Source organism: Hibiscus syriacus, unplaced genomic scaffold, assembly GCF_006381635.1.
Source record: "Hibiscus syriacus cultivar Baekdansim isolate YM2019G1 unplaced genomic scaffold, ASM638163v2 tig00116964_pilon, whole genome shotgun sequence".
Lineage (NCBI taxonomy): Eukaryota > Viridiplantae > Streptophyta > Magnoliopsida > Malvales > Malvaceae > Hibiscus > Hibiscus syriacus.
Genome location: NW_024063489.1, coordinates 2,760,665 through 2,821,058, shown reverse-complemented (window position 1 = coordinate 2,821,058; position 60,394 = coordinate 2,760,665). Strand labels below are relative to the sequence as shown.

The window sequence follows — 60,394 nt, the reverse complement described above, 5'->3', positions numbered from 1 at the left end:
CAATGCTCGAAACTCAGCCTCGACGCTAATACGAGCTACAACTGACTGCTTTTTACTCCTCCATGTCATAAGGTTACCCCATACATAGTTACAATAGCCACTTGTAGATTATTTGTCACTCACTGAACCAACCCAATTTGTGTCAGTATAAATTTCCAACATTTACTCTCTGTTTTCTTGAAGTGTAGGCCCTTGCCTAGAGTCCCTTTCAAATACCATAATACTTTGTAGGCAACCTTTAAGCGATTCTCCCTTGGTGCATGTATAAACTTATTGATAATGCTCATTACGAATGCAATAACGAGTCGTGCGTGAGATATATGTCGCAATCGTCTTTCAGTTGTGCCCCGGGATTGGGTTTCGACTTGAAAAATGTGGATTGGGAGTCGCCACTGATCATTTACTTTACGAATAAATGGGTTGATCGGATACCCTATTTCTTACCTGATCTGCGTCTTACCAAAGATGTGTCGGGTTCGGGAGTCGGTTACGGTCAAGGAAGGATTAGCACCCTTGAACCGTCCTTTCGGTACTACGTAATTTCCAGTTGTCTTTGATTAAGAAAATTGCAAGTTAAATTAAAAGGTAAAATTTGATCCGAATTACTTACCCTTAATGAGTTTACAAAAATACCCTTAAAAAATAAGATTTTAAAAGAAAATAATAATAATAAAAGAAAGTAACAAAACTAAAGAGTAAACCAAGGAAATAAATGAAACCAATAATAATAAACATAAAATAATTGGATGAAAAAAAAATGAAATTGAATAAAATAAAATAAATGAAGATAAAATATATATACAAAAAGAATAAAAAAAGGTAAAGTGTTTAAAAAAAAAAAAGAAAAATAATAATAAGAGCAAAGAAACTAAAAATATAATGAAAATAAATAAAAAATATAAATAAAATAATAAAAAATATATATATAAAAATATAAAAATGTATGTATAATATAATAAAATACTAAATAGTAATAATAGAAATATAAAATAAAATGAAGTAAGAATATATATATATATATAATGTTAGGAAAATATAGTAAAAAAATATAGTAAATAAGTAAACATAAATAAAAAATAATAATATATATATATATATATATATATATATAATAATAGGAAAATAATATAATATAACGCAAAGAAAAATGAAAAAAAATTACAATAAATAAATAAATAAAATATAATTAAATATATATATATATACATATAAATAATAAGGGCTAAATTAAAATAAAAAATGAATTAGGGGTCAAAATTAAAAGTCAATCGAAGAAAAAAACGACAAAACACGCGGATCCACATGACCCGTTTATAAAAATCCGAATAGTTTTTCAAAAATAAAAGCCTCAGGGACTAGATCTACAAAAATAGATCTCGAAAACGCCCCCGTTCATCGGCCAAAAACACTTCTCTCAGTTTTCTTTCAAATCAAAACATAACAAGGGTAAGGAAAAATAACATGCGAAGGTATGAACTTTACCTTTCAAAATATAAATGCTTCGAAAAATGGCTACGAGTTGCTTGTAATTTTTTGCTTGGTATTTTGTATATCCTCTTCCGAATGTGTTACAATAGTGAGTTACAATGACTATTTATAATGCTTGTGGATCCTATCTTTAGGAGTTTAAATAATAGTAGAACTCTATCCTATTTTTAGGAGTTTGAATCCTAGCAAAATTCTATCCTATTTTTAGGAGTTTGAATCCTAGTATGACGAAAATGTGTATTGACAGCTGCCCCTCTTTGCTCATAGTCGTGTAACGGGGATAGGGCAAAGATTAAAAGACACACTTTTCGTTCAGTGGAGTTGAAAATTGACTCTGATGTTTCAGTAACTCCCTATCGAATTGAGTTACGGATGACTCCTCCATCGTGAAGTCGAGTTCATCTTGAAATGATATAAAATTGAAGCCATAGTTCGGAATTTGAATCAGCACGTGGCTTCCCGTTGCCCTTCGGCCTTCTTCTCGGTTTAAAGACCTTGGATCGGAATCGAACTCAAAAATCTTCATTGACAGATAGTTTTTTCTTGACTTAAGCTATGCTGCTTGAAAATGGTTGCTTGTCACTCAGGCACGGCTAACCCAGGTCCTCTTCTCGACTTGAAAACCTCGACTGCAACCGGAAAGTAGTGCGATTGATGTGTCATCGAGCTGAATGGAATCGAACTCGACAATTTTGATGGCAGATAACCCTTCTAGCCTTGAGTTATGTTGTAAATTATGTGCCTTGGAGCTGAGCGTAATCGAACTCGAAGGTCTTTGTTGACAGATAATCCTTCTTTGAGTTGGATATCCCTCGTCGTGAAGTTGAAATCCAATCTAAAGATGGATGATGCTCGTGTGCATGATTCCCTTCGTCGTGAAGTTGAAACCGCGGGTGGCCCCTTCGTTGTGAAGTTGAGATTGGAATTGGATATCCTTCGTCGTGAAGTTGAAATCCAAGTAAGTACCATTGTTCCGAGTCCAATATCCTCCGTCGTGAAGTTGAAATTGGCTCTGGAATTGGGAATTGTTTGATGACAACCAGCCGTCCCTTCGTTGCGAAGTTGAACTTGTGTTGTCTCGAGTCCAATATCCTTTGTTGTGAAGTTGAAATTGGCTCCGAAATTGAGAAATTATTTGTTGACAACCAGCGGTCCCTTCATCGTGAAGTTGAACTTGCGTTGTCTCTAGTCCAATATCCTTCGCTGTGAAGTTGAAATTGGCTCTGAAATTGGGAAGTTGTTTGTTGACAACCAGCGGTCGTCGTGAAGTTGAACTTGCGTTGTCTGGAGTCCAATATCCTTTGTTGTGAAGTTGAAATTGGCTCTGAAATTGAGAAGTTGTTTGTTGATAACCAGCGGTCCCTTCGTCGTGAAGTTGAATTTGCGTTGTCTGGAGTCCAATATCCTTCGCTATGAAGTTGAAATTGGCTCCGAAATTGGGAAATTATTTGTTGACAACCAGCGGTCCCTTCGTCGTGAAGTTGAACTTGCGTTGTCTGGAGTCCAATATCTTTCGCTGTGAAGTTGAAATCGGCTCCGAAATTGGGAAATTGTTTGTTGACAACCAGCGGTCCCTTCGTCGTGAAGTTGAACTTGCGTTGTATCGAGTCTAATATCCTTCGCTGTGAAGTTGAAATTGGCTCTGAAATTGGGAAGTTGTTTGTTGACAACCAGCGGTCCCTTCGTCGTGAAGTTGAACTTACGTTGTCTGGAGTCCAATATCCTTCGTTGTGAAGTTGAAATTGGCTCTGAAATTGAGAAGTTGTTTGTTGACAACCAGCGGTCCCTTCGTCGTGAAGTTGAACTTGCGTTGTCTGGAGTGCAATATCCTTCGCTGTGAAGTTGAAATTGGCTCTGAAATTGGAAAGTTGTTTATTGACAACCAGCGGTCCCTTCGTCATGAAGTTGAACTTGCGTTGTCTTGAGTCCAATATCCTTCACTGTGAAGTTGAAATTGGCTCTAAAATTGGGAAATTGTTTATTGACAACCAGCGGTCCCTTCGTCGTGAAGTTGAACTTGCGTTGTCTGGAGTCCAATATCCTTCGTTGTGAAGTTGAAATTGGATCTGAAATTGAGAAGTTGTTTGTTGACAACCAGCGGTCCCTTCGTCGTGAAGTTGAACTTGTGTTGTCTGGAGTCCAATATCCTTCGCTGTGAAGTTGAAATTGGCTCTGAATTTGGGAAGTTGTTTGTTGACAACCAGCCGTCCCTTCGTTGTGAAGTTGAACTTGTGTTGTCTCGAGTGGCACGATATCCTCCGTCGTGGAGTTGAAATCGTGGATAGCCACTTCGTTGTAAAGTTGAGCCTTGACTTGAATATCCTTTGTCGTGAAGTTGAAATCCAAGTATTGTATGTTGCGGGTGGACACAATTCCCTTCGCCGTGAAGTTGAAACCGTGAAGACCCCTTTATTGTGAAGTTTGGCTTCGAGCTAGATATCCTTCGTCGTGAAGTTGAAATCTACTCTCGAGCAAATTGTGTTGTTTCGAGAGAAACTTTCAATCTGGCGAGTTGGTCGAAGTATAGCTTCTTGCTGCTGAGTTAAGCAACCAACATGAATCTTTAAAGGTGTTTTTGAATCGAGTATCCTTCGTCTTGAAGTTGAAACTTGAAAAGCTGCAAAAAATTACGTATGTGGAAAATGATAAATATGATGCTCTAAAATGTATACATAAGATGCATGTAACATGAATTGGTTATATTTTATCTCCTAAAAAAGGTCTGATAATTTGCATTAAGATGTTGAATCCACAAATGATGCCCCAATATCCAAAAATAACCCAATATTTGATGTTGAATCTCCAAAGATGCCCCAAATGTTCCTCATTTCTTGCTTCAGCATTGATTCTGAGCATGAGTTTTGTGTCTAAGAGTCACATGTCATTTACCAAGATCCACTCTAGAGAGACTGTCTTGTTTGAAAAACAATGTTTTTCTTTCTCTTTTATTTTCAAAGTTCTGAAAATATCAATAAAGATTTTTGAAAAATATTTAATCAAAAGTTTTGAAAATATTATCTCTTTCACGGTTTTACAATTGAGACGAATCATAAAACTAGAGTTCATTCGATATCAAATGTTTAATTACAATGTTAATCCTTCAATAAATTATAGCTATTTGACACGTGCCAAGATCAAAGCTATCTTTGGAAAATGTTTAAGTAAGGAAAGGATAAAAAGGTCTCAGGTTATTGTGTTTGGTCAAAGGTTTGGCATTTGATGCTCAAAGGTTTGATGGGGTAGCTTGAATGCTCCTCTACTGGAAGTGTTCTCCGACTCCCAGATTTCATAGTCACATTTGGATTGTGCGATGTCTTATCAAGGAATTTGTGTGATCGCCTCAGTTGCACAATTTTTATATTCGAGCCGCCTTTTCAGGTTTTCAACTCGAATCCTCCTTTGGTTTCAAGACGTTATTCAGGATTTACGTCTTGAACCCCCTTGTTATTTTTCTCTACCATGCATTAATTACATTGTTTTTTTTGCAAACAAAGATTAATCCTGATGGGCGGGATGAAATCTGAAGATATTCTCTTTTGTTTAGAAATCCATGTATGATTAGAAGGGACTTTTAAGGCACGTAATGTAGGCCAGAGTTCATGGTTATGAAAGAAAAGGATAAATAGGCCCAAATAAGTGTTTCAGGGTGTTGAACTAATGATCAATTCATTCTGATGCCTTCAATCTTGCACAAAATATTTCTCTCTTGATGCTCTATGATCTTCGAGTAAAGTGATTCAGTGATTCGGGAATGATTGTGCTTGATCAATCCCATAGTTTGAAGCTTGATGTACCATTTGTCTTTAGGGAATCTTTGCATGTGCTTTTTTGTCCCTTTTTCTTTTTGATTTTTGTTCTTTTTTTTGTTTTCTTCTTTTTTGCTTATTTTCTTTTTTGTTTTTGCCCTTTTTGTTCTGATTGAATCTTCGCACTTGGCATTTGGTTTACCTTTTGGTATCTCATCTGAATCAATGTCTTCGCTCATGTGAGCATATTTCTTCCACCTTGCCCTCAGTGTGGAGGGTGATCCTTGGTTAGGGTTGAATCAGAAGAAAAATACTACAGGCTCAAAAGGGGACACAAGAGATATTTTTTCTCCTATTGTGAAGGGATAAAGAAAGAAAGTCGTTCATCATTTCATACATGTAAATCTTCACAGAAGAGGTATCCCCAGGGGGATAGATTTTCAAGATTAATTCTATTCATATGAAAACAGTGTAATTAATGTATGATAGAATTATTTCGAATGAATTCTTCTTCTTTTTTCCCAGATGTCTCAATGTTCAGGCTCCCCGCCCAAGTTGGTTCTTTAGAAGAATGCTCATGTTAAAATGAACAACTCAATGCCTTGGGTTTTAACGGTAAGAAAGGTTATTTTTGAGTCTAAAAAAGATAGTGGTGTGATCTTATTGACTCAAAGAAAGGTATGAGTGTATCAAAAAGATAAAGCCAATGTTCAAGAATTTCAAAATGAGGTAATGTCAAAATTTCGTCTTTTGGTAATGACCACGAGTTATTTTGGGCAAAGAATCAAGGTATTTTATTCTGGGGTTTGAGACAGGGTAAGAAAAGTCTAATCATTCCATATGTCAAAAATCTATAATTCTTGAAGAATTAAAAGAATCATTAATTCATTTAATATTCGAAGAACTAAAGATTAAAATTTGTTCAATTGCTCCACCTTAGAAAGCAACATAAATTCAATCATTTAAAAGATTAAGCAAACATGAAAGATCATAGACGTGTTCAAACAAAACAATCCTCTAAGTGCAAATGGTATATGCCATGCCCCCTTCTTCGACAAGTGCCTTACAGTTTTCAGAGGAATGTTTGGGGCTTCTTGTGTGGTAACAGCTAACAGCTTCAACATCGTAGCCCTTAGGATATGGGGATTCTTTTCTTAGATCATCCTGGCAGGATTTGTCCTACAATCAGCTGATCAGGCTCCCACTGTATTATTTTCAGTTTTTTTCTTTTGATGTTACAATCTTGCTTCCATGTGGTGTCATGTGGTTAAAACCACTTCATCGAATCCTCCATGAAGAAATTTTATGTTTATGAAAATGCTTAAAAATGAAATGTAGATGCACAACGCAAAATAAAAAAAAATGCATGAAATGTTCGAGGCATTGATCCAAAAAAGTGCCCATTATTATAAATAATTCTTATTTCGACAAAAATGTTTTATCTTGTAAGAGACATAAAAACAATCAAAGGTATATTTGGACTAAATCCTCTAGACCCCGAACAGTTTCCAACAGGTTGACAAGTCTTCTATTTTCATCTGTCACTGGTTGTATGCCTTGTTGGACCACTCCAGCTTCCCTTGCCAGGCCGTGTAGATGGCGAGCTGCCTTCTGTACTTGATCCAGGAAATCTCGGATGACTGCGTCTCTGGCCTTCACCCTTTGTTGTGCTTTCTCCCAACGGAAACGCCACTGCAATCCCCCATCGAAAGGCACTATCTGAAGCTCACTCGCTTTCTTTTTGAAGCTCACTCGCTTTCTTTTTGAAGCTATTATTTTACCATCTTTCTCATGTTGTTTCTCCAAATCAGCCATTTGGATTCTCAAGCGTTGGATTCTCAGGAGTTATCATTGACTTTATCTTGGTACCCCTTTCGCAAGTCTTCAAGCTCAAAATAGACTCTTTTCTGCTCCCTTTCCAGTTTGTCTGCTCTATCTTTCTGAGAATCGGCATCTAGTTTCCATTGATAACGTTCAGCTTCAAGTTCCTTAACTCTCTGTTTCAGCTCATTATTCACAGCTTCAAACTATGCCTTGATTATCTCAAGTTCAGAAGGGACAGGCCTGAGATGTTCCTCCATGGTCCGGGTGTCTTCACAGTCTGGCATCGGGATGCTATCATTCTTTCTCAATCTTCGCCACTCCATATAATCCGGAGTAAGCATATCTCTGGAAGCCACGATATCCATCCGGGATACTTTCTTCTATGACTCGATTGCCTCTTTGATCCTCTTCTTATAACTATCACCGTGATACACAAACTCTGATGTAGATAATCCGTATGTTGCTGGGATAAACTGACGTGCCCCATACTGTCTAAGTGCCAACAACGGAGCATACCCAACTGCACCCCAAAGTCCAAGTAAAGTCATAGTGTCAGAATCCCCAAATCAAAAAAGAACGTCACTGAGGAACAACCAGGGGGCTCTCCAAGTAATATCTCGGTTCTGAAGATGAGTGAAGACCTTCATCCATTCTTCCTTCGAAGTGCCTTCATGCCATTTCATAGTGATGAACTCTCTCAATGGTGAATAGGTAGTGCTGAATCGGTGGTAGGCAACCCCATTAGTCTTCCAGAAGTGGCTATGAATCCAGACTTGAAGGAGCTGAACACATCCAATGAACCTTCCTCCACCAGTTCTTCTGCAATGATTAAGAGACCGAAAGGTCTCGGCTAATATGGTCGGCGCTGGGTTGACTCGCCTTGGAAGTTGTTCAAATAGTTCTACTACGGTTGTGTCGATGCACCCCAAGGTCTTCGGAAAGATAATCAAACCGTACAGACCCAGTGCAAAAAGATCTATAGTCTTCCATTCATCAGGGTGGTTCTTCATTAGTTGCTTTATATGGATCCACTCGATTCATTCCCCGCTACCTTTATGTCGGAGTCGATCAGTCACCCACTTTTCATCAACCCCTGCAATCTTGGCCAGTCCGTTCTTAAAAGGCTGACCCTTGATATGTTTGATATATGCCTTCTCTAGTCTGATGCTTTCGCAGTGCAGTAGTGTGGTATACTCTTCGATAGTGGGCACCATGTCCTTCCAGTTAAAGGTGAAGCAACTATATCCCGGGTTCCAGAATTGAATCAGTGCTCGGAGCAGGGGCTCATCAGTCTTGACATGAAGTAAGAGGGCAATATCACCATATCGTTGGTTAAACTTCTGTTTTCTGTCATTCTTCCAATAGTCCCAAATGTTTCGCAACTCTTGGACATCATTCTGTTTCAGGCTGACAGAGGTATAGCTAACCAGCTCTGACACGTAGTTCCCCTGAAGACTATCTCACTTCTCTTTCTGAGTCATCTCGGACCATAGTCGTGCCTCGGCATTCTTAATCTCTTGTATTACAACACCTTTTTCCATTAATTCAGATTATTTTGTGTATAACAAACGCTTTTTAAGGATCAAATAGCCTCTTGTTATGATGCAAATGCTAAAAAACAAACACAAAGGCAAAAATGTTAGTAAAATAAATAAATAAATAAATAAATGACGAAAGGAAAAAAAAAGACATGGTTAAGGTAAAAATATCCTAAGTTTCGAAAATATGGTTTCAGGGTAGGCTCTAATTCTCCATGGTCTCCCAGTTTAGGTTCTAAAAACGGTACCCGAGTTCTCTTTACCGGTGCCCCATTGGGCTTGCCAGACCCTTAGTCCTAAACCCATCACAGGCTTGTGTGGACTAAGTTAAACTCGAGGGGACACATTCCCTTATGCCCACACGGTGAATAAATTCACACGAAGACATAAGGTATATGAATCCCGAAGGCTACTTGCTAGGCCCGCACGGTGAATAAATTCACACGAATGCGTCGCTTTCACCCCCACTTAAAGCAGGGTTTGGAGCTCGGGTTTAGAGCCTTAGATGAAAAATCTTTAAGGGCTGAAATCATTAAAAAACGGTCAGTACAACTATTTACTCGAAAATATAATCAAAAGTAAGTAATAAGGATCGAAATGTTACCTTAAAATTTAAACTTACCCTTTTCATTAAAAAGAAAGATAACTGAAAATTACTTTAGCCTGACTCACTTACCTGTCTCCCCAGTAGAGTCGCCAAGCTGTCGCAACCGTCTTTCGGTTGTGCCCCGGGATTGGGCTTCGACTTGAAAAATGTGGATTGGGAGTCGCCACCGATCATTTACTTTACTAAAAGTGGGTTGATCGGATACCTTATTTCTTACCTGATCTACGTCTTACCAAAGATGTGTCGGGTTCGGGAGTCGGTTACGGTCAAGGAAGGATTAGCACCCTTGAACTGTCCTTTCGGTACTACGTAATTTCCAGTTGTCTTTGATTAAGAAAATTGCAAGTTAAATTAAAAGGTAAAATTTGATCCAAATTACTTACCCTTAATGAGTTTACGGAAATACCCTTAAAAAATAAGATTTTAAAAGAAAATAATAATAAAGAAAGTAACAAAACTAAAGAGTAAACCAAGGAAATAAATGAAACCAATAATAATAAACATAAAATAATTGGATGAAAAAAAATGAAATTGAATAAAATAAAATAAATGAAGATAAAATATATATACAAAAAGAATAAAAAAAGGTAAAGTGTTTTTTTAAAAAGAAAATATAATAAGCAAAGAAACTAAAAATATAATGAAAATAATAAATAGTATAAATAAAAAAAAAATATATATAAAAATATAAAAATGTATGTATAATATAATAAAATACTAAATAGTAATAATAGAAATATAAAATAAATGAAGTAAAATATATATATAATGTTAGGAAAATATAGTAAAAAAACATAGTAAATAAGTAAACATAAATAAAAAATATATATATATATATATATATATATAATAATAGGAAAATATATAATATAACGCAAAGAAAAAGAAAAAAATTATAATAAATAATAAATAAAAATTAATATATATATATATACATATAAATAATAAGGGCTAAATTAAAATAAAAAATGAATTAGGGGTCAAAATTAAAAGTCAAACGAAGAAAAAAATGACAAAACACGCGGATCCACACGACCCGTTTATAAAAATCCGAATAGTTTTTCAAAAACACAAGCCTCAGGGACTAGATCTACAAAAATAGATCTCGAAAACGCCCCCGTTCATCGGCCAAAAACACTTCTCTCAGTTTTCTTTCGAATCAAAACATAACAAGGGTAAGGAAAAATAACATGCGAAGGTATGAACTTTACCTTTCAAAATATAAATGCTTCGAAAAATGGTTACGAGTTGCTTGTAATTTTTTGCTTGGTATTTTGTATATCCTCTTCCGAATTTGTTACAATAGTGAGTTACAATGACTATTTATAATACTTGTGGATCCTATCTTTAGGAGTTTAAATAATAGTAGAACTCTATCCTATTTTTAGGAGTTTGAATCCTAGCAAAATTATATCCTATTTTTAGGAGTTTGAATCCTAGTAGGACGAAAAGGTGTGTTGACAATATAGATATATGAGCTTCCCTACTAGTCGTTGTTATCTCCCCCTATCCACTTATTCCCTATCCTCATCAGTGCTTAATTTCTGATTGAACTTCATTGGGGTCTTGGCAAGCTTGCAACCCAACATACCAATTCTGGTCAGTAAATCAAGGATATATTTTCGTTGGGAAATTGACATACTTGTTTGGGTCCTTACTATTTCCATTCTAAGGAAGTATTTGAGGTTCTCCAAGTCCTTAAGCTCGAATTCTATGCTAAGAAACTTATTTAGTTGGTTGATTTCACTTGGACCATTCCTTGTAAGTACGATATCATCAACATAAACGATAAGTATTGCACATTTATCAGTTTTTGAGTGCTTGTAAAACACAGTACGATATGCTTGCCCCTAAGTGTATCCACGCCTGGTTATGGCTTTGGAAAATCGATTAAACCATATCCTTAGGGATTGCTTCAACCTGTATAACGACTTACTCAGTTTGTATACTCAACCTTTTTCCTCTTCAAACCCAGGTGAAAAATCCATATAAACTCCTCATTCCACTTGCCATTAAGGAAGGCATTCTTCATGTCTAATTGGACTAATGGTCAATATAAGTTGATCGTAAGAGAGAGAAGTACTCGTATCGTATTAAGCTTTGCAACAGTGCCAATGTCTCGTCGTAATCGTACCATAGGTTTGTGTAAAACTTTTGGCTACAAGTCGTGCCTTGTGTAGATCTATGCTACCGTCGGGTTTGAACTTTGTGGTAAAGATCCACTTGAAGCCCACAGTTCGTTTCCTTTCGGACATATTAGAAACTTTACATGCTCTATTGTTTTTTAGTGTCTTGATTTCCTCTAGGACAACTTGATTCCATTTTGGTGACTAGAGTTTTTTTTCATGTTTCTTGGAGTATATACGTGATCAATGTTAGTCATAAATGTTTTATAAGACTTAGATAAGTTCCCATAAGAGACAAACCAAGAAATAGGGTATTGGGTACATGTTCGTGTGCCCTTACGAACTACAATCGACATATCATCACTTATCAGTGTAGGTGACACTTCTGGTACAAAATAGTCATCGGGAGTAGAGGAGGGGTAGTTTGGCATTGTCGTCGTGTCTACCTGAGAAAAGTGGCAATGTTGTGAATAAACGAGGAGCTTTGGAACCTGTGATTGAGGTGTTTCGGTGGGAAGGACAATAGTATCTAGAATGAGAATAATACCATGGTTATCAACCGGAGGATCCTATGAGACTGGGATGGTGAAATTAGAAGCAATAAGTTCTATGAAAAGAATGGTAAGGTTCTCATCTTCATTGAGACTCTCCCCCAAAAATAGGGTTTGGACTTAAAAAAATATGACATCGCGGGAAACAAACTTGCGAAGTAAGGTTGGAGAATAATACTTGTATCCTTTTTGTGTGGGTAAATAGTCTCAAAAAACACATATATGAGCCCAAGGGTCCAATTTAGACTGTTCAAGTTTGTGGCAATGGACAAAGGCCTTGCAATCGAAAAAATTTACTTGAAGTGTAGGGACACGAAACAATGGAAAGGCTTTTTGTAGGTCATTGAGAGGTGTTTGAAGATTGAGGACTTTGGAAAGCATCCGGTTTATTAGGTAACATGCAGTGAAAACTGCCTCCCCACAAATATTTCGGGACATTTATTGTAAACATTGAAGCTCGTGCCACGGCCAATAAGTGATGGCTCAAAAACATCATTTTATTGTGGTGTGTCGAGGCACGAACTGTGATGTATAATTCTACGATCGGAGAGATATGAACCTAAAACAGAGTTGAAGTACTCTCGGTCATTGTTAGTATGAAGTGTGTGTATAGTGGAGTTAAATATAATAATCATCATATTGAGAATCGTAGTAATTTCAGGACTAAGGATTTAGTGACATAACTGATGAAGATTAATATATAACATTGATCCATGTATTAATCTCAAAATGAGTCGATCCAATATTTATTATTGAGTAATATATAAATTTGATTTAATTCTTATTCACGTATTCATCTCACAAATATTTATCAAATTTCATACTAATTTTTTTATTATCGTTCTCACAATAATAATCGGATAGGAATATTTAGAATAATTATTATTCAAGAAAAAAAGCATGCAAATGATAATAATAAAATCTAATAATCAAAATAACATGTCTATACAATAGGCCTAGAGCACTAATGCTAACAATGAACCATCTAAATCCGGTGATATTTTTAACTAAGCTAGCGCAAGATCATTGTACATTAAGGAGAAAGGTTAGGATTGGGCATGGTTTCAAAGGATATGGAACACGAGTATATTTTGATAATTGACAAATCTTACACTTAAAGAAATTGGCATTTTTTTAACGAAATAACTAAGGAAACAAATATTTTTAAATACAAGAAATTTGGATGTCTGAACCTACGATGCTACAACATGACGGTATCCTTATTTGAAACGAAAAAAATTGATCCTAAGTGTGAGTTGTCTCATTTTATTCACCAGGTTACGGTTATCCCATATATAAGGTCTATAGACTACCTTAGCAGTGCCAATCATCCTCCTTGATTTCTGTTCCTGTATAACGCAAGCAAGGACAGAAAATTTAGCAAGAACTTTGTTATCTTTTGTGAGCTTACTAGTAGAAAGTAAGTTGCATGATAATTTAGGGACATGAATAACTTTATTAAGTGTAAAATTGGTGAGGTGAACAACTTCGATTTCAATAATTGGAGAATGAGAGTCATCTGCTATTCGGACCAGTGATTGGTTGTGTCAGAGGGGATGAGTTACCTGTCATATGGTCGAAGGCGCTAGTATCGAGAATCTAGGAGGAAGGATCATTAGGTTCAGAAGTAGTATTAGGGACCTTGAACAGCCAATGATTCATGTGTGGTTGGTGTAACAAGCATCCGATGGAGAGCTTCGAGTTTTGTTTTGGTTAGACGAACGTTCAATACAACATCTGTGGAGCAAAGAATCTGCCTCTGCAGGAAATGAATGTCGACAAAGCGGAACCTGGGAAAGGGAAGAAGTATGAATCATCACCGGCTGAACAGTCATCTCAAAACCAAAAGTTAGACCACTCAACAAATGACAGCAAGTCTACGAGTGCAGCAGAGACAGTTTCACACAAGCGCGATACTTCAAGTAATTCCAAGAAGTCACCTACGAAGGGCGAGGTATGTTTTATTATATTTTAACGCGACACCATTAATTATATGAAGTTGTAATGCAGTTTTCTGAAATTTTGAACCCATCACCATCAAAAGTTTCTGGTTCAACATCAATTATGCTTATTTCAATGCATGGTTGGTAATAAACAATATCATTTTTAGTTTTTATGTAAAAGCTAGTACAGTTGTTCAAAGTCAAATCCTTAACTTCAGCTCTTACAAAACTGACAAATGGATTCAACAACTTTATGAAGGAACTCCGAAGCCAGACTGCAAATGAAACGACTGTCATGGAGAAAGGCCGTGTTTCAAGTCAAGCAGCCCCAAACTTATCGGATAAAGGAAAAGGAAAAGAATTGACCAAAACTGTTAAAAATCCAGAAAGAAGCAAAGGAGCAGAACCAACCAAAACTGTTAAAAATCCAGACAAAGGCAGAGGAGCAGAAACTCCAACCAAAACTACTAAAAATCCAGACAAAGGCAAAGGAGCAGAACCTCCTAAGAAATCTGTTAAAAATCCAGAAAAAGGAAGAGGACCAGACATGAGCCAATAACTCTAGAGTCCAGGCAATAAAACCCATATTCGAGAACGGGGATGATCTGAAGGCCAATGGCGTCCTACAAATTGAAAGCAAGGGATTGGTCAATCTCTTGCTAGTCGAATTATTTAATGAACTGTATAGGACCTGCTGATCAGGCTGATGATGGTGCTTTAGAACATGAGGAAAGTATGCCAGAGAGGGGGCGATATTGTTGGTGGGAGGCTGATTGGTGATGCCCCATATTAAGAGCAAGAGGAGATGCTGCTAACACTTTAATCCAAGATGTACATATGCATATATCAACAAGCATGTCGTAGATGTAATAAGCTCAATAACTTGAAATCTTGGTGACCGATTTTTGTTGTCAGAAAAACCAAGCAATGATTGCAAATAGCAATTACGTTCTTTGCATGGGTGAATGCGACTTCTAGTTTTTTTTCTTGGTCTATATTGGTTGATATAAGCCTTATGGAGGTATTGAATCAGAATCAATGAAGCCAACCTTTAGTTATAGATATACTTGAATTTATTAGATCAGCATCTGTTGATATTATCCAAAAAACAACAGAACGTGGATTGGCCAATATTATTAGGGGGAAATCAGCTCATCTGTAAATTAAACCAAAATATTTCTTAACTATTGATAAAGCAAACATATCATGCGAACGTAATTGTTAAAACCTAAGCTCTTTAGAGAGTAACATTTTTTTATCGTTGAAACTACTCAATGGGATATTTAATTTGCAAACGAAGAATGTATATGTCATGACGAAAGCAGAGACTGATTGGACTTCAATTATAAAATCAAAAGAGTAGACTAAATTCTTACGATTAGAAGTAAAGGGATTAAATTTGAAATGTGTAAAGCATACGGGGGCTTGAAGAATAGTTAGACCAAATCTTAATGATATTATTACATAATCACCAAAACAACAGGGCTTTTTTGTCCTGTATATTGAACTTCAAAACTATTTTTTTCCGTTACAAAAAGCTAGAAACTTAGCCTAAACGACAAGAAGGCAAACAAAGAGAGACAGTAAATGAAACTAGTTACAAATTTCACAAGCAATTCCCAAGCGAGAATTGGCGACATCAAACAGAATCCTATGGTTTTGCTGCTGCAAATTAGCTATTACGTTCATGGCGGCGTTCACGTTATTTGGAACCGGTGCTATTGCCAAGCAAGCACGTGACCCTGCACTAGTATGTAATAACGTGTTCTCCATTGGCAGTTTCACGGACAAGCCTTCGAAATGTAATGTTATTAATGGGGCCTCAACTTCCGCTGATGCGTCAAAGCATGTCTCGAATACTCCTATTGTTGTAAGTGGGCCCTTCACTTGCTTCACAAACTCATTACGGATTGCTTCGTAAAGGGGTTGGACGAATCGGGTTACAACAGTACCCGAGTCGATTATCGTCCCCACCCCGGTATTCGGGTTGAATGCTAGGTATTCTGTTGCGACGGGGACCTGAATACACTAACCCCGGTTAGGTTAACATAGTAAAGTGAGGGTCGATGCGGGTTTTTCAATAGCGGGACGGTTTGAATATTATCGGGCTGACCCACAGGTCCAAGTTTGAGAGAACCCGAAAAGTAATGTGACTTGAAACTGGGTAAACAATACGAAAACACACCCCCAGTAGGTAGAGTGCCCCGGATTGCGAAAGTAGTGACAAGGGTCCCCGGCCCAAACCCAATAGCCCTTGGCGTGGGACAGATTTACCAGTGATAGTATTAATACATCCGAAAGCAAAATTCGGGACAACATCATTGCTTAATGTTAAGGAATCTTGAGCCAAGTTGGCAGAGAAAAAAGAATCTCAGCCGTAGGATTGGTTAAAAGAGCAAGCAGCATCCCCGGTAGCCGGGCACGAGAGCCCATGGACCTGAGTGCATTGGGGCAAGGAGCAACCTAACAAGCCATAACTCGAAGAAGCATTGGGTGAGAAAGTGGTGGCCAAGCAACCGGTGCAGCCGGAGCATGGGGCCCAAGCAACATCATTACTAGTGTCGAGCACCGTGAACATGGTCTGACCCGGGGTGCCAATCTTGACCTTAACCACATAGTTGCCGATGCTTAGGACTTGTTGACCCGAAGCAATTGGAACCGCAGTGGTCTTTTGGGCCACAAGGCTGGACAAGTACTTGAGCCTTGCCGAATCTTTTGAGGCCCGGTCGATGATCGTGTTGACCCATGACTCGGGTTTCGGTGGGTTGAACGGTGAGCATCTGCCATAGATTGGAATTACCGAGAGGTCCGAGTTGTCTGGCTGAGAACCACATAGGTCTAAAGCCTTGGTGGACGAAATGAGGAGCGCAAAGAACAAGAGTGTTGCAGTGAAGTCCATGCTTTTAGTGCTAGGAGCCTAGGACTTCAGCTTGGAGTTAAAAGGGAGAGAGTGCATTAGAAAAGAGTACCCGAAGAGGATTTTATACAAGCAATTTAATGAATTAGAATTACTGAAATAGCCTCGTTGTTATGATAGATGAAAATGCTTGGCCAGCATTTTTGGGATCTGATAAAATAGTAAAAAAAATACCCTAGTTGGGATGAAAGTGGACCAATAAGAACGCAGGAAATTGGCCGCACAATTTCTGTCCCTATGCGCAATAAAAGACCCCAAATTGCAGGGGAAAGAGAAGCAAAATGACAAGCTTTCAATGTACTTTAAGCAATGTCCCTGTCCGGTAAGACTCTACCCCTCAATCACATTGCCCTATCTTTTACACTAAAACTTCAGTCCTACCAAATTAAATTGAGCCAATAACAAGCAACCCATGACTTAGACTGGACAATGCAAGACGTGGGATATTCTTCATCACGCTCCACAGGATTTATGTCATGCCAGCCCCCTTTTGATGCATCTCTACTCAACAAGACCTCCAAATACAAGAGTAGTTTTCATAACTATGATACTATAATCTACTCTAGCCTAATGATTCAGATCTTAAGATAACAAAATCGTAAAAAATTACATGTAAGGGTTCTGGGAGAGAATAATAATGACTTTCATGATATAATATAAGTGGATGAGTTAGTTAAGCTCGTGAATCTCTGCTGGAAGGGGTTCTTTCTCTACGTAAGTTTGCACGAGGATGGGGTCAATCCCGAGTCACGGTTCACAGGACTACAAAGACTTTTTTTTTTTCGAACTGAACCGGGACCCACCGCTTGTAATATATATATTAAATAAAAAAATGAATGAAAATCTCGATCTGCATATTCCAGGGGAGCTGACTGGATCTAGATTTTGGCAGCATCTTATCCTATACTCCGTGTATTTTTATTTGGATTGGCTACAGATTTGATTCATTATTTTACTTCATTTCGTAGATTTACAAGAGTCCACAAAAAAAGGCTTTGATTTTTTTTTCACTTTTAGGACTCACTCCTCGATACCCCACACCAGGCACCAGCAAGCTCACGAGGTTTTACTGTTCAGAACATTACTAGCTGTCGACTAAAGAAGAAGACAGAAAATGGCACCTTTAATTATCAGATATTCAGAATGAAGTACGAGTGGTAAACTTTGCCAGTCGGACAATTCAAAAAGGAACCATTCCATGGACCAAACAAGGACGTGTCTGGCTTGGTTTTGGGCGCGAAAAATAGGCTCAATCTTTGTGTTGGACCAAACATCCGATGAGAACTGATTTCAACCCGTTTGGGCCCATTGGTATTTATATATGATCCCTATGCTATCATTAATCCAACACTTTCTCTTTTTTTTTCCTTCCTGAAATAAGCCCATCACAAGTAAATCCTAATTCCTAAATACCATCCTTTAATCTAAAATTTAATACCAAACCGGAAAAAACAACATTGATTAAAGTAATGGAAACTTTTGTAGTAGTTAGTATTAACAAGTACTAGCTTGCGCATATAACTACCCTATCTGTATTATATAGTGGTAGAGAGGTATCTCGAATATTATTTATACGTACACATACAAATATAGATAGTATAACTTTTGGTACTGTACTAGATTTTGTTACCAACTATATACCATCCTTTATGAATTCCATGACAAGAACTAAAGTCAAAATGAGATCCACACTTTACAACATTGGATGTATCATTCTTCTAAGTTTTTTTCTTTTAATAAGAGATTTGGTTAAACACTTTGAATTTTATTTTTCAGTGGAGGGAATAATGGATTAAAATTTTCACCCTTCACCTACTTCTCTGGATATTAAATCCACAAGTAAAAGCTTTCAAAAACACATGTGAATCAACATTAATCTCAAGGTGTCGGTTTCCGTTGCTTAAAAGAAAGAAAACTGTATGGGGAGTTGAGGAAGAAAGTGTGCGTGTTTTGTCGTATATTACAACTCCACTTTGGAAAAAGCTACCATATTTGCAACAAGTAAATTCATAATATCCAAACACTAAGACGTAATGAGTTTGACGATAATTAAAAAGTCAAATCATTTCGGTTTCATTTGTCAACTCATGGGAAAGAACAAAGAAAATCATACCCAAAGTTATCCAAACATGGCCTATATTGTCTATACGTTGTTAAATTCAAATTATGTCCCCCAAGGACTAAAATGAAAGAAAAAGCAGATTTATGTGTTCATAATATTACCGTTTGATTAAGAAACAACAAAAAAAACAAGGCGATAAATGTGGGGATTCGTGTAGCTGATTCTGGCCGATATTGAAAGCAATCAATTGTCTGCCATCGAGAAGGCCACTCACTGCCAATCGCATGCATGCATGCACTCCGTCTTCATGAGAACTCCATAGCAAGTTGGAGCTGATTCAAAGCCACAGGGGACCACTTTCAGCAGCCCCAGCTTGTTAGCAATTTCAGAGACGTATTCATTGCCTTGTTTTATTAGTTCCTGTCCGGTGTTCATGCAATATTCATAGCTAATTTTGCACCTTTGATTTGTTTTTACTTTCAGAGAAAAAGAAAACGTTGAATATTCTGGAGATTAACTTTTTCACGCACTATTCAAAGCAGCAAGAGACAACGAATCATGCATGGGGTGAATTTGTCTATAGATATACATCTTTCTCATCCACTCTTGTCTGTTAAATATATCTTCTTTTCGGTTGAAAGGCAATGATAATACAACCTGTCTTCTTATATTATTATTTATACATATGGATTTGTTCAGAACTTGGAAAAGCCACACTGCTGCCAGCACTCGGCGTATATAAAGTACTATTTGAGCCATTTTGCCTACTGAAAATAGACAACCCTAATTAATAAAAGATTAACTTACACAAAAAATAGTTTCCTTGACTAATTTTTATGTCGTAAATGGAACAAGAACACAATAAGACAATCCGAATTTTACAATTCTTATTACACAGCAAAAGACCCGCCCGGCGGCATGCAAATTAAGTCAAATCTGAACAACCAACTCAAATGATAGAAAGCTCATGCGTTGAGTAAAGATAAATTTATATGAAAAATGTTTTCAACAAAACGAAAAGTTATAGTATTCTGATTCACTAAGAAAACTTGCATTACAATCATATCGGATGACCTCTCAGTCGTATTTACCGAAGAAGAAAATGAAGATCAGTGGGGTGATTTTTTTTCAATTATCAGTATCTTATATATTGATCGATTATTTCGAATCAAATTTTACAAAAACCTATTATAAGAACAATTCTACTAATTTAATTTACTTCATTCATAAACATTAATACTTAAATTTTTAACCTTAGTTAGAAAATCTATTATCTTGCCATGCAATGTAATGGGGGTACTTTAATGATACGCAAGAGTATGGTCAGAGAAAGTGGCGCCCCCTGTTATGGAAGATTTAGATTTTCCAATCGCAGACAGGAATTAGGATTGGTTGGCTCTTGGAAACTAATAATAAATTCAAATAAAACTTTAGACCAACGCCATTGGGCATTGAGCACCCACTTGGTAAAGACATCTGAAATTTCCAAGACATCCAAAATTTTTTCATCACGACATTCCATTTCATGTTTTCTTCTTCTTCTTCTTCTTCTTTCTTTAATTTGATTTATAAAGTTAGTCCACAAAATCCTAGGCAAACCTGAAGGAGTTGTTAATATATATAGGATCTGTTTAATCGGTGTTCATGTATATTAGTTAAAAATTATTTATTTATTACTCTACAGTATTTAATATATAATTTATAATTGATTTAGAAAGATTATTAATTACATCGCATGTTATTTTCTTTTTAATATTCTTCTAGTGCCACTGTCTATTAATGGCAAAACTTTTGAGATAATGTTCTCGAATTTTTTATTTAACGATATAACGTACTCCCAAGATTAATTGCTCAAATAGGGTGAAATTCACAGTGTTGGCCGTAGGTCGCCATGCCTTCCGGGTGACCTTCCAGGCATCCAAGGCCATCCGACCGAGGCCATCCGAAAGCATCCGAGGCCATCCGAGAGCATCCGAGGCCATCCGACCGAGGCCATCCGAACGAGCTATGCGAGGGCATCCGAGGGCAACCGAGCGAGCTATGCGAGGGAATCCGAGGGTAACCGAGCGAGGGTAGGTCGCCCGGAGTGCATGGCGACCTACAAGGTCGCCCGGAGTGCATAGGTCGCCATGCACTCCGGGCGACCTAGCCTCGCTCGGTTGCCCTCGCATATCTCGTTCGGATGGCCTCGGTCGGATGGCCTCGGATGCTCTCGGATGGCCTCGGATGCTTTCGGATGGCCTCGGTCGGATGGCCTCGGATGCCTGGAAGGTTGCCCGGAAGGCATGGCGACCTACGGCCAACACTGTGGATTTCACCCTATTTAAGCAATTAATCTTGGGAGTACGTTATATCATTAAATAAAAAATTCGAGAACATTATCTCGAAAGTTTTGCCGTATAACTATATATACTATTAATTGAAGTGCAATCCATGATGGACTATGTCAGCAACAGCAAGATAAGACCAGTTAACCGAAACAATCCCATTATTCGGAACTTTCTCAATAATTCAATTAGTTTGGATCGATTCAATTTATTTTTATTTATTGTAATTTGTAATTTATAAATTAAAATCAGGCTTTTGAGGAATATTAACAGTCTAAAAATAAATATTTATGATATATAAATATTTTAATATTTGATAAAAAAAAAGATAAATTATCATTTATCCCAAAAGAAATACAAAAAGAGACGACAGGTGAGGCAATGAATGTTTTATCTCCATGGAATATGACCACTCAGAGGCAAACACACTTGTCATTTAACTCATTCGGGTGAAAAAAGCGGTAAGGGCAGACCCAATATCCAGCAGCAGCAGCTCAAGAATCAAACATCTTATTTAATACACAGCATTGAGCAGTGGTAGGCAACCAGTTCTATCCCCCAACCCCAACCCCTAATCTTTGCTTTCACATTTGTCTTTCTTTTTTCCCATCACACCCCTCAGAAAGAAGATAACATAATAGAATAAGACAAATCAAAGTACAATATAAATATAAAAAAACAATACAAAATTACTAAAGTGGTGTAAAAAGAGCTTCCAAGATCATATTGGACGAAGCACACTCCAAATGCTTTAAATTCTTTTCAAACTGGCAGGCATAACCCTAACCATGTTTTCTTCTGCCACACGCTCTTTTCTAGAGGAAGAAGCCAAGTAAAAAGCAATGAATCGGATCATCTTTTAGCCAGCGGAGCTGCTGCTGCTGCAGAGTTTCAAACTTCAAAGCAATGCTCTGCTCAGCTTCTACCATCTTTTATCCACCAAGTATTTAAGAGAATCTGTCGGGCATCTAAAACATGTAATAACCACGACATTACGTAAAAGGTAGTGACTTCGTTTTTGAAGCTTCGTCAGGCTCGGATTGAATTTTTAAGATGTTTTAGTATTTTGTTCTAAATAAGGAAATAAGTTGATCAGTTCATAAGCAATGCCATAAGATTTTAAACAACGGTAGTTAATGAACAGAAGTACAAAAAGGTTGAATAAACTCAAACTGAAGAAAAAAAAATCTAAACCTGCTTAATTCACTGCACTCAAATATAATTTTATATATATAAAATAAAGCTGAAAAAAGCTAAATCTTTGAACTCATTAGTAAGGCGGTGGAGGCGGTGGGGGTCTCGCAGTTGGAGCCCAAATGACATCTGATCCACCCAAATGGCTATTATACATCGAAACCCCACAAGAATCTGCCCCACCACCGTGACTACTATCACCACCGCCACCAGACAACGGCGGCGACTGCCCACCTGCAACACCAGACGAGACCGTATTCCTCCCTTCTTCTTCCCCGGGTATGCGATGATACAAAGGGTTGTTGAACGTAGCAGCTACTATAAACACGTTGCCAGCTGCTACAAGGGGACCAGCTACGAAACCTCCAACGACCTGCCCTTGAGGACCGGCCAAAGATATGGATACCGTGTTGGGGACGTGGCACGACGTCGTTTGGGACAGGAATGTAGCCGAGAGGGACAAGATGTCGAATATGCCATGGAAAGTTATGGTGGCTGCTGGAGTGGCCGAAGAAGGTTGACGGAGAGTCACGTTAGAAACGGTCCCAGATCCCGTGAGCAGACAGATTCCAATGTTCTTGCGGCGAGAAAAACGGGAGACAGCTTCTACGATGTCGTTGCCCCCTGGGATTTCCAGAATGTAAGGACTCATTGCCGGGTCGGGCTCGTGAGTGATAACAACGGGTGGCTTGGGCTTGTTCTTGGAACCCGGAGGACGACCCCTCGGTCTACGCACGATTTCGATGCTTGCTCCATCACCACCACGAGCAGAGCCGCCGCCGCTGCCACCACTGAGGAGAGAAGGACTATGGGCGGTGGTGGTGGAAAGATCCTTGGGAGCATGGTTAGGGGTGTGGGTGGTGTCATCGGAGTCGGGCTTTTGAGAATCGCGAGAGAGTTGAAAGTGATAAGAGAAAGGATGAGTTTGGTGTTGAGGTTGCTGTTGTTGATGGTGGTGGTGGTGAAGCTTTGAGAACATGTTGATGGTGTTTCGATTCTGGGGTTCTACATATTCACCTTTCATGTCTGAAAATTAAAACTTTTTAAATTGTTTATCATAAAACAAACAAATTTGTCGATACATAAAATTCTAGTAATAAAATAAGATGAAAAATCTTTGTAGAAGAAGAGAACAAGAAAGGGATGGTAGAGGAGAAAGATAAAGGCGGTGAGCGTTGTGGAAGTTTGGATTTGTAAGAAGGGAGAAGTTTAAATAAACGGGAATGGGGAATGGGGAAAAGAGAGGTGGGAGAACTTCGAAACCAAGTAAAGACTAATGGCGCCGCTGGTTGGAGGTCAAGTAGGGTCCACATATCCACCATGAGAGATGAAGAAACTTTACAAAAATGGAAAATTCTTAGAGCAAGGCGCTTGTTTTGGATTCGCACCGCCTTTGGGCTTTTTGTAATTTCGAAAGTGACAGTAGAGAAACATCACAATTGATAAGATAAGATAAGATATGTATGCCATATTAGACTTAGTTTCACATTGAACTAAACTGGTAAGTGGTAACAATACATTTTAACATTTGTAATATACACATATAAGATGTCTTTGCATTCTTAGCAGACGTCAAAGTTATTGATGTCTTCCAAATTAAATTATTAAAATAATATATTATAATCTTTTTTATTTAAATGATATTTAAACAATTATAATAACACTCATTTTTGTCGTATAAAATAAAAACATGTTTACATGACAATGTCTTTAAAATGATCTTCATTAAGAAAAATGATATATCACATAGGTTGTTTCTCTAATATTGACGTAATTTAAATAAACCCAAATAGTTTGTCATGTAAACAAAGGCACTTCTTTAAAGAACTTTTCGAAATGCATGACAGTTATCTTATTTGGTAAAAATAATTGTCATCCTATTTACATGTCATTTTAAGAATTAATTTTTTTAATGTTATTTTAATTAAAAATATTATAATTTTAATGATTTAACTTGTTTCTTCTTATTTTTCGACTTAAATCCATATAATATTTATATTCATTAATCTCGTTTTTATTTATTTTATTCTTAAATAATATTAATGTAATAAAAATATTCACAAAAATCTATCGTATTAATAAAAACGCATATTATAAAATGTATTTTTCTAAATATGTTCACATAACACATTTTATAAAAAAAAGTATTATTTAAGTTAATAATATCATTTGAATATTATTTTAATAAAAATATATTTAGTTTCATAATAATGCCTCTCAAATTTTAAATAAATATAATGATTTAAATATGATTAATAAACTAAAATTAATATGTTTATAAATATATAATAAGAAAATAAAGAAAATGGAAACAAAAAAGATGAAATTATTTGTTCAAATTACTCCGAAAATTAAATCATAGATATTAATTACTGTTAAATAAATATTTTTCCAAATTATAAATTAAACAATCCCTTATAATTGGCTAATGAGAATTTTTTTTAGTTTTGAATTCTAACTATAAATTAAATGGAAGTACGGAACTTAATTCGAATATAACAGAGATATATAAATTGATAAAAGAATCAACTGGAAGAGTAGGGCTTGGATCCTTCCGACCGAGATTTGATTGTCAACGACTCTTAATGTCTGTTGGGTGGGATGGCTGCCCTAAAAGCTTTTAGGAATCCAGTCCTTAAATTTTAGGAGCAGTTTGATTCAGGGCATACAATATTATCGGAGAATAAAATTCTCATTTTTTCGTTTATATGGCCGGTAATTTTATTTTTTTGGGTATATTATTGCGAATGTGATTATTCCTTCTCTTAGGTATTGTTGGATTACCGGCGTTTTGGACTAAAATACCCTTAAAAATTTTCTTCAAAATTATCCATCTTCTATCGTTGAATAATAAAAATCCTACGAAGGTTAAATTACAAATTTATCTTTAAACTATTTTAGATTTACAAAAAAAATCCATAATTATAATTTTATATGAAGTTTAGGGGTTAAAATAAAATTTTACCCTTTCATTAAACCTATTTATCTTTTGAATTTTGTAAAAAATATATATAAATTTTATGAATTTAAAATTTTTACAGAAAAATATATAAATTAATTATAGTAATAATATAGTAGAATTCAACTTGTTAAAAAAAACAAATATGTAATAAGAACAATTTGGTAAAATATACATTCTAATAATATTTTATTCCTTTAACCAAATACGGTAATCTTACATTCATACTAAATCAACCAAACACAAAATACAACATTCTCAGTAATCCTATTCCCTGGTAATTTTTTATTCCCACTGGTAATCTTACATTCCGTGAACGAAACGCACCCTTATAGTATATCTTCCCCTTGAGAAGTTCATCTTCGGTTTTATCATAAAACTAAATTTATAAAATTTTAGGAAAATATTTTTTTTAAATAAAAAATAAAAATATATAATTAATAAAAAATTATAAAATGATTTAGAATATATAAAAATTTAAAAATTTTAAATAAATGATTGTCCCTATCTGTTTCTTCAATTCATTTTTAGTTTTATTCAAACTATATTAAAAAAAATGATACGAGAGAGTAGGTTGAGTATACATACAGTATATTTTATTTATTGTATTAAATTTGTTCAATCTGAGGTTATTTCTTAACAGTTAACTTCACTTTAATGTGTATGCTAGAAACGGAAGCCAACTATAAGCCCAGTTTGAACTTGAAGTGGTAGATTTCAAAAAATAAACTTCTAAAATGAACCTTTATTCGTCGACACCAGAAAGCGTGAACCATCAAACTATAGACCAACCTCATTATTTTTGAGTATATCATGCAAAGATGTCTTGGCAAGTATACTTAGATCTTTAGTACACGTAACATTTGATCGCCTTGTGCGAACTATCTTTTGGAAATTCCTTATAAGTAAGAAAAGACGTATGATTTTATGTTAGGGAGTGTGATCTTTTAAAAAAGTTATTTTAAAAATTGATAGTATATGAAATTAAAAAAAAATAAGTCTCTAAGTTAGATTATCAATATAAAATATGAAAGATATTTAAATTATATGAGAATTTAAAATTTTTAAGAGATAAGATTATTCTTCAATATCTATCTATTCATCACTACATAAAATATAACATATTTTATAACCTAGGCATGCATAATTTAATACTTGGGAATGGTAAAATCTAAACAGTGCAATTAATTTACTTAATATTGTCAACAATCTTTAGAACAATCGGTTAAAATATCTCAATTAACACCATCTTTCCTAGATTTTGAGTTCATTATTCATTAGGATGAGCAAAATTCTCTTTCTCTAAGTAAAAATTGTTCCAGAAAAATACTTACTATTGAATATAAAATTTGAATTTGACGTCTGTAAACTTATATTCTATAGATTTCAAAATTGATGGCTCGTTGAAAAAAATGGTAATTTCCATTATAGAAAGAAAAAGGACGAAAATGCTTAGTATGAGCATAATAGATACAATGAATCAGACAAGGAACAGGAGAATGTAGGTGGCAATGGGACACATTGTTGAACGATAAGGATCGCATACCAAGTTCAAGCTGATTGTCAAATAATCTATTTGAAACTTAGCCCTTTTATCAGCAACGTAGTTAAAATTAAATATTGAAAAGAGCTGAAATATTATATTATTTAAGAAAATATAAAGATTTATTAGGTACTTAAACTCGAAATTCAGCATGAACAAGCGATCTTGTTTTTTTTACCAACTTAAGATGATTGTTGTTATCCTTTAGGTCCCGAGTTTAAGCGCTACGTATGTACGGGTATGCGCGTTCATTTTCAAATAGTTTAAAGTCTTTATACATATATTACCTTATATTCACCTTAAATTTATAATAAAAAAACTCAAAATTCACAAGACAACTTCTAATTTGTCTAATATTTTAATTTACAATAACCTAAATTGTAATCAAACTAAAAATTTGAGAACACATATTTATCATTCTTTAGTTCGACCACTACTTAATTAAATATTTAATATTTTTTTAATATTTTTTTAAATTTAAATATTTATTTTTACATAAATTAAAATACTAATAAACTAAAATTATATCAAATATAAAAATTTTAACAGAGGCCGAAACCCTTAGACACTAACTCACTAAGGGAGCTCCGTCCCTGCTTTTATGGATAAGGCAATGCATCAATAATGCAGCACTAGCACCCACGTATATTGCATGGCAATCCCATAATTTGACATGTTAGCCCGACAGTTATACCTAGGGAGGAATGTATAATTTTATATTAAGGGGTCAGCTTCAAAAATTTTAGAAGAATATTGTTTTCTTAGGGGTTCTGGATTCGAGCATCTGCACATGTAAAATGCGTGTGCGAGTTATCAACTAGTTAAAAAAATTATAACATATATTATCTTGTAATTGTCTCGATCTATTTAAAAAACTTTGAGGAGTTAAACTTATAAAATCTAGGGGACTTGAGGACAGACGTAAGATTTTATGTTAGGAGTGAACTTCTAAAATTTTAAAGGACAAAATCATATTATCAATACAAAATATAAAAAAAATATAAAATATTTAATAATTTAAAATTTTCATGGACGACTTCTTCCGTCCACTCCTCCCTCCATCCATCTATGGTTTTACCTACCATCCCCAACTCTTCTTAGTTTATTTAATTTAGAATTCTACTAACATTTATCTTCCAAATATTATTTTAAATTATTCAATATACTATTTATGATTATAATAATATTTTATATTAAATGTAATAGTTGACAGTTTCATTTATAATGATTGGTTGAACAATCAGATCATTAGTATTCTTGTATTCTTGTTCGAGTGTTGATAATTATTTAAGTTCCAACGCTTATTACATATTCAGAAGGTTTAATAAAAAAAGCCATTAACGTCATTAAATGAGAGAGAATAAAAAATATTTTTACGATTAAAATATAAAAAATATTAAATTAATAATTAATGATGTAATTTATCCATTAAAATGATAGATAAGTTTTAAAATTAGAGTAAAAAAATATTGAAAGATGATATAAATTATACTTTTTTGGAGTTCAAAAGAAAAATTACTTTTTTTATGGAAAGAAAATTCAGTTGAATTATTAATTTTTGAGCGATTAAATTATAAATTTTATTTGATGAAAAATATAAAAAAAAAATCAATGAAATTAATAGTTTTTGGGTGGTATAAACTTGTAACTTTTCCACTGAACCGGAGTGTCAAGGTCAATGAATATCATACAATAATTTTTATATACTTTATTTTATATAAGAGACAAATCTATAATATTGTATTGTAAAGATTGAAAACACATGTCAAGCACCTAAAGTCTAATGAAAAAAATCTAAGATTATACAAAAGATCAATTTTGTTTTAAAAGATTGAAATTTATTTGATTAACTGTAAATTGTATTGTTTAGACCTTAGCTGATCATTTTATTTTACAATAAACTTTAATAATTCTTTTCAGTTTTCAATTATACAAATGTATTTTTAAATTCATTTAATTATATTATCTCGTTCTTCAATCAATATTGTTTGTTACGGTGGTGGCATGATAGTCAAATATTGATGTGATAATTCACATATGAATGATGCTACATTAGAGATATTTAATTTATTTTTAATCAAATTCGATAACATATTTGATTTTAATTAAATTTTGTAACTTATTTGAGGTTCAAATTATCACATGCAAATAAAATAATACCAAGGGTCATTGCCCTCCATCTTTTTATTTATTAAAAGATATATATAAGAAAAATACCTATTTAGACATGCTAGTTTTAATTTAGTTTGATTTTATCCATTTCAATTTCTATTGTTAATTATATTTTGTCTCGTTGAATTGATATGTTGATTCCATCCCTGCTCGTCTTTGATTATTATTGTCTCATAATAATTCTTTATCCACATTAAAAGATATGAACAGTTCACATTTAACCTAAGGACCCATCATACTTATTGGACATCATCACGTACATTTCGGTAATAACCATTGATAAAATTTTGGCTAGTTAAAGAAGACATATAAAAAAGCGTAGGGACCATCAAATTTCATGTCAAGGGAATTTTTACAAAAGTAATGAAATAGTTAGCCAAAGCGCTTCGGGACATGACATAAAAATATATAGCAAAGCTTTAGACCAAAGCATGGGATAACTTTAGAAGGACAAAGGAATAAAAGGATGCTAAAAAGAACAAATTGCTATTTTGAGTAACTGAAATGGAATAAGACATTTTTTGGAACAGCATTGGAAAGTAAAAGCATTTACATTCATATGGAAAATGTTGGCATCGGACAACAGATTTTAAAACAAAGCAAAAGCCAGAAGAAGAAGCTTCACTTCCACTTTAGCTCCTTGTAGATTGGTATATAGAAAACTCGAGTATATGCAGGTCTCAATATTTTGGTTAGCTTCTAATTTTTTCATATTATTATTTCTTTTAACTGAATCTTCTTCTTTTAAAAATAAATATTGAAAAAGTTATAAAATATAAAAAATAATATAATAATAAAAAACATTTAATGCATAGACGGTATAAATTTTAACTTAAATAACCTTGCTTTTTTTAATGTTATTTATATTATTTAAGATTTATAAGTTTATAATTAAAATTTAGGATTTTAAAATTTAGAGTTTAATATTAAGATGTGTATGTATCAAATAATTTTCCTGTAATAATAATAATGCCATTTGATCTTTAATGAAGTAATATTATTAATACACAAGTGCTGTCAATATGCGGTTTGTTGAAAAATGGTTTAGGGTTTAGCCAACTAGGTAGAAGGTCAAAATAGAGTCGAACCACAATGGTTCATTCTTTTGGCATCATGCTACATTTCATTACTAAGCAATGGTAAAAGAAGAAGAAGAAGAAGAAAGTTTATCCATAATAAACTATACAAATTTGACGGTTAAAATTGTGATAAAATAAGATAATGGAATAGGCAGAGTTGAAGCTGTTCTCTTGAAAACGAAGTCACCCAGGTTTATATTATTTATTTTCTCACATTTCAAAAAGTGTCCAATTTCGTAATTTAGTATTACAACTTTATTTTTAAAACTTTGACCGCAACAGCATAATTCTGTCGAAGGGCGTTGAACCAAAAACAAACATTCTATGAAAGACAACTGTATTGATGGCTAAACTTTAGTCGTTGGAAACCCAACTTGGAAAAAAATATTTAAAGGAAAAATAAGCACCAAGATGTGCTAGGTTATTGGGTGTGATCAAAAGCACTTGACTTTATTAAAATGGAAAGCCAGACAAATTATGGGTGTTGGAAACTTGAGGACTAAAGCCCCTAATTTTGTAACATTCACACAATGCCTGAGAATGGGTCCAGTAATGAAGCCCAAGTATTAGCCGAGGGAAACACTCACGGTGGTTTACGTTCATTTTGAAGTCCTATAAGACTCAAAAGTACATGTGTTTTGACACGTTCATACATAAATATAAGAATACAATATTTCAAATACAGTTGAACAGCTCTAAACTTAAAGCGTTGATAGATAATTTCCACAAATATCGAATTGGTTTAAACACAACATACGAAAACTGTACTTGGCGATACAAAGACCACTAACATAGAAATCAGGTAAACTTGGCTACATGACAACAAAAATGTTTAAACCAGTGAAAACAAAAAAAAAATTCGAGCAACATATGAATTTGTCTGAGTGACGTATCTCACCCATCGGTATGGATTATAGGAGCTGGATTTCTTTGCTATCTGCAAGTATTTCACCTGCAACAGCAGAGCGATAGGGTATCAAAGATATTTTAAAACAGTAAATTAGGGTTAGATACATTGCTGAGTTTTGAACCCTTGTAATACGTGCCGTCGAAAATCTTTTGGAGTTGGTTTGACTAATCAGAAGACAACCCTGATCTACGTGGATAAATTTTACGAACATGCAAATGCACTTTTGTTAAAGAGAGACAGAGAGGGCTGCTATGGGCCAGCCTTATGAATCCTAAACAAGGTCATAGATTCATTTTAAGTCTCTTCTGTTTCAAGCTTTATCATAGATTCGTTAGACCTTTTGCTTCTATCAGCCAAAATATAGAAATTTCAATCCTCTAGGAAACTACCGGTACGAGTATCTTTACCTGTAGCCTTGAAACATTATACATTGGTATTGTGAAAGTCATGCTAACTGGTCCAGCTTCCTTTGTGATGTTTGCTGAATTAAACCATAAATATTTCATCAATGAAAAAAGAGCTTAACACATTTCCTCAATTGAATTCATCATGTTGAGAAAAAAGAAATTTAGAAAAAGATATGGATAATGCATACCATGTGACTCCAGTGAAAATGTCAGCTTCGCACGAAGTGTATGTTCAGATCCACCAACGATCTGTTGAAAGGAAACTACCGGTACGAGTATCTTTACTGTAGCCTTGAAACATTACATGGTATTGTGAAAGTCATGCTAACTGGTCCAGCTTCCTTTGTGATGTTTGCTGAATTAAACCATAAATATTTCATCAATGAAAAAAGAGCTTAACACATTTCCTCAATTGAATTCATCATGTTGAGAAAAAAGAAATTTAGAAAAAGATATGGATAATGCATACCATGTGACTCCAGTGAAAATGTCAGCTTCGCACGAAGTGTATGTTCAGATCCACCAACGATCTGTTGAACACCACAAAATGATGATTAGATCGGAAGAAAAAATCTACCATATAATTGAATTATTTGAGAGTGAAATCTTCTCAAAGCATCTGTAAAAAAAAATACCTTCTTCAACCCCCATTCAAGTTTCTTGTTTGCTTCTTTGAAATCTGTTCTTTGTCCAACAGCTCCAGGTTCCAACTCAAAGCTAGCTCTGAAAGACCAAGTCTAAAAGATGTAACCCATTGGAATGTATCTGTCCCACCATACGAGACATCGTCCGGAGAAAAGGAAAATACCTGGTAGTATATTTAGGAAGTGGCATCTGTACAACAACTGTGTTTGCAGTGATGTTTGAAGGGAACTCTGCGCGTACTTTAATAATCACTTCAGCCTAAAATTTGAATAGCAAAGAATAAAGATTGGAACCAGGAAAAAATGTTCTACAATTTCAAATTTATATCAGAACTGAATGAATTATTTGTACATGAAATAGGTTCATCTTATCTTATTATTATTTTAGGAAATATTACATGCTCATGGATTATACGGAAGAAACATAATGAAACCATCATAATGCATGGAAGTGAAGAAAGAAAAGCACACTTTAAGTCGTCCTGCTTCTTCAATTAAACAGTTAATACGGAAAGGAGGCTTAAATTCCTGTGTCATTCGGTAGTTCATGACAGGAAATTCACCATCTGGTGGTACCTGAACAACAATAAAGAAACATGAAACTAAATACTGCAAATATATCTCTCTAATCTGCAAAATTTTCTAGCCGCTATCAACTGAAATTCACTCACCAGAGCTAGAGTCCTATCCATGTCAAAACTATCAAGACGCACTGATTCATGAAAGTTACAATCATCTAGTATCACAGCGCCTGAACCAGATGAACTCCTATAATCTGCCACATCAAGTAGACCCAGCAGAATGAAAAATCATTGGTTTGAAATAGAGGTTGAAAGGTAGATACAAAATAGTAGGTTAAACCAATATTGCCAAGAAGATTCATAAAAAAATAATTGTTGCAATAGAGAATCATGACTAAATATCATATACAAATAATCCTCTTGAAACAAAGAAAAATTTTCATCAACCAAAAAGCAATCGAATAAACGGAAATAGTGCTTATTGATAAAAGTATACTTTCCCACATATCTGTTCAACTGTTTGCAATGAAAACTTGAAGGCAGCAACTCTATAGAAAGACAACTCTCAATATAATATACATATTATATAAAACAAAAGTTATACGAATGAGTTAAGGCAGTACCATAGATTGATCCACCTCCTCTTCCTATGCTCAGGTCTTCATTAAGAGCTAGCCGAATTTCTGGATTTCCTGACAGATAACTTTTCATTTGAATAGTGCCATCAATCTCGGAAGTCAGTATATACCCCTGTTTCAAATATCATTAATTTGGTTAACAACAGTTCATTTAATTGTGCACAACATTATTGAACATGTCTATGGACTGCAAATTTTTTTATGAAAAATTCATCAACTGGAAATAGACAAAACTATAGTTATTTCACTTTATTTTGTTTAAAAAGAGATGGAATTAATAATCATATAGGTAAAAATAGTTTTAAGGAGGAAAAAAAGATAACTCAACTAATCCAAAAAAATATTAATGAAACCCAACTTGTCTGAACACCAACTCAACCAATGAGGAATAACTGTATGTGTTATATTATAAAAATGTCTAATAACTAGAAATATAACCCTTTAAAATTTTCCAAATTAAAATAGAAATGCAGTTACTCACACTAGAGCTAAATGTGACACTGATTTTCTCAATTATATCAACAAAAATTTCCTCCCTTTTCCGACCTCCAGGCTCATTTGCTACAACAGACTTCGTAACAGCTGTGCCTGGCATTCTTTTGGTTCCTTGCTGCATACATCCAACATTAACTAATAAATTACATCACAAATGCATTTTGATAAAATATGGGAGTACAATTTATATGAAGGCTGATAACCATGTAGTCTCATCATACCATAAAGATGGCAGCAGGGCCAAGAGGCTGCAAACGTGCAGCGTCAACCACAATTGGCTCATTAAAAACATAAGATTTTAAAACTTCAGTAGACGTTGTTTGCACATAACCGAAGTCCTAGTGAAAAAGAAAAAAGATACTAGGGCCTGTTAATATCTTTTCATAAGAACAATTGCATAGCTAACAGTAAATGCTTTACCGGAGTTAAAAAAGGCTTAATGTAACATCCTCAATACCAGGTTAGTGACTAAATTGTAAAGTCTCAGAATTTGGTTGTTAAAATAAAATGAATGTATAGTATAAAGATTTACATGTAAATTATTGTGTAGGATGGAATTAAAAGGAAGAAGGAATGGAAGGACAATAGAGTAATTGCAAGGAAAAATAATTAAAGAAAGGATAAGTATGTATATATAAGGATACACGTGGGTTGAAGGGGAGAAAACACCCAAAGCTTCTAGAGTTCTCTTCTTCTTCTTTCTTCCTTATGCGTGTGAACCAAAGCAAAGGTAAGATTTCTGATTATTGAGTTTCTTGTTAAATTTAAGATTGGTTTTTGATTATTAGATGATAACTAAGCTTAAGGAAAGCTTAAGTTATCTTAACATCAAAGGATGATGGAGTTAGGAGAGATTTAAGATTTGAAGTTCTTAAATGAAATCTTGGAATAGAGTTCATAACTAAAATTGAAAGTTAAATTTGACTTGTCATCAATCTAGTTAAGATATACGAAGTGTTAAAAGTGGAATTCAAACATGTTGAATTATTGATGTAATTCTTGAATTACATATGAAGGATGGGATTTGGAGGTTTAAGATGAAATAAATAAGTATAAATTGGTTTAAGGATGTGTACTAGAGTTAAGAATGAAAAAGGGGATTAAACATGAAAGATTTAATCCAAAATGAATGAATTTTCGGGTTCAAAAAGAGGATTCTGGGCAGAGTGCATCGATTCATCAAGGTTAAAACCCATAAATTGTTTGAAGGTGTATCGATGCACAGGTAGTGCATCGATGCACAGGTAGTGCATCGATGCACTCTTTTAAAATAAAAACATCGAATGCAATTAGTGCATCGATGCATCCCATTAATAATAAAACATCGAATGCATTTTATGCACCGATGCACAAGTAGTGCATCGATGCATGCCTTCATTAAAAGAGAAAATTGGCATTTATCTTAATCTAAAGAGTGAACTATTAGAGTATATTAGCTATAATACTGATATAGATCCATGTGTGATTATGTAGATACTAAAAGTAAGCTTATTCCGGAACGATCAAAGGAATAGAATCGAATCAAAGCAAAGCTAAGGTGAGTGCATACTATATGTATAGTATAATGGAATAAGACTTGTGATAAGTCTAATCCCTATATTGATTTTCATAGTACAATAGTTGTGAACATACATACATGATAATTATTGTAATACATGCATAAGGCATATATATGTTCATGTGATTGGATAAATGATGTATATATATGAATAGATTCAAACACACATGTGATATGATATGTGATATGAGAACATGACATGAAGTAAGTGACATGAGCTACATGATCACAAGAGAAATGACATGAGTACATGAACATATGAAATATAAGAATAATGCCCATAGATACGATATGAGCTATAGGTGTAATTGGCATGCCAAGAGTCGAGGGTATAATAGTCCTTCGGGATGTAGTGGTCCTACGGGATATATATAACAATACTTCGGGACAAATACTGAACTAAGGTTCGGTGCCCCATGAGAGAATTGATACGAGTTGTGGTGACAGCATTAGTGCACAACCTCAATGTACTCACATACCTCTATTCTCAATAATATACATGGACAATTGAAATACAAAGTAAAGTGAAAGTGGTACAAGAAGGTAAGTTTCGTACATGCATGATATGATTATATATGTTATTGTGTAATAGATACATGTATATTGAAATGTCATGAAGGAAATGGTAAGAATACATATTCATGAAGATATTGTTGCATATTCATTTATTGCCTCACTAAGTCTATGGCTTAGCGTGTAAGTGATTAACACGTAGGTACCAAGAAATAAGAAGATTTAGAATAGAAGTGGCATGGACAACAACATTACTAAGAAATCAGATCAGAAATAATTGACAAAGTAGGTATTTTGTTCTGTATAGAGTGTTGGTATGTAATAAGTGGTTAATTACGAATGCTCTGATCGATTTTGTATTAAGTGGTATCTTTTATGTAAATTAAAGTATTTTGCTTTAATGAAAGTTTTAAATTGCTCTATTTATTCTTTAAGAATCAAAGTTTGAAAAGTCAATGTGACATCTCGGACTTGTATTCGGGTCGAATATGAGTTGGGGGTGTTACACTTAAGCACATTTCATTGAAGAGAAATGTGAAGTTTTCTGAGGTACAATTTGATTCTAAAATGCATTCTATGATAATCTCATATTGAATTCTTAAGCAAAGTCATAATGCAGTAATCCCTTGGTAGTTGGTTAAGAGTAGAAAGCATTTAACCCAAAATATTATATACAGAGTGAAAGGTTTAGTATGAAAAGAACTTACAATGACTTCGTCAAGCAATTCGTATACAAGAACAAAGTTTTTCCGCAGTGAATCTTCACTTAAAACCCCTAAATAATCTTTAATGACACGAGCAATTCTTTGCAGAAGTTCCAATACAAGAGATGGTGACACGTTAACTCTTGTGGTTGCAACAAACAACAACCCGACAACCTTCACATGGAAGTAGTTCACGCCATCCACATTCTATAGATGAAAAAAAAATTATACGGAAGTATTAGATCACTGCACCGGCTTGTATGCTATACAATCAAGTAAAATGTGCATTGGATTATACCAGTCATTGGTTAAAAAAAAAAATAGGAGGTGGTTAAATCTAAAAACTAAGCATATCAATTAACTGCATACAATTTGTTCAGCCGGCATACGGCCTGATATTACATTCTCTAGTAATATAATACCTACAAAGACAGGGGGTGCCTCCTCTTGTCCATCCTCTTTCCAGAACTTCACTTTCCGGAAGAAAATCTCTGCACTTCCTTTTGCTACTTCACTTCGATCTGCAGTAAAAATCATTCAATCAGTGTCATGTCTTGGGCTGTAAAGATCTTTGCATTCAATAGAACCGAACAAGTTTAAATTAAAATTATAATCAATAATTTTTTTTTTTTTTTTTGATAGAAGTTGGAGGTCTCATTAAAAACTCCCTTCGTATTCGTTCACATACTAAAAGTATGTTAACGAACATTGGAAGGAAGAAAAGAGTACCTCAAATTTTATTGATAATAATACCCGATACAAAAGACACCACGGAATATCCTCTCATGGTGATGTACACCATTACAACAAACACCTTAACCCTATATATCCTCATCCAAAGCCACAATCTAATCACCTTCTAATTACACCACTAGCAGTAGGATTAAAACAACGCAACAGAACATAATGCAAATTAAAAGCAACACCTACAACCATATAGATAAAAACAAAACCACAATTGAAGAGACAAGATCTAATGAGACTCGTCTTCTTCAGGAGCCCAAGAGTTTGGTTTGAATGAAGGCTCTATCTCATGCACCATGACCTTGAAGAAGTTGTCACCAACCTTCAATTCCACCATCGCATCAATTCTCGCATCAGCCTTTATGAGGACTTGAATTTTTGCCCGATCAAAAGATGATGGAGACTGACAACTTTCGTCGATAGCTAGTAATAAACCCCACTTATCAACAATGTTCTTGAAAGTATTCCAATTCCATGCGTGAAAAGGAACACCCTCGCAAACTAACCATACTCGACGACACTCCATTACCAAACTCTCTGACCAAGCTTCGACTATGGAGAACCACTCTGCGAGAATAATTGATTTATTGTTCTTCACACTTCTCAATGAAGCATTGTCTTCGAAAATCATTAAAATCGCATTACCAGCTCATTAAGGTAAAGCCAGTGAGGCCCTTCGCTTGCATTTGTCTAGCGAGATGACCAATTTTGACAAAGTCCTTGCACCACCCCACTAGACAATTGCTCACACCTGAAGTTTTTCTTCATCTATAACACCTTCAACTTTATAATGATTCTTCCTCGAATCATCTTCCATCCCGGACTTGCGAAGAACACCTGACGAGGACTTCCTCCAATAGGAATGTCGAGGTTTGAATTTAGCATAAGAAACGCCAACTTTGCTGCCATCGATACGAGAGCCATTCATTTTTGAGATTGCTCTCCTTGCTTCTTCAATAGTTGCATACCGAATAAACCCAAAACGGACCCCTTTCGAGTTTCTTTTTTTAGGAATGAAGGCATCAATAACATGACCATGTGTGCCAAAAATAGACCCAAGTCTCTTCCAATGGATCATCTCTGGAAGGTTTTCGATAAAAATCGTGAAACAACCATTTCTGATCCCATTTCCGATTCTTGGATGACCATCCTTCGACCAATTTTGAAACTCATTTTTTCTCCTTCTCGTTACTTCGGAAAACTTTCATGGGAGTACCCTTTCATGATGCTCCTTGGTTCCATCCTGAACAATATCAGCGATAGGTAAAGTTGGTGTTGTCTGCACTACAGAATTAGTTCCGAGCTTTTGTTTCCCTCCTTGAGAAGAAGACAGTCCATTGTCATCAATCCTACCAACAGGAGGGTGACAGTCTGAAGTAGCTTTAGCAAAGCAATTTTTCAAACACCCGGTTGATAAAGGACTATCACCCAACCTTGCTGAGAATACTCTTGAATTTTGCTGCTTTTGGGGCCAAATACCAACTGTAAATTCAAATGAAGGTCAAGAAATGTCCATAGGCAGAATGAATTTCAGTATCCAGAATTGCTATATAGCTTTCCAAGCCAACTATCCCTATTGATTTTACAAAAATATAACATGCAAAATCAATCCAAAGATCAAGTCATCAGTTTATCAGTAAAGAAGAAATTGAGGCACATACTAAAGGGTGGTACGGGGGGAAGTGCTGCAATTATGCTCTTTGCAAAGGCATCCTTATGGCAGCAGGAGTTGAATTGGGTAATTACAAAACTGATAGGGAAGGCTCTCATTACCATTAATTTACAGTTCGCATGGAATGCTCATGGATTTTTTATATGGAGGGAGAGGAATAATAGGCAATTTATCAACAAGCAGAGAACTGAGCAAGAGCAGATTGGCAAGCTAAAGGAAATGGTGAAGATCATATTGACAGATGCTAGAATCAACACCAATTATTTATTCAACAACCTTCTACAACATAGAGAGTTAGACAAATTGTATAGACTGGAGCACACTTGTATAGTTCTTTGAAACAGTTCTGCGTGATTCATGATTGTAGCAAATCACTGCTTACTTGGATAAATAAAAAAAATTATCCCAAAAAAAAAAAGAACCAGATGCTGATCTAGATAGATTCGAGAACCAAGGTTGAAAACAAAAAAAAAATCAAAAGCTTAATTAGCATCAATTATACTTCAAAATGCAGCATGGAGAAGGACTATTTTATATCAAATATTTTCTATTCAACTGAACAGAGCAAGAATAAGATATGAAATAATTCAGATCTACAAGCTCAATTGTCGCACAAATTACTGATAAAAATATCCAAAATTAAGGATCTCATTCCAATCCATGTATTCCGAGATTCCAATGAGAGAACAAAATATAAAAAAAGAGAAAATGAAATTTAGATCCATAGAGAAAATAAGAAAAGGAACTGACAATCGCGGAAAACAATGTTATCGCCACGCTGAGAGAGCACGAAGAACTGGGAGATCATGATTTTCGGCTTCCGATTCGTCTCCTCCGATTTTTTTCCCTCTGTAAATTTGGCTGTGATTTTGATTTTGGTTTGTTTTTGTGCACAGCATCCCCGGTGTTTCTTTTTAGGTCAATTTTTTGGATTAGCCCATAAACTATGCACAAGTTGTGATTAAGTCTTCATACTTTAATTTAATAATTTTTAATCCTTATATTTTAATTATAGTAACATTCATCAGTATATATGCTCATACACCTTGAATTTACGGTTGTTGAAGATGATTATACTCACTGATAAACCAGGCCATTTCAAACAATAAAAAATAATCAAATTTGAGGAAAACCAATTAGCAATACTTGAAGACACGTCTTTATCTATATACTATAATAAAACATCACAAATTACTCAAAATTTAAGTAATATTAGGATTTTTTTTATATCACCAACTGAGAGTATATCTTATATATATACATTCAATTTAACCTTATAATATTTTAATTTTTTTTTTATTTATTACCAACGAAACCAAATACTGCCTCGCTCAGCCTACCAAAAACCATGACCAGTTCACTATCCCACCCAAAAGTTCGAGCCCGTTTAAGTCCGGTTTCTTGGGCTAACCTAGAAACCCAGTTCTCCACCACATCTTTCAAAGCCCGTTTCAATAGTCCAATCTGCTCCTCATCACCGCTCCATTGCATCGCCACAACGCTTTTGGTCCGCCCACCAACCGTCGTCATCTCAGCCTGGACCGTCCTGATCACACGACTCAAATCGTGGTTCAAACCCGGCCTATCCTCGCAGCAAACCGTCACCTTCAACAACTTCTCTTCTTCGTCAGAAAAGTTCAAAGCCGCCTCGCCGCAATCCCCGGGAAACGGCCACGTCGTGTCGACCTCCGGTTGGCTGTCATTACAACAACAGTTACAGTCGCGCCGCCCTACGTCTTCCACCTGCCTCATTAGCTCCCTCACGCGATGGACAACCTCCGCCAGCAACGAAGCCTTACCCGTCTGTTCTCAAAACAAACAAACAAACTAAACAACACTAACCGCAACAGCAGTATACTATGTTTTGTTAAGAAACTTGGCGGTGTTGGGGAGGAGTGAACGAAGAGTGGATAAATGGGCATTGATAAGCTGCCTGCGCCTCCTTTCCGCTTCCTTGTGACTCTTACAGGCTTCCATTGATTTTCTCTCTGATAAAGCCTTGATGGAATCATCACCCTCCGTTAAAGTGACCGGACTGTCGTTCTTAACACCACAGGAATTTTTCAGAGGAAACATTTTTTTCGCTTACAGTATTAGGCTAAAAGGAAAAGAAGAAAAATAGAATGAAGCAAGTCGAGAACTGTAGTTTCGAAATTACAAGAAGTGCAAGTGAAAGTAAAAGTTCTAAGACAAGCACTTGGTTTTTTTCTCTCTTTTTATCGCTACTGCTGCTGAACTTGAGGTATATTAAAAAAAAGGACTTTCGTTATCCGAGGTGGGACTTGGTTAGAGTGCAGAAAATTAAAATAAAAGAACAAGTAAAAAAACAGAATAATGGTCAAAACACAATTAACAATGGAAAGAAAATAGGAGGACGGGACATTTTGAAAGGTAAATGAGTCACGGCGGGTAAGAATGACGGTGGCTGGCGCCGGCAGCTTTTGTCCCAGCAAGGCAGCAATGTTGCATTGATACGGTTACCGGGATGGAAACAGGGACATGGACATGGACATGGAAAGGAAACATCAATTTCTAAAATTATATGGTACGAGGGAAACATATAAAATAATTTTAAAATTATAAATAGATGTAAAAAATTATAAATAAAGTCAAAATTATATACAATGCATTACTCTCTGATTTGTATAACCTACAGTCAAGATGCATTTTTGCCGAGATATTATTGCTAAGACATACTAACTTCTAGGAACAAAATATCTCTATAGTCGAAGTCGTCAACTTAAGAGAAAAATTCAAGACATCCAAATGGGCTCACTTGAAAATCAACTTCGGGAGGAGCCTATAAAGAATCTATGTAACCTAGTTATGGACCGGACAGCCAAACAACTATCCACAAAACAGTAATCTCTTGCTGATAGTGGTTATACTTTTGTTTGTCAACGGTATAATGAACAAATCTATACAAAGAAGCAACTCAAACCATCATAGTCAAGTCAGAAAGATCATCCATGGGAATTTCAAGTCCCATGAAGTCGTGATCTTGTAATCCATCATCATCAATGTTTAACCATGAACCAATGGTAGATTCAAAAATTTATAAATGGGGTCCAAAATTTTAATTTCCTTTTTTTAAATATAATGGGGGTGCAAAAAAAATTTCTTCCATTTTTCTTTAACATATTATACTAAATTTCACTTTTTCCTTAAATAATAAAGATGCACTTGACCCCTAGGGGCTTAGTGCATCCGCCACTGCCATGAACCCAAATCAGCAAATCTTGTCCAACCATAGCAGGCAACAAACGGAAAAATGAAGGAGAAGAAAGTGAAGAAAGGAGGAGAGGAGGAGAATCACCTGGTCGGTTGGTGGTGGCTGCTGTGACGACTGTTGAAGATTTTCGCAGTGGTGGAGAAATGGACGGCACAGTGTGATGGATTGAGGTAAATGTCGTCCCCGAAACGTCCCCAGCGAGAACTGAAACGTCCCCGTATAGTTCGGCCGTATCCTACCACCGTGGCACGTCTCTAGTACGTACCCCGATCGTCCCCGTGACAAGAACGTTTCGGGTACTTGAAACGCCCTTCCTCTGCCGTTCTCGTGCAACATAGCAAGGCAGGACCTTGTCATAAAAATGGTGATATGGCCGGACTATATATATATATATGTACTGGTTTCATGGCTTCACTTTCACACGCATTCCCTTGTTCCTCTTTTTATATAATGATTGTCATCATCTCTTGCTGGTATCACCTACGCATGTGTATATAAATTGGTTACTTCAACACGAGTTTATATTAGTCATTGTTATGATGATTCACGTCTTGCCTGCTGGTCTCTGTGTCAGGTTCTTCTGCAAATAACTTGTTTTAATTGTGTTAATTTATATCTTACTTTTATTTACAATAATTTAGGTTTGTAAAACCTAAGCGAATGAGTTTTTGTTAAAGTTTATTATTTGAACAACGTCCAAAGAAATCGAAGATGAAATTTGAAAGAAGATTAGAGAAAGAGTAAATTATTTTTTTACTCAACCTTGTTTATATTACTGTTTTGCTTGCTTAATTTTAAAAAATTTCAATTTCATCAATAATTTTTTTATTTCTATTTTGGTCAATCTACCATTAAGTCTTCAATGTTGTTTTTTTTTATAAATTTATATAAAAAAGATTGTGCAACCTTTCCTTTCAAAATTAAAATTTTGAACTATATTTGACTCATAGGTGTCAAAATATTTTATTTCAAATTAGAACAGTGAAAAGTAATATGTATCAATTTCAACACATCAAACAGTGGATATTTACATATCATACTAAGATAAGATTGAAGCTTTGATTTAAAAAAATGAAACTGAAAGATGTAAAAATAAAGGAGAATTTTTTATATCAATTACGTCACAAATGACAATCGAAGATAATAAAAAGGGATTGCAGTCATAGAAATAAGAAGATTAAAATTTTATAAATAAGCCCCCACCCCAAAAAAAGAAAGCGGTCGAAATGAATGAAATTAGAAAAAAATGTGATCAAATTAAATGATAAAAAATAAAACAGGAACAAAGTTGAGTGACAAAAATGTAGTTTATCCTCAAAAGAAATAGGTTGACAAGGAGTAGGAATTGCATGTGAGAATGTTGGGTGGACGCCCACCAGGTCTTGAACACTGTAGAGAATTGAGGTCAACATCTAATGGCAGTGACCCGTCCTAAAATGGTTCGTTTCCTAACATCTTAAACCTCCCTTCCCTATTTATGAACATTACTTTTTATTATTAGCGTGGGAACTTTCAACCATGTGAATGTTTATATATCTTTATAGATATAATGTTGAATCAAATATTTTAAAAATTAATAAGAATTTTTTTAATTATTAAAATCGTTTAATTCATATATCAACGTAACATTTCCTTTGCTTCAATTGCCATGTTTTAACATCCAATTCAACTTGTGTCTCATGGTTGATGCTTTCCTTTATTATTTCTACCGACATCGAGCTAAGATTCAAACGTCTAATATTTTTTATGTTTAAGTCCCATTATGTAAATATAAAACAAACGAACAAGTAATAAAATAATAAATATTACGATATTATCAATAAAGAATATATTTAATTTTTTACAAGGTTAATGGTGATTTACAACTAAATTGTTTCTTAAAAGTATATCAGCAAAGTTTTTTATTTGAATTTTTTTTCTTTTAAGGATTAAAATTATAAAATTAGATGAATAGTCTAATTCTGGAACAAAGACGGATCGTAAGGACATTAGAGGGGCCATGATCTGTTATATTATGTTAATCAAGATACGTTAATGATGATAAAGAAATACAAGTAGTAAAATACGGAGAAGAGGAGGTAGAATTTGAGTTATTAATGAAAGTAATTTTACAAAGAAGATCTGAGTGATAGCAGGCAAACCTCTGGGGACGTCCTTCCCATATTCCACTGCCAAAACGCAAGGCTGTAAAGGGACCAACTTCAGAAAACGACAGATTGAAATACCTACTTGGGAAAATACTCTCTCTCCTCTTCTCATGAAACCAAAAGCCGAGGCCCAAAGTTAAGGAAGGAAATGGAACCCAAAAGACGGAAAATAGATGGTTTCTCTTACACAGCAAAATGGAAGGTCCTTTAAAGGCAAAGGGAACTCCAAACACTGTTCCAACTCACGTATGTCCCTAAAAGCAGCCCAACATCTGTAATTTTTGCACAGGGCAATGCTTTTTCAACTTTGGGTCCTTTATTACCAGTTCATGATAACATGGAGAGAAAAGTGACTAGGCGGAAGACCAATAATTGGGATGCATTTTGCCCATTTACCTGCAAAATATGCAGTCATTTCAGCATTTATGAAATTCGGATCCCATTAGGTACAAGCCTTTAGAAGCCATACTCCAATTTTTGCCCATGGCTATTTTATCCTCTATTAAAATTTCAAAGAGGTTTAAGTGTTACATAAGATTGTAGGATTCAAGTGGCACAAGTTGTCTGATTCCATTGCAAATCTGTCTTTGTTTATGGATGAACTAAATTTTGTAGGCGTACATTTCATAGCTACGTCATTTAAGCTGCATCACAAATCGATTGGAATAGTACAACGCCATAGGCAACTTGTGATGACAGACTTAGCTATATGAGTCCGTTCTTGTCAAATGGTGAACCGGGAGGTGCAATCAAACCCAGATCTTGCATCACTCTCGTTCTTCGGGTACCTGACTTGGGAGATTCTCCTGGTGAAGCTCCTTCCTGAGGGATAAAATTTAGTTTAAGAACCAAGTTTTCTAAGAACTTGTAGGAAATTTTTTTGGGGAAAACAGCTGTATACTCACAGAGCTTTGGCTACCAGTCTCCTCCTTTAACATATTTTCCTCTTTCGATGTTCTCGGGCTGTTTGGCTTCGACTTTTTCTGCGCCTCATATTGCTTTGAAGTTTTACCCCTCTTCTGTTCCTTAGAGGTTGAACTCTTGGACTTTTCCTTGGCACTTCTACCATTTGGCTTCTTTTTCTCTGCAGTTTGGTTATTTTTCCTTTGTTTCTTCTGGACACTCAATTGCTCAACGGCTTTATTCTTTGCCTGTTTATCGGTACTAGGGCTCTTTCGCTTGGGTTTCTTGGGGGTCTCATCTTGCTTGGAAGTCTTGCCTTTAGAAGCATCAGCTCCAGTGTTTGTTAGTCCAGATTATAAGATTTTATAATATCAAATGTCTACTTGGAGCAAAAGAATGAAAATTTCCAGAAAGTAATCCAAGATGTTAATTCAATAAACATTGAGATGGGAACAACCGAATATGATACAAATCCATTTTTGACTATCGAATTCCTATGCATATAAGAAAGGACTATGTGAAATTCAAAAGGAAAAAAAAGGCATGCTAGGTTATCAACTTCTCTTTATTTATTTTGATTAACAAAGAGATAGATGCCGATTCTTTGAAATCCGAAGCAAAGCTCCTAAACAGTTTTAAATGACCATCTCAACCAATGGCTAAGGGCCATCGAACTGCATCAGCAGTACATATTGAAGTCTCAAGGAGGTTTCACTTTCAGCCGATAAACCAATAGCTTGTGTTGCGACATTTGTGAAGGCTGATTATACCAAAACCAGAAAGCGAAACTGATTTATCAGATAAATTTCTGCTTCAAATAACGTAACTTCAATACTATACATCAAATTTTGACATCAGGATTTCATTGCAATAAAGCTTTTCAATCATAAAGATCATAGAGTAGAACTGCAGCACAATAAAAAGAGATAAGCAAACTAAAGAAGCCTAACCTGTAGCCTTAGATCCTTGCCCCTTTGGTTTAATAGATTTCCGGCGAAGCTGCAGCCACATCGAAAATTATGGGAGAGACATAAATTACAAACTTTAGGGATAATTTGCTAGACTATATAGCTTTAAGAAAAAGGGAGAGCCTTCAAAGTGCTGAAAGGAGACAATGATGTAAGTAGAGAAGAAGAAACCTATTACCTGCTCCAAAGTTTTGTCAAGGATATCGTAACAATTACCATTATTCTGTTCTAGAATCTGTCAATGTATAAACAGCATGTCAAAATCATTAAATCAGTAGAATACAACCATGCAATCTAATTCGCATGAGTGGTTGAATAAAAAAGATGGAAGAACATGATCGGAACTTACCGTTTTAAACTCGGAATGATATTTCACAGGGTCTGCATAAAAGCTGCAGAGGGAACAAATAACACACTTCAATCCTTGCTTGCAGTTTGTTGACACATTTAAATCCTTACACTTTTTTTAAAAAAATCTCAAACCAATCAAAGTTCACACATCTTTCTCCAAGAAACAAAATAATCAAGTAGGGAAACAGAGAACTGACTACTCATGGCTCCCATATAGACGCACTAGCACCTTCCCCTGTGATTTACCTCCCGGTTTACTGCTCTCGCTAACACTCTTCTCATCAACTACCTGACACATTATCGATAATTAGAATCCACAGAACTGGATAATTCTGTTCAAAATGCTAAATTATCATTACAAGGCTGGGAAAAAAATATGCTAGTTGCAAAATATCAAACAACCATTGCATTAGGCATACCAGTGCTGGCCACCATGAGTTTCCATGGACTTTGACCCATATCAAATCTCCTAGTGACACCTCCCCTACCAACTGCAGGGACGCAGATTCCTTCGCCCATTCGTTGTTATCAGTAATTTTGCCACCAGCAGTACTATTTCCCTCCGTAGCTTGTACTATTTGTGATTCACACATGATCTAGTTTTAAAATCCAATATGTTTAAAAATAACATCAGCAAAATAAAAAAATCACCTTAAAATAGATATCACAATAATAGTCTCTTAACAGAATTCAACTAATGGATTTATAACAAAATTAAAAAAAAAGATATAAAAGTAAAAACTTCACTGCATTCGACTGTCTTTCCAAATACTCAACATCTCAGATTCAAATCCAACGGAGTTGAGAGAAATGCTGATTTGAAAAGAAAGCGATGCATCAAAAAAGGTAATTGATGAGTGTCGTAAACCCTAACAATAAAGTAAACTGTACATGCAAATCTATACTGGAAATGACATTCCATTCTTACCCTTTGTTAGGATCATGATAAGAAAATTAAAGAAAATTATTTTTTTTCTGTTATCAACCAAGCAAAACCCAAAACTTGAGCTACTTTGTTCCAACATTTTCTGGTTAACCAAAACCATGCAAGAAAAAAGATAGATGAAGGTAAAGATCAAAGGAAGAACTTACCGTCTTGGCCAGGATCGAAAATAGGTGCATGATGCGAGACGGTGGCTTCGATGCAAATGAAAAAAGAGGTGAAGAAAAGGAGGAATTTTTATTGGAAGACAGACAATGGAGTCCAAGACCGATGAAAGTAATAAGAAAATAGTCGAGAAAACCAAAACCCACTAATTTTTCTTTGGGTAGTCAGTGTGACTTGATGACCCCACGGACTACAATCAGTAATTCCTCCATCATCTCTTTAATACCCCATTAGACCTATAAATCGTTTTTTAACCTTTCTTTCTTTTATATGCTTCAGACATGTTTTATTTTATTGTTGTTGTCGTTCTTGGATTTGGCAAAATTAGTGGATAATGCAGCCTGCAATTATTTAGCCTAATAGTGTATCTAGTATTTATTTTGAGATCTACGATAAAAGTTACAGTAAAATTAAAATTCGTCATGTCGACGTTATATATTTCATGTGATATAAATTTTTAATAGGTCGTGGGCTGTGGGTCTTATAGGCTGAATATATTTAATATATATTCATAGACTCGCTATACCAGCGTGACGAGTCTGAATAAAAAAATATTTTTTTGGAAATTTAAAAAACATGATTAAAAAATATATATATTATTTTAATAGGTAGGGACCTCGTCACGCAGGTGTGACAAGTTTCAACGTGTAAAAATTTGAATTTTTCGACCGTTGGGGTGACCGTTGGCGAACTATCAATTTTTTTTAAATTTAATAGAACTCGTCACGCCGATGTGACGAATTCCAACGATTATTTTCAATTTGAAAACATTAGTCATTTATAGCAGTTGGATATAGTAATATAAATAGAGGTTTGAGTTGGATTGGTTTTTCACTTGAAATCAAACATTCTATTGAGAGTAAAAACTTTTTTATTGAAGATTTTGTGTTGAAATGGCCTTAAGAGAAGAAATGATACGTCTTGATGATGATCATATTTCGTCGATCAAGTTGACTACGGTAAATTGAATTTGTTTTATTTGATTTTAGTTTTGAAAAAAATTATAGTATTAATAATAATTGTTTATATAATTGTATTAATAAATTTATTTTCAAATTGTAGTGAGAATAACGACGCATTTGCCATCGAAAAATGACGAATGAAGAGTCACATCAGCGGATTGTGATATATCTTCAATAATCCATATTATATGCAACAATGTTTCTTCATGGTTTTAAGGTGATATCGACACTGATATCGGTGTTGATTGAGCGTTGGAGGCCTGAAACGTATACGTTTCATTTTTCTTCTGGTGAATTGGCTACAACATTGAAAGATGTCGCATATCAACTTGGCGTTCTTATTAATGGTATGCTATTGATGTTTCTCAACAATTATGCACGAGATGCAGTTATTTCTGATTTATTGGGAAATGAGACTCTAGCCGATCTTATTGATATGATGCAAATACGGATAATGTGGTTGGAAAAAGAATTTAGAGTAAATGGACAATAACGGAGCAAGAGGTGAAATATGCAGCCCGAGCATATCTTATGACGTTAATTGGAGGGATATTGCTACCGGATAAATCAGACAATTTGGTGCACACTCAATATCTTCCGGTATTGAACGATTTCCTTGTATGTCGTCAATATAGTTGGGGTTATGCAATTTTGGCTTTTTTGTATATTGAACTTTGCAAGGCGACCAAAGTGGTTAGAGGGAAAAAAGCGAATATAGCGGGTTGTTTAGTTTTGCTCCAATCATGGGCTTGTTATCGTCTCCCATTTTTTACACCTATTACATCCGCTCCTATAGAGTTTCCTCTCGCCACACGGTAAATTCATATATTTAAAGTTTTGATATTTTATAATATTTATTTAAATATTTTGAAAATGACAATAAATAATGTAGTTGTTATTTTTTTTGGTTTAGATGACGACACCGAATAATCGATACAAAATTTTCGGGTGCAACAAAAGTAGATATCTAGATGATGATCGATATTGCCGGTATATATGCGGTAAATATTAATAATTTTTGCATTAACATTGAAATTTGTAATAGTAATTCTTTAATTATACTAACAATATACTTTTGAGAGTTTAATTGATTGTCGTATTATGCGTCAGAGATTCAACGATGTCTATCGTCATTTTTATTTGAAGGAGCCGAGACATGGTGTGTCGTAACACCATTGCTCCATTTCACAATTATTGAGATTCATGCCGCTGATAGAGTTTTGCGACAATTTGAGTTTCACCAACCGATGGAAATGTCCATATATAACATGGACGATTTCCATAAAATAGATGCGTGCGGGAAGCATACGGAAGATTGGCCAAAGAAGCATGCTATATTCATACAATAATGGCATGAGAGGCATTTACATTTGCCTAATCGTTCTGAGATCCAACCTGAAGATTTTGATTTCACAGTTTCTCCCTACCTCTAAAATTATGAAGTAAATGAGAAACCATACTTGACAACGCTAGAGGATCGGTTCGAATGGGAGGAAATGAAGATAAAACATGAAAAAAATATCATCTTCATCAACATCTTCTTCTTATGCTTCCACCAATTATTATCCATCTCAAACAAGTTATGATGAATATGATTCATATCAAGCATTGATGGAGAATCGAGCGGTGTGGGTAGGAAGTTCCTGGGATCAAGTGCCACATTCACAACAATTTCCGACACAAGAAATGGGAGCAAGTGGTGCGTGAGATGATCTTCTTCAACACGATCAATCTTGTGGCAATTTTAGTGTGCAATTTGAATCGATGATGTCAATAATGGCGTCAAATACATTGAATACTCTATCATTTTCACCCGAAGGTGAAAATCAAAGTGGTGGAGTAATGTTTAGTACGTCGGAACTGGAAAAATACGAAAATGACGAAGGTGGATGACCACGACGAAATCGACGAGCACCACATCATTACTATTCTACCACTCCTCGACATCGACAAGAATTGCGCAAATATAAGTAATATTTTTGTTTGCTTAAGTAAAATTACTTATGTTATAATTTATTTTTATTATCATATGTAAATAATTAATAGAGATCGGCAAGAAATCGAGTGAACTATGTACTCAACATTTAATTGTATTAAAATTAATATCAATAATATATATGTGTCCCCCTTTAAAATGTTTCTAAAATTTGTCATTAATTTTATTTTTAATTAAACTAACTTTGAAAAATATGTAAATAAATATGTTAACTAACTTTGAAAAATATATATCATTATCTCGTTAACAATTTAACTTTGAAAAGCAAAGGACGTGAATAGTGTAGATTTTCTTATTTCAATGGAAATTATTTCAGTTTATCTGAGTTGGTGTGAAATATCAATGAAAAGAAAAGGATGTTAATATTATAGATTCCCTGATTTTCTAAAATATTTTAGTTTATCTAAGTTGATGTGAAATGTCAATGACAAGCAAATGACGTGAATAGCGTAGATTCTCTGATTTCAATAGAAATTATTTCAGTTTATCTGAGTTGATGTGAAATATCAATGACAAGCAAAGGACGTGAATAGTATAGATTCCCTGATTCTCTAAAATATTTTAGTTTATCTGAGTTGATGTGAAATGTAAATGACAAGCAAAGGACGTGAAATGCATGGATTTAAAATAGTGTAGTTCATATTCAATCTCTTACACAACACACTCATTTCATCTAATGAAATGCATTTCAAATAATAAGAACTAACTATTCACAGTTGTCCATTACAATGGCGAAATTCTACACATTGATGTTGGTGTTGTGTTTAAGTCACATAGGCCCATCAATATGATGTTCCCTATAGATGTATCTCATCGCCAAATGAAGCAAAAAATTGAGAGAAAACTTGGAGCTTATGTTTCATGTTTAAGTTATCAGCACATGATCTCCTCAAATCTAATCACATATGGAACAATCTAGCTTGATGATGATGACGATGTCGCTGTTATGGTTAGATTTCATCAATCATCAAATAATAATATGGTTGAGATTTATGTCGAAACCACAATTGCAACATATATTTCAACCTCAACAGTACCATCACCACGAACAGAAGAATCAGGACCCTCTGAACCACATGCAAGTGTTGCTGATGACAACCTTGTTGGACGGTTCGATGAAAGCCTTGCTAAATTTAGCGAGGATGATGAAGATATTGTTCCATTGTTGGAAGATGACGATACACTATTAGTTGATGATTCAGATATTTTTGAGGCTGCTTCAGAGGGACAAGGTTTGTATGTGAGGCAACTATTTCACGATGTCAAGGATTACAAAATGCTCCAAATGTTTAAGCATAAATGCACCCTCAACCTGAAATGCCTTACCATGATTTACCTCGGTATCATCATCCAGTTGTAATGCATGACATTAACTATAATGCTATGCAGAATCCTGAAATCTATGATATGCCAGAGTTATGTGCTGCCCGCTGGGGTTCTTCAGACGAGCGATCATATGAGTTGGCGATTGGGTCTTAGTTTGAAACAAAAAAAGAGGCACAACTAGCAATCAAAGAGTACTATATTAAAGCTCATATTCAATTCTATGTAGCAGAGTCTGATCAAAAGACATATTTTGTAAGGTGTATACACCATGATGTTGGCTGTAAGTGGAGGATACGAGTATCATACCTACAACAGAAGATATTGTGGGAAGTCACAAGGTTCAATGCACAACACGCATGTACAATGAGCTCGTTGACACAAGACCATAAATATTTAGATTCAGATGTTATATGCTCGTATGTCAAGCTATTAGTGGAAAAAAAATCTAAGAGTACCCGTTTCTATGTTAGTGGCATCCATTTGGAATACATTTGGTTATATTTCCACTTATTACAAGGCATGGATGGCTAAAAAAACAATGACCTTGTTGTATGGTGATTGAGATCAGTCATATGGGCTACCATGTTTGCTGCAAGTAATTTAATTTTTCATCATTGGAACCATTGTTAGATATTATACTCTTCCCACAGTCTCGCTTCAGGGAGACGTTATCCCTGGAAAGAGAATTTTTGGTGGCTTGTTCTGGGTGTTTAAATAAGCTATTGAAGGGTTTCGATTTTGCAAATAAATGATTCAAGTCAATGAGACTTTTCTGTATGGGCTCTACAAACACGTCTTGATGATAGTCGTTGCACAAGATGGAGACAAAAATATTTTCCCCATTGCCTTCGCCATTGTTAAAAATGAATCGGAGGAAACTTGGAATTTCTTTCTCTCAAACTTGTGTTCCCATGTTGTCACTCAATATAGGGTTTATATGATCTCATATTGGTCGCCTAGGTTGTTAAGCACAATTTTTAGACCAGAAAGTAGATGTATGTCTCCTTATGCATATTCGACATATTGTATACGTCATATTGCATCTAATGCTATGAAGAGGTTTAAGTAGAAAAAGATATAAAAAAAATAGATTATCAACATGGGTAACTATTATGTAATTTCTCATTAATTATTTCTGTTTCATTTATGTTCTTTTTTGTATTTTTAATCAAATTCATTTTAATGCTTTTTAGGATATGCTTTACTACAATCAAACTTTCGTGCACGGCTAGAAATTTGAGAAGATACGAAGATAATGTGTATGAATTCGCTGCTTTAATCCCTAGAGAGAGATGATCACAAGCATATGATTTTGAGGGTCGACGTTACGACCATATGACTACCAACCTTGTCGAATGTATCAACTTAATGTTGAAATGGACTCGATATCTCCCGATAACAAGTATTATTAGGGAGACATACTTTAGGTTGGGCAAAGTATGAGCAGACAAAAGTGCAAAAATAGATGTCATGATCAGCGATGAGAGAAATTGGGCTCCATATTTAGAAAAGGCAATGCAAAAGAATCAAACACATGCGACATCAATGTTTGTCCATAATTTTGTTAGGGTTGATTCTGATTTCGTTGTCCAAGCACTAGTTCAACCACATGAGGGAGGTAATTCTACAATGTGCACTGGTAATATGAATATAAGATGGTGTTATTGTGGTCGATTTCGAGCTTTTAGATTCCCATGCGCTCACGATATTGCTGTATGTATGCCCATTAATGTTGACCCTACTTATATGCTGATGATTGTTATAGCTTGCACACTATACATAACATTTACAATTGTGATTTTAAGTACCTCCCAAATGAAGCATACTGGCTTGCATCAACAAATTTTGAAGAATGGTTGCCAAATCCTGAATTACGTATGAAGTTAAGAGGTCGACCTGATTCTAACCGAATTCATACAGATATGGATGATCTTCAAAGAGAGTCAGATCTACATAAACTTTGTGACCATTGTAGAGGTGAAGGGCATAACAAAAAACATTGTCCTCATCTTTCTAAATATCGAACTGGACGCTAAAATAGTCGTTAAAAAATATTATGCTATATTTTTACTTTTACTCTTTTAACTATGTTTTTTAACTTGTACTATTCCCACTATGTTTATAAGTTTTTTTAATTGAACATCATTACTTCAAACTTTCACTTCAATTCGTATATAATTACAAACTATTACTAAATAAGTTTACTTAGTCCAATAATTACTTAATTAATAAAGACAACTTCATACATAAACTAAAACCATTTAAATCAATATTTGTACATATTTCATTTTCTATTTTTTTAGATCTCTCTTCAATTTGTTCACTACGTCGAATTAAGACACCTTCGTATTTTTCTTTCGTCATCTTCTTCTCAATTTTTATACTAATTTTTTTTTCTTCCCTTTCAACGAGTCGTTTGCTACGCAGCTTTGGTAAAACTTCATACTTCTTCTTCACTTCCATTTTCATCATCTTCTTCTTATGATCCTCAACTATGTACTTTATTGCTTCTTTTTCCCACTCTTTATCTGAAGAAAAGCTTGAATCTGAATCGTCAATCTCTGAGTCGGTGTTGTCAAACCCATAAACACCTTCGCCAAAACATACCCAAAATTTTCCCACGACCACATTATTTGATAATCTCAATTTTTTTCTCTCAATTATCATACATCAAAAACTTCACCCTAAACCCCTATTTATACTAAAATCATCTCCAAAAATAGTCGTTGGAACTCGTCACTCCGGCGTGACGAGTTCCATTGAATTTAAAAAATCGTTGGCCAACGATCCCCCAACGGTCAAAAATTTCAAATTTTTTACCGTTTGGAACTAGTCACGCCAACGAGACGAGTTTCATGGCTATTAATATATATTTATTACAATGTTTTTTAAAATTCCAAAACAAATATTTTTTTATTTGGACTCGTCATGCCCGCATGAAGAGTCCCGTGAAATATATTAAATATATTCAATCCTTGGGACCCATGTCCCACGGCCCATTAAAAATTTATATCCAATAGAACTCGTCACACCTACCAACTACATTGTAGCTTTTGTCATAGATCCTAAAATAAAAAACTTGTCTTCTTGGGCTAATTAACCGGCCCGCTTGCATTATCCCACTAATTTTGGCGCTTAATTTCGTGTTTAATGATGTTTGCTTGTCTTGTTTCCCATTGATGTCTGAAACTTTTTTCAGTAATAAGACCCTCTCATCGAGAAACCAGTATTTTTCAAAGTGTAATTTACGGTTTCTTAATACTCAAAGTTATTAGTGTTGTCCCCCACCCCCAAATATCCATCGAATTTTGTATTTCTATTTTAGATAATGTTGAAAAAATTATCATTCTACCAATTCTTTAAATATCGTTAAAGGTTTAAATCTAGATGTTTGCGAATAAAACAAATTAAATTACGAGAATTGTCTCTAAATAAGCCTCTATTAAACTCAATCTGAATTAATTAATCAATAAATTAAATATTAATAATTAATTAAAAAAATAACATTATGCAACTTATTCATTTATCTATTTAAAGGTTTATAAAATCTATAGTTTCATTTGCTTAATTTTTAAAATTATAAAATCATTAAAAGAAATTATTATCTTTAAAATTTTTATAGTTTTTAGTTTTTAGTTTCGTTTTTGAAAATAATTAAGGTTTTATTTAAACATGTTTCTCAAGTGTGGATTGAAAAGTATGATATATGAACACAATGTTTAGTTCCATGTAAAGATGCTGTAAAATGTAAATATGAATTACAAGAAGTGAATAAAGCAAGTATGAAATATAAAATTTATTAATAAATATTTGTGTTCATATTGTGGAATCTATTACACTCAAGTTTCGTGTTTGTTACGCACCTAGTCTGTTTTAGTTTAATGAAAATAATTAGGTGGCGTTTGGTTCGCTGGAATGTTTATGAGTGAATTGAAATCTGTGAAGGAATTGGAATCTGAATCTGAAACCTGTTTGGTTGGCAGGAAATTGAATTGGAATACAATTCCATATTCTGTTTGATTCGCAGACATGTCAGATGAATTTGATTTCAGTAATGTAAAATAACAGAATTGTCATTCTTTTTTTTTTGCTTAATTTTAGTTTGTTTTATAACTTACATGTAGCAATATATTATAAAAATTATAAAAATATTAAAATTTCATTTTATTGATTGATTATTCATTTCAATAAATTATAAAAATCTTACTAATAAACATCATAAGTTAAAATCATCTCAATTAAGGATGGCCATGGGTCGTGTTGGGTCGGGTTTTTGGTCCACCCGACCTGACCCGAGAACAAGGGAACCTCCACCCGAGACCCGACCTGACCAAAATAAAGTTTCACCCGACCCGACCCGAATATATGAATTAGAAACCCGACCCGAAATAATAAAAAAATATTTTTATTCAATAAAAACAGTGACTTAATTGAAAAAAATTATATATAGAGGGGTATTATTGTAATTATTCCTAAATATATAAGGTATAATTATATTTTTTTTCGGGTCGGGTCGGGTATTTTTCACCCTAAATCCGAACCTGACCCGAATATAACACTTAAAAAAACCCAACCCGAACCCGAAATTTTCAAAAAAATCCGACCCGATCCCGAAATTTTTTTATTAAAAAATCCGACCCGAATACCAAAAGATTGATGAGGGTAGTATGGTCAAATTTCACATTCCCTCCTCCAAATGATTTCAATTCCATCATGCTATGGATGTAATTTACTTTCCCTCCCTTGATGAAATTGGATTCAATTCCCCCTTTAAAAACTTGAACCAAACATAGGAAAATGGTAGAATTAGATTTCAATTCCCCCTAATTCCAAGAGATTTCAGCGAATCAAACGCCACCTTAGTGTATTTAATTATGCACTTTGGGCGTCTAAGTTTCAATATAATATGGTGTACCCGTGTTTTAATTTCAAGATTTTAACATTTTATGTACTCACGCTGTAAGTTCAAGAAAACACTTCATGTACTTGATATTTTATGTGCACGTGTTTCAAGTTCAAGATAACACTTTATGTATTTTGTATTTATGTGCTCATGATTCAAGTTACAAGATAGCTCTTGATATGTTCAAATTTCAAGTTAATACTTCGCGTGTACAAGTTGTGCCTATAAAGAGTTACTGAGAACAAAGGAGAGGGATATAGAAAGGCTGAAGCATGAAGTAATACTTCGCGTGTACAAGTTGTGTCTAGTAGTAACGATTTGTTACGATCCATTGGTTCATATAGAATCCAGGTCCTAGGTGTATTAAAAAAATTCTTTTCGTTAAGCGTATATAATAAAAATAGAGTGAAAGGGTCCACCCCAAAACCAAGGGGGTACTAACTAAGAGCTGAGTCCTCTCTGAACCGCAGGAAATAGTTGCCCATCATACGGCTCACCAACTTCACTCGCCTCTTTGGTAGGCTCGCTCCAGGCAGGTTCGGATCACTTACAATACACAGCTCTACGAGCTACGAAGGATGGGTTGGGTTAGACTTTCAAGTTTACGCGAATATTTGTCTAAATTTTCACTAAGAATACATTAACCTTAAATAAATTTAATTTACAAAAAGAAGAAGAAGAAAAAGAACATGATACGCTATGATTTACCATGATGATATAAAGTAAATGAGAGTTAATAATGATGTTGTGATGGATGCACAAAACTTGTATGTAACGGTTGTGGTACCTTCTAAATAGAAAATATTAGCTTGTTTAAACCTCTTCCCTTGAGAAATTATGTCATAAAAATCTCATTTGATATCTGAAATCAAATACCAGGATTACAATGCTCAATACCCTGCCAGACTTTTCGTAATGTACGTTATAGAACATACGCAGTTGAAAATGGAGGTTAATGGATTTGGCTAATACAACTTCACAGCTTTTCAATAATAATAATAATAATAATAATACAACTTCACAGAGCTATTAAGATTAAGGCAATGAGTTCTTCCTCAGATATCAGCACCACCAACAATTATTTGAGCTAGATATATGGATCTAAAAATCTCTCTAAATTACCATTTCTTATGACTCTAACTCAGGAACTAATTCTGGCACATAGCCAATTAAGATTCATTGCTTTTCTCTAGGAACATGACATTCGGCTAGTCCATAATAATTGATCATTACTTGTTACTTATTTTGCAACACATTTTCAGTGCAACAATCATGAGATAGAGGATTGTAAAACAATAACAAATTTAATCAAAACTAATATATATATCCTAAGCTTATGATTAATTTCTCACCCAGTTGTGTCTTATTAGCAAGATCTCTTACCCAACAGTCGGCATCCACAGTAACACTCGGCCTAGAGGCGGATATGCAAGTGAGGGGAACATACCAAGTGGCTAGGGATCAATCTCTCATTGCTAGGTCTAGGCATTAAATTTACCAAATGCTTCTAAAAGAAACTGCAATCGAACTGGTTAAAGGGTGAGCAGAAATTTAAGAGGTTTTAGTTGTAAAAGGACTAAAAACATACATCAGCAGTTAGTCATTTGGATAATCCAAGATGCACCGGTCATGTAACCCATGAAACATGAAATGAACTAAAAGTTCAGTTTTCAATATGAAAACCAAATACAAACAAGTACGTTGCTCATGACAACAATCACGGTAATGTTCTAAAACATCTCAAATTTCTTAACTGTAAACAAAAGTTCATGCCTGCATAAATGGACAATTTTGAATAAACGGCGAGAAGTAAAATTTCCTCATAATCAATGGGGAAAGAACTTTCTGACTTGACATAGGCTGAATATATATCAGTGTTACAATGATCACCTATGTCGAGCTAGTCAGTGCATGAAAACAATCTACAAACAAAACGATTAACAACTACAACAATACCTACATATTTGACCCCCAAACGTTACAATGGTTCAGCATCGGCCTTATTCTTCCTTGTCAGTTCACCGATATCCTCCAGAACTGCCTCAAAAGTTTCAGTCAGGTTCCTTCTAAAAAAAAGGCTACAAATAACAAATTTCATTACCAATCAAACCTCACAGAGGAATCTTCCTCGGCCTCCCTCTCTTCTTTGATCCCGACTTGGACACATTCCCACCTGAAATCACACCAGCAGTACTCGTACTTTCTACCACCTTCACTGCAGGGGTCATAGGAGGGGGAGGCTGCGGCGGTGCCGCAAACGATGTGACTGGTGTAGCTTGCTCGTTGCCTCCATTTCTTTCTCCCTCATGCGTCGGCACTTTAGAATATGTGGGATGCATCCAATTCGGAAAGCCGGCGGGGGCTTTTTCTTTACTTTCCGGACTTCCAGACACAAATCCCAAAGGAAAAAACGCCCAGCAACAGTAATATGCTTCCTTCCCCGGAACCAGCGGCGGCAATGTTGGAATATCAACCGCGTGAAAAGCTTTCTCACAATTCTGGCACCTTAAACAACAACCCTCGTAAGCCCCAGGATACTCAAACAACCTGTAACAGTACGGGCAAGCTGTCCAAAATGTAGAACTTTTCGACCTTTGATTCTCATTTTGGGTATTCGCATTTGGCGTCCAATATTGCTCATGCTCCTGACTTTGGCCTCTTCTCGTGACCGGTAATTTCCCGGCAGGATTCGAACGACCGTCGCCGCTGCTTAAATCTATCCTCGTAAACAGGCTAAATTCTCTGTCGTAAGCAGATTTTTTCGAGCTGTTAGATAAAATTCCCCACGCATCAGCAACGAGCTTGAACGCGTGGTCGGCGAAAGGGAACTTGTTTTTGTCTGGGTGAAGAAGGAGAGCTAGGCGACGATACTGTTTCTTGATGAGATCGTTGTCGTCGGATCGGCCATCGATTTGTAAAATGGAGTACCAATCTTGGTGATTGTTTACTCTTTTCTCAGCTGCAAGGATGACGTCAGCGATGGCTAGGATCTGATCGGAACCGTCCAACAGCGGTTCGGTCTCTTGGGCTAAGATTGCGAAGTCTCTTGAGCCGTTGAAATCACGACTTTGGAGAAGCTTCTCGGCGATTCCTAGAAGACGAATGGCTTCAGCTCTATTTCCGTTTTCCTCCATTTTTGAAAAGAGAAGGGTTTGGAGGCGAGAACACGATGGGATCTTTCGATTTTGTAGGGTAAATTTCGAAATTTTGTTTCAAGTAAGAAATCTGAAGTATAGAATATATATAGACGGGAAATAAAGGGAGTTGTTGGTCTTTTCACGATAATAGTGGTTTCCTGCACAGTACAAATTATATAGGATAAAGTATACTTTTTTTTTGGTACAACAGGGAACGGGGAAGATCAAATTCCTACATTCTAACCTTTAGGTTCACGGAATTTTAAATTTTTGGAAATATTTTTTTATTAAAATTGTGAGAATATTATTACCATTAAATTCTTAGATAATTTTACTTTTTCACAATTTTGGATAAGAATATATTTGGACTAATAAATTCTTTTTTATAACAATCCTTCTAAATTCTTATTTTTTATACTTTACTCAAAATTATAAAAATAATAATAATATACAAAGAGTTTAATTTATTAAAATATTAA

The 60,394-nt window shown here is 34.9% G+C and overlaps 6 protein-coding genes and 1 pseudogene across 8 annotated transcripts; 1 reads left to right on the top strand and 6 right to left on the bottom strand.

Moving 5' to 3' along the window:
* The first annotated feature begins 13,628 nt into the window (after positions 1-13,628).
* LOC120190949 (DNA topoisomerase 1-like) lies at positions 13,629-14,382 on the top strand. The gene is made up of 2 exons (XM_039193957.1): positions 13,629-13,834; positions 14,083-14,382. The coding sequence occupies exons 1-2, from the start codon at positions 13,649-13,651 to the stop codon at positions 14,380-14,382; spliced, it is 486 nt and encodes a 161-aa protein (XP_039049888.1). The 5' UTR covers positions 13,629-13,648.
* Positions 14,383-15,256: 874 nt separating this feature from the next.
* LOC120191018 lies at positions 15,257-16,776 on the bottom strand (annotated as a pseudogene).
* A 5,586-nt stretch (positions 16,777-22,362) lies between these two features.
* Positions 22,363-23,417, bottom strand: LOC120190831 (AT-hook motif nuclear-localized protein 17-like). Its single transcript, XM_039193865.1, has one exon. It carries the CDS (start codon positions 23,345-23,347, stop codon positions 22,400-22,402), a length of 948 nt encoding a protein of 315 aa, XP_039049796.1. The 5' UTR covers positions 23,348-23,417; the 3' UTR covers positions 22,363-22,399.
* Positions 23,418-30,849: 7,432 nt separating this feature from the next.
* On the bottom strand, positions 30,850-39,794 carry LOC120190962 (AP-4 complex subunit mu-like). The gene is made up of 13 exons (XM_039193967.1): positions 39,633-39,794; positions 36,893-36,987; positions 36,470-36,673; positions 33,913-34,029; positions 33,678-33,806; positions 33,182-33,308; positions 32,709-32,812; positions 32,509-32,613; positions 32,202-32,296; positions 32,029-32,116; positions 31,863-31,923; positions 31,394-31,467; positions 30,850-31,028 (listed from the first exon to the last, which is right to left on the bottom strand). The coding sequence occupies exons 1-13, from the start codon at positions 39,688-39,690 to the stop codon at positions 30,909-30,911; spliced, it is 1,377 nt and encodes a 458-aa protein (XP_039049898.1). The 5' UTR covers positions 39,691-39,794; the 3' UTR covers positions 30,850-30,908.
* Positions 39,795-40,178: 384 nt separating this feature from the next.
* LOC120190948 (transcription factor AIG1-like) lies at positions 40,179-40,958 on the bottom strand. Its single transcript, XM_039193955.1, has 2 exons — positions 40,757-40,958; positions 40,179-40,684 (listed from the first exon to the last, which is right to left on the bottom strand). Exons 1-2 carry the CDS (start codon positions 40,956-40,958, stop codon positions 40,179-40,181), a joined length of 708 nt encoding a protein of 235 aa, XP_039049886.1.
* A 3,840-nt stretch (positions 40,959-44,798) lies between these two features.
* Positions 44,799-47,721, bottom strand: LOC120190978 (putative oxidoreductase GLYR1). Of its 2 annotated transcripts, none has more exons than XM_039193986.1 (8): positions 47,576-47,721; positions 46,903-47,079; positions 46,681-46,772; positions 46,482-46,524; positions 46,311-46,367; positions 46,115-46,163; positions 45,167-45,507; positions 44,799-45,083 (listed from the first exon to the last, which is right to left on the bottom strand). In XM_039193986.1, the coding sequence occupies exons 1-8, from the start codon at positions 47,603-47,605 to the stop codon at positions 44,967-44,969; spliced, it is 906 nt and encodes a 301-aa protein (XP_039049917.1). In that variant the 5' UTR covers positions 47,606-47,721; the 3' UTR covers positions 44,799-44,966. The 2 variants fall into 2 exon arrangements, with proteins under 2 accessions (XP_039049917.1, XP_039049918.1); XM_039193987.1 differs by having other exon boundaries at positions 45,167-45,480; positions 47,576-47,711.
* A 10,892-nt stretch (positions 47,722-58,613) lies between these two features.
* On the bottom strand, positions 58,614-59,954 carry LOC120190823 (J protein JJJ2-like). Of its 2 annotated transcripts, none has more exons than XM_039193858.1 (2): positions 58,887-59,954; positions 58,614-58,828 (listed from the first exon to the last, which is right to left on the bottom strand). In XM_039193858.1, the coding sequence occupies exon 1, from the start codon at positions 59,910-59,912 to the stop codon at positions 58,890-58,892; it is 1,023 nt and encodes a 340-aa protein (XP_039049789.1). In that variant the 5' UTR covers positions 59,913-59,954; the 3' UTR covers positions 58,614-58,828; positions 58,887-58,889. The 2 variants fall into 2 exon arrangements, with proteins under 2 accessions (XP_039049789.1, XP_039049788.1); XM_039193857.1 differs by having other exon boundaries at positions 58,614-58,829; positions 58,879-59,952.
* Between the last annotated feature and the right edge of the window lie 440 nt (positions 59,955-60,394).

Coding starts and splice junctions, on each gene's coding strand:
- LOC120190949 (XM_039193957.1), top strand. CDS start 13,649: ATGAATGTCGACAAAGCGGAACCTGGGAAAGGGAAGAAGTATGAATCA. Junction 13,835..14,082: donor AGTCACCTACGAAGGGCGAG/GTATGTTTTATT, acceptor AACTTTATGAAG/GAACTCCGAAGCCAGACTGC.
- LOC120190831 (XM_039193865.1), bottom strand. CDS start 23,347: ATGAAAGGTGAATATGTAGAACCCCAGAATCGAAACACCATCAACATG.
- LOC120190962 (XM_039193967.1), bottom strand. CDS start 39,690: ATGATCTCCCAGTTCTTCGTGCTCTCTCAGCGTGGCGATAACATTGTT. Junction 33,807..33,912: donor GCCCTGCTGCCATCTTTATG/GTATGATGAGAC, acceptor GGATGTATGCAG/CAAGGAACCAAAAGAATGCC. Junction 31,468..31,862: donor ATTTTCACTGGAGTCACATG/GTATGCATTATC, acceptor GGTTTAATTCAG/CAAACATCACAAAGGAAGCT.
- LOC120190948 (XM_039193955.1), bottom strand. CDS start 40,958: ATGTTTCCTCTGAAAAATTCCTGTGGTGTTAAGAACGACAGTCCGGTC. Junction 40,685..40,756: donor CCTCCCCAACACCGCCAAGT/TTCTTAACAAAA, acceptor TTTGAGAACAGA/CGGGTAAGGCTTCGTTGCTG.
- LOC120190978 (XM_039193986.1), bottom strand. CDS start 47,605: ATGCACCTATTTTCGATCCTGGCCAAGACG. Junction 46,368..46,481: donor ATCATTCCGAGTTTAAAACG/GTAAGTTCCGAT, acceptor ATACATTGACAG/ATTCTAGAACAGAATAATGG. Junction 45,084..45,166: donor AGACTGGTAGCCAAAGCTCT/GTGAGTATACAG, acceptor TTTATCCCTCAG/GAAGGAGCTTCACCAGGAGA.
- LOC120190823 (XM_039193858.1), bottom strand. CDS start 59,912: ATGGAGGAAAACGGAAATAGAGCTGAAGCCATTCGTCTTCTAGGAATC.